The sequence below is a fragment of the Excalfactoria chinensis genome, chromosome Z, assembly GCF_039878825.1.
Source record: "Excalfactoria chinensis isolate bCotChi1 chromosome Z, bCotChi1.hap2, whole genome shotgun sequence".
NCBI classification, from domain to species: Eukaryota; Metazoa; Chordata; class Aves; order Galliformes; family Phasianidae; genus Excalfactoria; species Excalfactoria chinensis.
In genome coordinates this window covers 66,786,633-66,858,721 of record NC_092857.1, presented here as the reverse complement: position 1 = coordinate 66,858,721, position 72,089 = coordinate 66,786,633, and the positions used below count along the sequence as shown (strand labels likewise).

Genomic DNA, 72,089 nt, shown 5'->3' with positions numbered 1-72,089 from the left:
TACACGTGCGGATGTTCAGGTTCCTCAGGTGCTCATGAACCTGATCTTTCCTTACAATAGGAGTGACATTGCTTCACCAATCCCCTCCTTCCAAACTAAACATTTGAGGGCTATGTGATGAGCAGTTATCAGAGAAGATCAGGGCAAAAAAATTGTTGAGTACCTCAGCCTTCTCCTTGTCTGTTCTTTCCATCTTGCCTATTTCACTCACTAGGAGGGGATACACATCCCTGGGCTTTCCTTTTCTGGTTGCGGTACCAGTAAAAGCCTTTCTTGTTCTCAGTATCCCTTGCCAAGCTTAGTTTAAGCTGGGCCTTGGCTTTCCAGATTCTCTCCCTGGACAGAATAGTAGTTTCCTAATATTCTTCCCATGGTACCTGTCCCTGTTTCCACTGCCAGCTCTGCTAGACAGGAAGAGCTACCATCAAACAAATAGACCAAGTGTGAACCTGTATCCATTCTGTATTACTTTTACTACTGCAGCTAAAAAGCCAATGGTAATTTCAGGTATGCTGTGGCTCTCTTTGTAAAGGCAATGTAGGCTTCTACTGACACACTTAATTGAGCAAGCCTCTTCCAGCTTGCATACAAGAGATATTGATGATCCTTCTATTAGACTGAGTTAGCCAGAGTTATATAGCATCAAAAGGATTCTTTTTTCATGTGGGTTTTTTTTCTGCTAAGCTTAATGGAGATATGTCCAGCAAAGAGGTTAAGAAATTGTACCAGACTCCTTCTTAATATGTATCATACATGCAAAACTTTTTCAATGTTGATCACAGCTAAATAACAGGCAGTCTTTATAAGTGGCTATTTTAATTACATTTCTGTACTGACGCAGTGGTGAGGCTGGTGCAATGTACTCATGTTGTGGATTCTGCTGTTAAAGGAAGAGAAAATTGTAAGAGCAATATCTAGCCCATAACCTTCATAGTATCATATCTCAGAATAGTTTGATAAATGGAGAACACTGATTGTAACAGCAGATCAAAATGCAGATGGCTAGAAAAATGTTTGACTAAGCCAATGTAATGTCAAATGTAATTTCTTATTTCTGTTTAATGTCTCACTGATACACCTTTTAGACAGTTTTGTTTTTAAGAAAGCCAGCAAAACCAATATTAAACAAAACAAAGAACTATTGTCTTAATCTTCAAAGTAAAGCTTTCCAATAAGGCTGCAGTAAATTATCAGTGAGTATAACTACCAAGAAATCAAAGCTGAACAACAAAAAAAAAAAAACAAAAAAACACTCACTAAATAATGTATCAACTAAGATGCAGCCTGCCCTTTTTAGACTTACATACACAGTCATACAAAAAACTAAAGGGCCGATGTGAACAAGAAGATTGATTAAAAGTACTCCAGCTACATTCTTCCTTAATTTCATATGCCAAGCCTAGCTTCAGACAAGGCCAAATAACCTGTGTCAAGCAGAAAACTTTTTTTTTTAGTAGAAGGGTCTTGGTATTTCAAAGCATGTACAAGTGGGTATCTCTGTTTCAGTGAGACTATGCAAAGATGGCATTCAAGATAGCCTACAAGGTGGAAGCTAAGGAAAAGAAGGGAAAAACCATGGCACCATCTTTTGTAAAAACAAGCTTTGCAGAGTTAGAAGAGAGGGTCTGCATCTTTAAAGGGCATGTACGGGAAACATACTTAGTAATTAATGACAGCCATCAGGGCTGCCCCTGCTGTCGTGTGCCTGCTGTTCCATACAACTGATTACAGAAATATGCCACAGCAGGGTATGCATTAGACAGTTACTGGTGCCCACATCCATTGAACTGTTAAGGAGCATTCTGGAAGCTGAGTGTATCTCCAGACACCTGAGAAAGACTTCAGGAAACTAAAAGTGTACACCTTCCTGTGTTTTGCTGTAACCAGGAGAAGGCTTTTTCATCTCACAACTTATTTTCTGTAACTTTCTGTTTGTAATTCTGATACCTAGGAAGAATGGAGTGTCATCATACATACCTGTTCATGGTAAACTGTTTTGTATAGTATTTATAATAATATAGTAATTGTACAGCATAGTAATATTCCTCCCTCAATTTCATGTTTCATCTACTTTTGCCTCCAAATGTTCCTAGATCTGTGCTTAAATCTTGTGTTTTGGAGCCTAGTTTAGGCTTTGAATTAGCAGAGAGCTGTTACCCAGTTTTGCCTCTACTCTCACTATCTCTTTGTCCAAGTGATAGAAATGTTTCGCTTTTTATTGAAAGGAAGACAGAAATAGCTGAAGGACACAGCAAAGAAGCAGAAGTTTTCATCCTATCATCCCTTAACGACTGTTCATTTTATAAGGATAAGAAAACCTAACCATACTGTCAGTGTCATGCTGGAGGATCAGTACAGAGCACCATTCCCAAGAACAACAGCACACCTTTTATCCTAGCACTTTTCATACACATAACTGAGCTTCAACAACTTTATTCATAGCATTTCTATAATCACTGTAAAAAATAAATAAATCCTAAACAGTACCAGCACTGGAAACACACACTGAACAATTTCACTGTACACACCTCTGGCAAAGGAAGACAATCTTGTCTAGGATGTTCTGATACAAGACATACATTACTGAAACTGATCCAGTTCCCTTCTGGGAAATCAGCAAGCGTTAGACAAACAGGAGTTAGAATCTTCATCAAGGCACCCATGCTTCTGTTCTGTCTCAAGGTCATATTAAGCAGGAGTCAACAAGGGTACTCACTACAGATAATTTTTGATTTTGCTCAGAAGTCTTCTATGGGAAAGTGAAGCACAAGCCACTCTGGCACTTCCATCTGCTTTAATTAATTTCATACATAAAGAAGCAGAGGCAAGCTACATGCTCGGTCCTGTTCATGTAACACATGTTGGAGGTACCACTGAGATCAATAAGACTGTTTGACAGAATACAGGGAAAACAGAATTTCACCTGCAGAATACATGGCATGAAAATACTAACTGTTAAAAACAGATTTTGTGTGAGCGTGTGTGAAGCTTGTTCTTCTGGTGTGTTAAATGAGTGGGAAGGCAGCAAGAAATTACCAACTTTGGATGAGCTGTGAATCTGCTCTAGACTTGTAGGACCTGCCCTCATTGTATTTATGACTGTTCTATTATCCACAGGACTCCTACTTCCAAAGGGGTGCACTTAATGGATTTATATTTTAAAGGACTCATAAGTATAAGCTGGGTGAATGACAACAGCAGTAGGAATTCTCTCTAAGCATACCAGGTATTTCTTATGTTTACAAAAATACAAGAACGTGGTTAATTAACTTGGTTCTGACACAATGCCTCTTGAAAACTTCTCAAAAACAATAAGATTAATCACTGTTACAACTGACCATATCTTCTATTAAAGCTCTGAAAACAAAGTTTGATACCAGAAATACGCCACTAATCACATATGAAGATCTAGTAAAGTGTCCCCAGCTCAGAAATGAATGCTTTGTAATTTTGACCAAGTATCTCACAGAATTTGAGTTCAAATCTTGAGTCTGTGCAAAAGTCCTGCAGAATTGGGCACCAGTGCTTAAAGCCTGACAGGAAGGTGCCCTGACAATAAGGTGGACTAAAATGACTGCCACCCAGTGAATTATATGAATTCAGTTTGTATCTACAGAAGAACACAAGCTGTAAGCCACTGCTTCGTACTACATACTTCCTTCAGAAAGCAAAAGACATAATAAAGTGTGCTACAGGTCATGCTTATAATGTTAAGGTTTCGTGCTGTGTTCAAATTATACGTGTAATTAAAAATAATGGAACATACCTGCCCAAAATTTTCCTACTCTGAGTTTTCAGGAATAAAGAACACCAAGAAATACTAAAATAATATGTGCAGACACTACTGCAATTGCTTGAACTAAGTTTCTTAGTTTTCTGAAGGAAGCAGAAATGAAAGTCCAAAAGGGTAATGGCTAACCCTTTCACTAGCCTGTCTTAAGAGCTGTAAGATTTTGCACCTCTAGCATAATAAGACTGAGTCAATGAAGCAGTGATCTGAACAAGAGGATTGAGTGAACCCTCAGTAATTTTACAGACAACACCAACTTGAGCAGCAGTATTGATATGCTTGAGTGTAGAAAGGCTCTGCAGTGGGATCTGGGCAGGTGGGACTGATGGGTTACGTCCAACCATATGGCATCCAACAGGGCTCAGTTCTGGATGCTGCAGTTGGGTCACTACAACTCCATGCAGCATTACAGGCTCAGAAAAGAACAGCAGAAAAGCTGAGACCTGGAAGTGATAACTGACACACAGGTGAACATGTGCCAGCAATGTGTCTAAGTGGCCAAGAAAACCAATGGCTCCTGACTTGTATCAGAAACTGCATAGTCATTAGGACCAGTGTGGTGACTGTCCCTCTGGATTGGTGAGGCTGCACCTCGAGTGCTGTGTTCAGTTTTGGGCCACTCACTACAAGAAAGACATTGAGTTGCTTAGTTGGGTGTAGAGAAGAGCAACAAAGCTGGTGAAAGCAACATATATGAAGAGTGGCTGAGGGAACTGGAGTTGTTTGGTCTGGAGAAGAGATGGCTGAAGGGAGATCTCATTGCTCTCTACAATTAACTGAAAAAGGGTTGCAACAATCACTGTGTCAGTCTTCTGTGATCCTATCAGTGACAGGATGTGAAGAAACAGCCTTAAGTTGCAACAGAACAGATTTAGGCTGGATATCAGGAAGAATTTCTTCAAAGAGAGGGTGTCAAGCATTGGAAGTGGCAGCCTTCCATTACCAGACATACTGCAGAGGTATGTGGACATGATGCTAAGGGACTTGGTTTAGTGATGAGATTTTGTAGACCAGACTGATGGTTGGACGTGGTGATCTTGAAGGCCTTTTCCAAACTAAATGATTCTCTGTTTCTATGGCTTTAATTTCCATCACTGTCCATGAGAAGATTCCCCCACAGAAGCACAGTCAGAGTTGATTTGACATTCCTCACAACTCGCAAGGACATAACTGAATGATTAAGGAAAAACAAGGGAAGTGGAAAGGCACTTTCCTAAAACAAGTGCCAAGTCTGCATTGGACAGTTTGTCCCCTGCCAGATCGTCAACTTCTTTTTAGCTCTGTTAGGTCAAGACTTTCTATGACTGGGCTTCAGCGGAGCTGACAGAAGCAATTTCCTCTAAGAAGGGAAGTACCTCTTTTATTTTCTAGTTGTGCCTAGAAAGCAAAATCACTCAGTCTCTCATACTTCTTTTGTGATTTTCTTGTTCATCTGACAGCTACTGAAAGAAATAAAAATACAGAAATTAACAGAAAATTCTAAACTCTGTTCAATTTAGTGTACAGGAAAAAGCCTAGGATGTAAGCTCTAGGTTTAACTCCAGCAGTTACCAGCAGCAACTGTTAGCAGCAACAATTAAATGCTCTTCCAATGGAAGAAGCAAAAGACTGGGCACCAAATTACCAGTCATGGTCTCTGTTCTTGAGCATTACACAGACATTTGGAGCATGACTCAATAAAAGGTACAAATACTCAAAAGCTGCATTATGCAGCAGTTGAACCAGTTTTCGGGTAGCTGGCTAAGGCTAGAATCTGAAGTCTTTTTAGACCCACACAAGTGCAAGTGGAAAAATGCCTTTGTGAGTGCACACTTAGAATAAAACTGTTTGTGGCCATACATAATCACCATACACGGGTAAATGTCAGTGTGAACTCTGCAACAATCACCAAAACAGCATTTGGTTCCAAATAATTCCAAATGTCTGCAGAAACGTAGCCAAGTAATAGATAGATATTGCGTGTAAAAAGCAACACTGTGTGGTTACAGATATTTTTTATTCCAGATGCCCAGAAATCTAACATTTAGCAGGTGTTCCATGGCTAAGACTTCTCACCCACTAATGTGTATATTGATACATTTGGTCACTTACAAAGTTCAGGTGAGATAGTACTGCATCTGTCATTAAAAATTCTGCAGAGCTGGAAATTATAGTTCGTGAAATACAATTTGGGAGTGAACTCTAGAATCACGCTGCAGCATCTAATAAGACAATTAACTAACAAAAAGCGTGTGTAAAATAAATGAGTCATAAGCATGATGGTACACAAGATCCATCAAAGACTGTAAGGACAATAGACACACAAAAAAATTGCACGTTAAGAAAAGTGAAACGTAAGCATAAGAGAGCTTTACAGTAAAGATGTGTTTCATTTTGCTAGATAATCACTCATTGAAAGTTTGGTCCACTAATGGAACAGAATACTGTAAGACTACGCATAGCACTGAAAGAATGTTGAGGAAATTATTTTACAGAGAAAAAAGTTGTTGCGTAGCAATGATATTCCAATACAACAATCACCAGCTAACTGACCATCTTGGAAGTTTTACTTCCTCAGCACTTTCAAATGCATTATAAAAAAGTACATAAGCTATCCAATAGACGGTACTATTATGTCAAGAGGAATAGAAGGGCAACTGGAGGTGGTAATGAATCTACTACATGCGTTATGTCAAGCTGTAACAGAAAGGCAACTCAAAGAGGTAAAAAATCTAATATATTTGAGCAGAGCTCTTGCTACATAAAAGTACAAAGCCTTTCTCTGGAAAAGATGTGTTCATTTCTCCATTATTTAGCACAGCAGTGGCCTCAGATACAAAAAAGCTTGACACAGGAGAAAACTTAGATGTCATGACTTCCTGAAAAACAGCACTCACAAGAGAGAGGGCAACACTTTGCACACTGAATGGCAAATCTTTATATGGTTTATTTACCCTTCCCAGTCTGAATAGGTCCCTCATCAGAACTCTTGGTCACAGAATGTCAAAATGTAAGTATGATAAATTATTCCCTGTCCTGAAAATTGAATGACTAAAACTGGTAAGACAGGATAATAATGATTAAAAAAACCCCTAAAACAACAACAACAACAAACCAAGCACAAAAGCAACACAAAGCAACAACAAAAATACATGTTTCTCTTCAGTCAACAAACCAACTAAGAAACCTTTGGTCAAATGGTTTTCAATATTAAGGGTTTATTTAGTATTACCAGAATTATTAAAGCATCAATATATTCCTGTATGTTACATTGTGGCACTAAATACTGCTAGATGCAAAGTAAATCATAATGTCAAAATGCATCTGTCTGAAGAAACAGAACAGGCTACATGAAACAGAATTTTGGTGTTACTCAAAGGGCTTGGATATATATATATATATATATATATATATATATATATATATATATATATTATTTTTTAATAAAGGAAACTCACATACACACAAGGATATAAAAAAGAATATTTCACCCAAACAGCACAATAAAAATGGATATGGATACACTGGATAATATTTGCTGACCATTTTGAGGCATGCATTCTAAATTAGACTGAGAGCAGGCCACAGTCTTACATGCATATACAGAACAGCCACTAGATTTGCAGTGACTCACTACATACACACCCAACATTCGTGCTTGTTGATTCCTGAGAGAAGGGCAGCAAAAGTGACTGAGAATGAGATCTCTGCTGCTATACTCACTGGATGGATCCTAGACAATTTTATTTTTCTTGTACGACGAGGATTATCTCAGGACAGGCAGGTGCAGCAGGTTCTGTTTAGTTCTATTTTATCAGCAAAGAAAACCAGTTATCTCCAGAGGTGAAACAGCAAGTCCCACGCAGTCTGAGCCTGCCACTTGTCTCCTGACCTATGTGATTAAAATAGCTCCCTCTGAGCTTAGAAATGGATTTGGGGGGGCATCCCAAGGGTTTCCCACGAACTGTCCAATGCCCAATGCTTACTTTAATAACAGAATTTATTTATTGCTCTGGGAGGTGGAATTTTGCAGCTCCAGGCAGTTCTACTAACATGCTAATTTTGTAGCATAATTTTATATATCCAAGCTTGTTAGATCTTATTTAGAGATTAATCTTTGGTAAAAACAAACACAAATGATATTTTTTTCTCTGCTACTGCTGCAGATCCTGTACCATTTCCTAGTGCATTCAACACTCAGATCTGCAAAAATAATCTCTTACTGTCTTCACATGATCTCTTGTCTTCTGTGACTCAGATCTTGCTAAAGCATTCCAGCAGTTCAGGACTGGGTAACTGCAGTGCACTGCACTTACAGCTCACAAGTTAGCTACGTTGTTTTCATCACGCGTGATTTAGTTGCTTTTGTCTCTTAGCAATTCCATGAGATACACAAATACTACTTTGCCAGTGGTCAACAAATGCTGTTTAGGTTCATTACTGTCTAAGAATGGTTCTGCACTGAAAACAGGATATGAACCAAAACGCTCAGTGGCATTCAAATCCTAACTAGAAAACATTTTCACACGAGCATATTTCAGACTTTCTTGCAAAGCAGTTTTAATTGAGTTCCTCAGTAGAAACCTGATATGTAACTATTGCAACAGTACCTATAGTTTAATATGTTTATTCTTTATGCTTACTAGCTGAATAGAAATTTGTCAAGTTCATCTCTCAGGAAAAAATAAATTTAAAATCCTTTTAAACAGTGGCCACACAAAGGCATTCCAGCCTGACTTAAATTTGGCATTCTGAAAAGCAGCCTGGAAAAAAAAAAAAAACAAACAACAAAACAAAAACCAAAACATTTCTCCTTTTTGTCCAGTCAGTAAGAGCCTACTAAGATTCTGTACCCAGTTTCTGTACTGCATCAGTCCTCTGTGTAAAGGACAGAAATGCAAACCACAACATCTAATTGTCACATTGGTCCATTCAGCAGAATTAGTTCACCTGGATGAAGCGCCTTGCTCAGCATCTCCCCAGAATCCAGCCAAAGTCAGAGATGCAGTTTGTAGTGCAGTGTACTGCAGGCACAGTGAACACAATCAGCAGCAAACATCCATATGGCCATGGATAGCGATGCCAAGATTGGTGGGTGTTAAGTTCATGGCTGCTCTCTCCCTATGTCTTCTGTCCACATTTCTGGAAATGATTATCCTCACTTTGGCCAAAACAACTGACCCCAACAGAAAGCGGGGAAGGAAGTTACTTTTTTAAACTGAGTTTGGGGAATGACCTCAATGAGTAGCTGGGTTTTAACCCAACAGATGACAACAGATAACCCGACAAATTGCAATGAGTTGTTGGGCTTAACTGGAACTATTACTTCTCGAGTCACAGTTGTTAGTAAAGTTCATGCATTGCCAGTTAAAAGCAAACTACACGCCCTGGTCATGTGTAATAAAACCAGATATTTATTTTCTTCTAACAAATCAAACAAAGAAAATCCCAACAGAAGTTGTATTGAGTCTGTGGAAACAGCACATCTGAGTACATAGAGCATTATACAGAGAACTGAAAAGGTTTAGTATGAGAATTTCAGGAAAGACAACGATGTAAAAAATTATTTTAGGTAAATGGAATCTAAACAGAAATGGAGAATGGGGTATTTTCCTCATTGCATTAAATACAGGCTAGGGGATCTTTCAGCTGCCAAAAACAAATGTTAAAAAAAAAAATAAAATAAAAAATTCATAAAACCTTATAGTAACTAGCTTGTTTCTAGGAGTTAGAATTGATTCAGCACTCACTTGACATACCTGGTTGGCAAAAATAAGAAATGTAGCAAAGATGTGTAAACTACTAACTTACTATGGTGACAGTACAGTTTAGAAGTAAATATGAAAGCTGAAAGCTGACATTTGTCTGTAATTGTGTGTATTCCTTAAAATGACTTAACAGCAAATGCTAGAAAAGAGACAAAGCTCATACTTTTTATTAGTGTGGCAAGAAAAGACTAAAGGTGGTGCTAAACTGCTCATGACTGATAAAGTTAAGCATATTCTTTCTGCGATGGTCATTAACTTCTCTATTATGAAATAAATACAACTTCTGACTTACAGGTGTATAAATTAAAACACAGAAATGTAAGTAGCCATGCCAGGTGATACGCAGTGAAGGAAGATTTGGAACCAAGAGTTTTATGCCTCATTTTGGTACTGCATCAATTTATACATTATGTTCTCTTCTTGGCTACAGGATATGAGAACTATTACTTGAAGTAATAGTTTTTTTACTACGCAATGATTTTCTGGCAAACATTACAAACTGACCTAATCAGAAAAGAGAAAATGTGTTAACTTTCAATACCATAAATGAAAACTTTTTAAAGAGGTGGGCTTATTCGTGCAATTAGTTCAAAAATATATAGTTAAAGATGATGAAAATTCTGGTTTTTAGGGATATTGTTTACAAGTATTATTGATATTCCTACTGGCCCTATTGATAAGATGCGAGTAAGATAAATATGCAAGGTACCAGTTTGTCTGTTTGTTTTAATGTGATATAAATAACTTCAAAGTCAATTATTTTCCATAAAACACTTTGCTGCTGGAAATAGGTAAACATAGGTTGTCGACATTACGTTAACTGATTTTGTCTATCTAATCATATTCATATATGTAGTAGTACGGTGGCGCACGGTGTTCGAACCGCCGCTTGCAACACCAGAGGGCCCGGGTTCGAATCCCCCTTGTGGCGCAAGGGGTAAAACTGCCGCTCTGCTACACTAGAGGGCTCGAATCCCGGGAGTTGGACTAGATGATCTCTAAGGTCCCTTCCAACTCGCACGATACTATGATACTATGATAGTAGAATAGCTACTGCACACCCAGGCCTTGATCCTATAACTGGATCTATGCATACAGACTGCTGCCATTGCTAGAAGTTCTATTTAGCTAAATTACACCACATACTCAAGTAAACAAGACCATCATCCATATGTCTTTATAAGAGAGTCAGCTGAAAAACAACGTCCATCCAGCATCATCACTCACTCCTTATTTGTAGACAGTACAATTCCACCAACTTCCCCAAAGTTACCATAAATATGAATTTGACATTTATCAGGAAGAGAGCAATTTACAGGAACAGGAAAGGAACAGACACAACCGGCCAAGGAAGCAAGCAGAAAAGGATGAGTAAAATTGCTGAACTAATAGAAAAAAACAAGAAAACATACCAGTAAAAGCAGTCAAGAGAGGGTAGAAACAACTCCCAGTGCCTAATCTTACTTCCTAGAAGTGTTTTCTTTCACATCCTTTTTATATCTCTCTCCCTCTCCCCTTTGCTTCTTCCTTTCCATAATGAGAATGTTTAATTTTTTCTTTCTTTCTTCTGTTCCGTGCATGTGTTACTTCCAGCTCATGTCTTATCATAAATGGTTTATTCTATTCTTCTATCATAGGAACCTATTAAAATTTCTATTGGCATGGTGAACAGCAGCTGGAAATGAATTAGAACGCATTCCTCAACAGCAGCACGGTCTAGATAATTACTGATGAAACACATTCATTTCTTTTTTATGGTGTAGAGATCAATTACTAGAGAACACTCATAATATTTTCAAATTACACTGTGTATTTCACTTGTAACGTGTGCCAAGGAATTACACAGCAGGGCATTTTTCACAGCCTGACTTCCAGAGAGATCTTTTGAAATTGACCATGTAACACTGAAATATGAATGTGTAAACAACTGCTGATATATATTATAAAATGCAAGCATATTCTAATGTGTATATATTAATGCACTGATATACTGAACAAACTTGTAGATTCTGATGTGTATAGACAAATAATCTTAATATATATACTAGAATCTATCTCCACGCTCTTTTATCATCACCAATGATTTTGAGTTTGATGCTAGGACTAATATTCATCTCTTCAAATGCATGTTCATCAAAGTACTTCTAATCTTACCTTAACAGTCATTATGGTGGGCAGGTTGTTGTTTTCAGGAATTACTTTTGAAAACTGACCGGCTAAAGAAACAAATACATCCATATCCTCATTTCTTCCACAGGTGTTAACAGCCTTTAAATTCTTATTCGAACTAGAAAATAAAATAAAATAAAATAAAATAAAATAAAAATTATTGTAAGTCTATTCACTCAGATTTAGACCAATTTAAAGAAATAGCTTAAGATTATACGTTTGCTGCCTGACCTGGTACATTCAGCTTGCTGAAGCAGCGATAGTATTGAATGTTTTGTTCATGGAATAGTGAAACTGTGGAAACCATGGTGGTTTGGGATTGTCATTTATATCAGTGGTTTGTCATTTCAATGCATTTTGCACCATATGCTGTCTTGCTTTCACTAGAAGGCAGTTAAACAAAATCTACTCTCTAAGATGGAAAGCACATAAAACTCTGTTAATTTCCACTTGAGACTGCAACTTTTCCTGGGTCACTGAATTCAGATGAATTTGAAATACCTATGAAGCTGTTCTTCCAAACCAGAAAAATCTGGGAGGCTCATGTCAAATTTCCCCCTTTCTACAAGTGACTTACTCTTGCTTCCTGCCCTATCAGTCCATTCTCCATCCTAAGGCAGTCCATGCCTTAACACTGTGAACAGGCCAACCACACAAGCAGTTGTGCTTACAAGGTACCACCATGTTTTGGGGTACAAAAAGCAGAAAAGGGACAAAGGGTCTTCCCACTGTAGACTTCACAGCTTTCAAACGAATCAAAAAAAATCATCCTATTTTTAGAATCATAGAATCATTAAGGTTGGAAAAGACCTCTAAGATCATCAAGTCCAACAATCAACTCATCCCCACCACTGCCACTAACCATGTCCTTAAGAGCCACACACACACATTTCTCCAACACCTCTAGGGATAGTGACTCCACCACCCACTGAGGGAGTCTTTTCTTATAACCCACCGCCCTTTCTGTGAAGACATTTTTCCTAATAACCAATCTTGACTCCCACAGGAATGTGCTCCAGATCCTTCACAGCTTTCTTGCTCTTCTCTGGACGTGCTCCATGGCTAAGATTGACAAGACTTTCAGCCTACAGCTGTTGCTCAAACCCAGACCAAAAAAGTCTGGCATATACATTCCACCAGCTTCAAAGCACCCACTGTCCTGGGCACTCTTTATTGCAGGCAGGAACCAGGTCAAACTCTTGGTGACCTTGCCACCTACCAGCTTATCCTCCTGCAACGTGTACAGGTGACAGGACACTGGTACTGGCTTCTTAGGAAGAGCTCACAGCTCACTCCACTAGTGCTCTGCCATCACTTAATGAGAGCGAGGGCTGCAGACCAGAAGCCTCAGTGACAGACTGCCTCTCGCACTGCATGAACTCCAGGAGATGCAAATATTCAGCAAACCCCACGGCTTCCCATAAACGACGCTGTCACACACGCTGACAGTGCTAGGCACCGAATGCGAAACAACGAAAGCTTTTCCCCACTTTGTGCCAGAGGATTCACACCGTAAGGGCACCAAAGCCTATCAGGCAGACACTGACACCACACACAAGGTTTGCACTGGAGAGGTCTCATGTCACCCACACGCACCGAGGTGCGAGCAGCCTCCACAGCGCACACACTCCTGCAGGGGCACACACTGCACCGAGAGCTCCATGGGAGCACAGCAGCACGGCTCCACTGCCGGCTGTGGGAGCCACAGGGCTCGGGCTGCGCCAGGAGCCACCTCGGGACTGGGACGCTCCCGCCTGGGGCTGCGTATTTCCTCAGCACCCAGAACAGCGCGGCGAAACGCCACCAGCTGAGGGAACGGCACCACGGCCGAGGGTCTCCTCTCTTCCTTCTGAGGGCCCTGAAGCGGGTCGCCCCCTCCCTCCATCACCCCGCCGCCCCCTAGACCCAACAGCCGAAGATCAGCCCCGCTGGGACACCGACCCCGCGCATGCGCAACGAGATCGGCTCGATGCGCTCCCTCAGTGCGCCTGCGCGGCGGCGGCGGGCCCAAAGGGGCGGGAAGGCAGCGGGGGGGGGCACGCCCCGCTCCACGCCCACCGGCGGCGGCTCTCCGCCGGCCTCGCGCCCCCCCGTTGCTCAATGGCCGGTTGAGCCCCCACCGGCCGAGCGGGCGGCGCGGCGGAGCGGCAGCGAGGTGCCGCGGCACTTGGTCCCAGGGGCCGGCGATCCCCGGGGGGTTTCACCTGGGGCGGGGCGGGGCGGGGAGCGGCCTCACGTCGTCTCCCTCCTCCCACTTCGGGGGAGGGGAGAGAGGCCTGGAGGACGGCCCCCGCCCGGGAGAGGCGAAAGGTGGGTGCCGGGCGGGGGGGGGGGCGGTGCTCGAAGGGGCCGGGCCCAGGGTGGGGATATTGCCGCCCGCCGCCCCGCCAGGTGGTCGGCAGGAGGGAGCTGGCTGACGGCGCGCCGTGCTGATCGCTTTCTGCTTCTCGGGTTCGTCTCTTTTTCCCTTTTGCTTTCTCCTTACCCGGCTCGGCAGCGGTGTCGCGTTGCGATGCCGGTGCCTGGCTTCCCTCCGGTACCGAGACTCTGCTTTATTTCCCTTTTCCTGGAGCGGCGGCCGGGCGCGGTGGGTGCGTGCGGCGAGCGGGCAGTGCCGTGCACGGCGCCGGGCGGTGCGGCGCTCCGCTCCGCTGCGGGCGTGCCGGGTGTCCCGGCTTTGCCGCGGGTCCTGCTGAAGTTTCGGAACTGGGTAGTAAAGTGGAGCGGTGATGCGAGCTGTCCGCTTTGCTTGTTGCTTAGGTACGAACGCGGCTGCGGATGTTGTTTTCTGTCTTTTTTTTTTTTTTTTTTTTTTCCTTTTTACCTGATGCTCTTCTCAGCGCGCTGAGAAATTTGACTGTGCCAAGGAGCTGCGCTTAGCGTAAGTTCTGTGGGATAAAAGCGAGCTGTTCGTTCCTTTTTTCCTTATGCCTGGAAGCGATCGCTCAGGGCAGTATGTCCGCCTTTGTGCGAGATGGAGGTGTAACCAGCGTGAAGTTCACACGGTGACTTGGAGCAGCCGAACTGCTCCTGGGATCCATGTACTCTGAAGCTGAGATTCATAGAGCTTCGTTATCCCAAGATTGGCAGCAGTGCAGCCCAGCCTGCTCGTATATCTTTCGATGCGGTTGGCGTGGAAGCTGTGATAGGGGGGCAGGTTGAGTGGAGCACTCTTGAGTAAGCGCTAATTAATAAGAAAGAAAATGGTGTAAGGAAGTACTTTTTTGGGAAATGTTTGGAAAAAAAATACAATGAAGTGTTTGGTACGACCAGCATTTTTTCACCTTTGTTTCAGATCCAGTTTTTTTTTGACAAACTTCAAAAGGAGACCGAGAGGCTTAACACTGCGCCGAGAGTGAGGATAAGGCGCAGACTGAGGATGGTATTACAGGTGGATCAGCGGAGGATTTTGAAGGAAATCTTCCTAAACAGAGCTTTTCGGGTGTTTCGGGAGTGATGCAGGTTCTGATGAAAACCAGGGGTTCACGCTGTGGTGTGTGAGATGCAGCCTTGGCACTGCAGGAAGGCCTGGCCTGCAGGGTGCTTGAGGAGACTGGCTTTTTGTTGGACGGTGCTGAGGGCTTTCTGAGAGGTGGAACTGATTGCAGGATGTCCGAACTGTTCGGCACTTAAAACACAAGCTCCTGAGACACTGGAGTTAAAACTGCCCTACAGTGAATAATTTATAGTAAAAACTTCTTATAACCTACCTTGTATTTTAATTGTTAAGTACTTTTCAGAATAAGAAGGGTGGCAGAATAAAACTGTACCTCGTTGGAACCGGTGGATATTATTTACTGGGAGCAGTTTTGTCCATTCGGATGCGAAGGCTACTTTGAATACAAAACTTAATTCTAGTGGGGGTAAGAATAGTTAAAGTTAAACAAAGAGGAAATGTTTTTGTTTGGATCAGGAAGCTTCTCTCCAGCAGCAAGCTGAATGTGAGTCAGCATCGTGCCCTGGAGCCTGAAGGGTCAACCGTGCCCTGGGGTGCATCGGGCCCAGCACTGCCAGCAGGTGGGGGGGGGGGGGGGGGTGTTGTCTTCTCTGCTCTATGCTGTGTGGCCTAACCTTCAGCTCTGTGTGCAGGCTGGGTTCTGGTGCGAGAAGGACATCAGACTGTCAGAGCATCTGAAGATAAAGATGGGGAAGGATTTGGAAGACAAGAAGTATGAGGAGAGGCTGTGGCCCCAGGGTCTGCTCAGCCTGCAGCAGAGGAGCTGAGGGGAGGCCTCATGGCAGCTGCAGCTCTCACATGGAGCGGAGAGCAGCAGTGAGCCCTAGGGAATGGCATGGAGCTGTGTCAGGGGAGAGTCAGGGACTCAGGCTGTGCCCTAGAGGGCGGTGGGCCTGGCACAACTCCCCAGGGCACTGGGCACAGCCTTGAGCTGCTGGAGCTCAGGGAGCATTTGGGCACTGCTCTCACACACTGGGTTTGGATTTTAGGTGTTTCTGCGTGGAGTCGGAGATTGGACTTGATGGTCCTTGTGTGTCCCTTCATGCTTGGGTTGTTCTGTGATTGTATGAGAAATCCCTTTTCTATGGCAAAGCAATTGGCTCTCTGTTTAATATTATTGCATTTGGAGGTAAATGTGATCCAAGTTAAAGTGATTAAGTTGAAAGCCATTAGCAATGACATAAGCTATAATTTTCAGTTGACTGTTGATGGCTGGCCTTGTGTGTACATGTATGTTCTTTAAGTGAAGATACTGAATTTCTTGTGTTTTAGTAAGAGGAAAAAGCTGGGAATCTAGAAACTGAATATCTATTTGCTAGTTAAATTTATCCACTCCATTATCAGATAAAACCTCCGTATTTAACAAGGCTTCTGAATTCTGGAAAGTGATGTTGGATATGGACTCAATGAGCTTTAAGGTCTTTTCCAACCTGAGCAATTCTCTGATTCTTTGCTCAAGCTTTTAAAGAGACGCATACATGTCATTATCCCAGGATTTTACAAATATTTACAGGATTTACATTATGTATTTTTTGTATGATATAATTGGAGGTATGACTTGTCAGACATCGGGAGCATGAAAATAGCAAATATTAAGTCACAATTTCTTTACTAGTTGTCAAAATATTATTTACATTATTTTGTCTGCAGTCAAGAAAACTGATCTGCTTTGGTGCCCTGGGGGGGAGATCAGCAATTGAGTATGCAGACTCCTGCCAAGGGCTGTGTATGAATTTTCCCTCTGTAGAAGTGCCGTGCTAGCTGATTTGACTCTGGAAGTACTAAGAGGCAAGTACAGATGTGCGTAGACTGACTTGCTTATTAAAGCCAGTGTCATATCAGAATGTGAGAGTGAGAGTTATCTCTATAATGAAAGTAAGCCTGTAGCTCTCCTAGGGAACAGTGTTTCATGGAATGTCACTTTTGCTTTCAGTTTTTCTGATGTTGACCATTGCTCACGTGTATTTTAAATTTCATTTTGTACTGCATAAGTTTTGCGTCTGAGTCTTTTTTATGTTTCAGTATATGAAAACAGAGTTCATCTTATGAAGTCTGTGGGTGCAAGTTTTGCATTGCAGTGGAAGGCAATGTTTTTGACACTGTTGCAAATGGATAGATGAAAAGGAAAAAGTGTTTTGGCTGTTCCTGTTGATAGCATTCTTCCTTGCTCTTGCTGTTTCCCATTTAACTAAAGCTGTTTTAACGGGACAGTTGCCAGAAGTGCAGCACCGTACGCAGCAGCTCATTTCTTTGCCTGAGTGATGGTGCAGCACTTGTGTGTGTAGGTTATGTGGTAAATTGTTCTGGTACCGTGCTGCCACACTGCTGATAGGTTCAGGGAAAGCTGTGAAAATAGGTGGGTGGGGAATGGTATGGCTGGCTTCTCTCACCGTAGCCTTAGATCAGCATAAAGTGACCAGGAAATCACACCCTAAATTTCCGGTGATAGCCAATGGAATGAACGCTCATATGATTCAACAATCTGACCATTATCTCTGCAATTAACTTTCCTAATCACACCATACTGCAAATAATATAACATGGTGTTGTTATTCATTAAAAGACATGGTGTTTTATAGTGGCATTTGAAGTCTAGGGAAGACATGCTTCTTCAAAAGTGCATACCAGAAGCACAGGAATCAATACAATGCTTTCTTACATTCTGGTCATGTGATTGACCCCAGCAGATGCTCACACAGTAAACCCTACCGGGATCTTACCACTGTAAATAAATATGACCACCCTTGGGAACTAGATTGCTCTTACCATGGAAACAAGGGTGATCCATAGACAGTTCAACTGGCAGAAATCAAATCTTAGGATTTCTTCTGGTTTGGGATCAGACCATGTGGAGAAATCAGGGACTTGGTAAAGCTTTTCTTGACTTTAGGGGGGATGGTTGCTGTGTGTACAGTAGCATGTGAAAAGTACATGAAGCAACTTCCCTCTGTAACCAAGACCAGACTGATGCTGATTTGTTCTCCTGTATCTTGCAGTGATTTGATTGAGAGCGTTGCTCCAACTTTGATTCCTGCTTTCTTGCAGCTCCTAGACTCCAACACTTTTGAAAAGCATGGAGGTTTTGAAGAACATTTGTGGAAATGTCGGAGAGACTGTTTTTTTAGGGCTTCTTTTGAGTAAGCATGTGAATTAGGCTTCGTTCATTATCAGACAACAGACTAATGCTTAGAATACAGTTTACCAGTCAGCATTAAATGCATGTTGTCACAGTGACCCAAAGATCACTGCAAATTAAATGAATGCAGCGTCTGAGATGCATGCCAGGTGACTTAGTTCAGTCTGTAAGCTGTACATAATCCTTCCTGATTTTCCTAAGCCTTATTTTCCTACCAAGCCTTTTTTGGCTTGATGAGCATTTTCCTTCTAGTTTCATTTCTCTGGGAAATTTTTTGTTGTTCATTTTTTCATTTTACTACCTACTATAATGCATGTGTTTTCTTACTTTTTTAAAATGTCACTTCCCTCTATTTTCCAATCTAATTTCTTTTTCTTGCTTTATGTATGCAGACCTTGTGCTATCAGAAGAATTACTCTAGCTTTACATCTGTTCATTCTCTTTTGTTTCAGTTACCTGTCATTTTCTGAAACACCATCAGATGGGAATCTCTAGGGTTTCTTTGTTTATTCAATTTCAAGTTTCTTGTTGCACAGTATAATACACTGGATATGGTAGTGTGAAGCTTCTTGAACTCAAAGGTACATTTTTTGTTATCTTTCCATTTGGCTTCTGTCAATGCTGCCAATCTTTTTGTATGATAGGAATTGGTAGGAGTAGACAGAAGCTTGCTCTCCATATAGAACAGGGCTTTTTCAGAATATATGTATGAATGCAGATATTCTTATTCTCTTGATTTTTTTTTTTTTTTTTACTTTTTATTTTATTTTTTGTCTTTTAAAATGTTTTATATCTCTTGCTTTTTCTGCTCTGAAGAACCAAATATTTATAGGGAAAGGGTGCTGAAGAGTAACTGAAGATATACACTGAAAAAATACAGATGTTGCCCAGTCTTATAGGTTCATAACACTGTATAGCTTGTGCCCTAAGGGAGAGTCTGTGAAAATATACATTGCTTCCTGATAAACGAAATGAACTGGTGTCTATAATCCTACTTATTTGTTAGTTATATGTGGGTTTTTGTTTTTACTTTTTTCCTAGTTGAAAAGCAGCTACCTGTTGCTTTAGAAATGGAGTTGTCTTATCCATCATTAGTCCGGAAGTGTTAGGTGGGTCAAAGCTGATCCTTTCTGTTTGAATTATACCACTTTATCTAATAACATATGTTATTCAATTTATCAAAATAGAGTTTTTATACATACAATGGCTCTCTTTTCCAAAAATATATATGGAAATAAAATTGACTACATAAAAGTGTAAAAGTATCTTGAAAGTAGTTCTTGGTTGTTAAGTCTTGTCTGCAGGACCACATGAAACACTTTGCTTTTTGCAGGCTGAAGGATGAGACAGTAGCAATGTGAATAGTGCTATAGAATTATCAAGGAACAAGATTGTGATTCCTTGGGAATTCTTATTCTGTGAATTTTATTTTGCAGCAGCCATGGAATTTATCTTTTATCTTAAAATAAATAAATAGAAGTTATTAATGCATATTGTGACAAGCATTGTTTGGACTATTGTGAGCAGTGTTCTCTTGGAGGAGCTCTTTATCATGGTATCACTGTATTAGTATGTATCCTAAAAGATATGGAGGGAGACTGATAATAAGTAAAATCTCAGTAAGATCTGGAGTTCTCAAGAAATGCCATTGGAAGCCTAGATTAAAACTGTTACAGTGTAATGAGTGTTAGTAACTTGATGTTTAACTAAAGCAATCTGGTTTATAACCATAAGCTGCTCAAAGGTGGTAACTAATTTGATTACTAGTGTAAATACCTCGAATGCTAACATGATATGTGGATTTAAATACTAATAGAATTCAGAAAGAGGTTTTCTTATCAGAATCAGGTCTGTCCCCCTGCCAAAAGGAAGTCACACTTTACATGTTAAAATTAAATCACTTCAGTATGTCTTGATCAGGAAAAATTGTAACTTTGCAAACAAACTCATAATCAATTCAGAATCTCAAGAAATGAGGGCTGTTAGAGGATGCTACTGTAGGCAGAGCTGGGGATGTTGCATTCTGTATGAATGATGATATCTCTTATGACAGAGAGAGAACCACTTGTTACCACATACTGAAAAGATGCAGCATTCATTTCTACAAGAGATGTAGGCTTTATGGGTATAGGGAAATATGTAAACTACAGTAGAGTTGTGTGTTCTCATGAGTCTGTTGACAATCTGAGAGATTATTTTGTCCTTGTTCGTACAATTAATATGCTATTACAAAATCCTATTTTCTGAATGATGATTCTAACAGTGGCTATTCTATTACAGCTTGTTTCAACAGGTGAAGCAGGCTTGGGCTGAGGATCAAAGACTACTGCATATGAACATACCATGCAGAAAGAAATGATGAGTGAGAATGAAACAAAGCAGACCAGAGGAAAAGAACAAGAGTGAGTATCATAGATGTGACTGTGCTTTTCTTGTGCACAACAGTACTCTTCTATAGAATCTTAAGCAGTAATTTAAAATTCAGCTTGTTTATGAAAGTATTATTCTCAATTGATAATCTTGATGCAAATCTTTCATATAGCTTATTCATGTGATTTTTAATTTACATGATGCACATAATTGTGCAGTCTTCTGTTACTTTGCATTTGCTTGATTTCAAGTGTGCAATTCAGAGTTTTTAAATTCTACAATTATATGATTGTTTGTGAATATGAATCTTCATTAAAATGTATATGTGTATGGCATTTGTTGTGAAGAGAAGCTTAAAATGTGAATCCAGAAATTAAAAACTCATAAAGAAAAACCATCCGAGATAAGCATCTTTGGAGTGTTGTGATTGAGGTGAGAATAGGATTACTTTTATGTTCTTGAACAATTTTATCACTCTGACGTAAATAGTTAACAAAAGTAGTTTAATGCTTTTAAAGGAATGATCATTCAAAGTGCAGAGCAGTTTATAGTTGTGGGATTTTTTGGATGCATGGGGAAGGATATTGGTGGTGTTGTTGCTTTTGTTTTTTTCTAAATATGCTAGTCATGAGCTAAGTTTGATACGTTATTTAGTCTTGCAGAACAGTAGAGAAAATAACAGAAATGGGTGTCCTGCATTCTATAAGGTGTAGCTGTTGATAAATACCTGTAATCCTGGTTATTTTTTGTTGTTGTTTTCACAACACTTTTTTTTATAAAAACAGTAGTAAAAAGGGTGTGGTTTATATAGAAATTTTGTGGAAGTTTGGCTGGTTGCTTTTGTGATCCAGACTGTCACATGTTGTTTTTTTTTCTCCACACTGTAGGCTGTTAAATCATTTCCTTTGCAAGAGAAAAGTCCACAACTCATCACAGTTTAATTTTTCTTTCTTTCTTTAGCCTATTTACTATTATGTTTGCAGTAATTTTCCCTCTAACATCTTTCATTTTCACTGATTTTTTTATTTTTTTTTTTTTTATACAGACCTGCAACAAATGTTTCACCTGATGGTTTGAAGGTATGAATCATTTTTCATCTTTTCTTGTTCACTTATTCCTTCTTTTAGTATAATAAAACACTTTGGGTTGGCAGGGACCTAAAATATAATCAAGGTTCAAACCCCTGTGCTGTCAGAATACAATGCTGCTTATTCTTACTGATACTTCATCGGTAGTTACAAGTCTCCTGTACTAGTTCTGTTTCCCTTAACCATATTTTTTTCTGAATATTAATTCTTCACAAGCTCATGTGGCTGTAGCTTTCACACTCATCGTCTTGCAACTTCTGATAGTCACTGCTCCTTTTGACAGTGAAATGGAGAGAACCACTTTTCTGTAACTTTCTAATGATTCTCACATTAATTATTACCCTTTTACAGAAAGGATAAAAATACAAATACTTGATATTGGTCCAAGTTGTTGTGCACTAATTAATGCATTTATTCTGCCCTGATCAAAACCATGGCAGTTTACAACTTTGAAGTCCATGTTTTATGAAGCTGAAATTCTTACTGTTTTTCTCTAGACCTCTTTTACCATCTGCATTTTTAGGGTATAATTCTTTGTAGATATTTTGGAATTTGTGTTAGTATTCTGGAGAGGGAAGAAGTGTGATTACTATGCAAAATAATTTGGCGTTTGTTAACTGTACTAAAATAAGGAGATAATTATGTCTGTATTGTGTGAACAGACAAGGCGTTGCCTATTAGCATTGTCTCAGTGTTGTGATCAGCAGTACGTAAGTAGTAAGTTCTATGCAATCAGTAATTGGAGGTCTGTAGCTAGTACTGCTCCCCAGGGACCAGTACTGTGTCCAGTCTTGTTCAGCATCTTTGTCGGTGACCTGGGTCAAGGGATAGAGCGTACCTTCAGTGAATTTGCTGACAATATGAAACTGAGTGGAGAGGCTGAAACACTGGAATGCTGTGATGCCATTCAGCAAGACATGGACAGAATGAGTGGAGAGGAACCATAGGGGGTTCAACAAAGACAAGTATGGAATGCTGCACTTGGAAGGGAATAAGTGCACATATCAGTACAAGTTAGGGGCTAACCTGATTAGAAAGGAGCTCTACAGAGAAGATGATTGTCCTATTGGACGGCAGGTGGAGCATGAGGATTCAGCATGTCTTTGTTGCCAAGAAGGCCTGTGGTGTCCTGGACTGAATGATCTCAGGGATCCCTTCTACCCTCTGTGATTATTTTTATTTTATTTTTATTTTATTTTTATTTTATTTTTATTTTATTTTTATTTTATTTTTATTTTATTTTTATTTTATTTTTATTTTATTTTTATTTTATTTTTATTTTATTTTTATTTTATTTTTATTTTATTTTTATTTTATTTTTATTTTATTTTTATTTTATTTTTATTTTATTTTTATTTTATTTTTATTTTATTTTTATTTTATTTTTATTTTATTTTTATTTTATTTTTATTTTATTTTTATTTTATTTTTATTTTATTTTATTTTATTTTTATTTTATTTTTATTTTATTTTTATTTTTATTTTTATTTTTATTTTTATTTTTATTTTTATTTTTATTTTTATTTTTATTTTTATTTTTATTTTTATTTTTATTTTTATTTTTATTTTTATTTTTTTTTCCCTCTGGCTTCGTGTGTATCCTTGTATCCTCTAGTACTAAAATCTATTTCACAAAGCCAAAATGAAAAGGAATGTTTCAGGGTTGTCTACCCCAGAAATGTAAGATTTGTTATCTGAATCTTAGTCCAGTTTTTTCAGCCATTTTTTGTAGGTTTACTGCTATAAGCTTTTGAAAGGTAGTTTAGAGAGCAGTGGATGTTATTTAGGTCAAGACTCCTTGTCTACAGGTAAGTATAAATACAACTGCCATTCTTGATTCTTCCTTTCCTTAATGATTTTTCTATTGTGTGTCTGTGATGGGTAGTCTATATTTGCACGTTTGCTCTGTTTAATATGTTTATATCTCTAACATTTTAGTCTCATTTTTAGATGTCTCTGTCTATATAGTTCTGGGGAGAATACTTTGACAAAATATTGCTGTGTGCTTGTTTTCTTCTGAGTGCTTGTACCAGGTACTCTTAGCAAGTGTTGAAGGCAGCATTTTGGGTCTTGTGAACTTTTGGACTGTCACATTCTCAGTTTACATAGGAATGGCAATGCTGTTAAACTAAACAAATACTTTAAGTACTTCTTAGTTAAATAGCAACTTTTAAATCTGTTGAATGTATGTCAGTCAAACTGAATTTCCTTCAGCAGATCTTTTTCCAACAACAATTTTATTTTTGCTTGTTCACTTGCCTACTTCTTTTGATGGAGACCATCCACTAATGGGATTACTTGCTAGCTTAGGCTGAAATGACATACTAATTCATGGAAGTGCATGAAACACGGAGAGCCTGTAAGCACATCTGAATTTGAGCCTGGCACAAGTAAGCTGTGCTGAAGTTAGGAAATTCAGAGTGTAAGTGTGAAAAACTGGGCTGGCAAGTAAACCTGCATATGTAAACAAAGTTGTAAATTCAGAATCCAATGTAGATAAACTGTTTCAAAACTCAGGCTTGATACAGAACAACTGAAGCTGCATTCACTGGATTTTGTGTGTGGGTTGTAAACTTTGATATTCATGCTGCTAGCTGTGAAGCTCATGTCCCTGTCATTGGTATTTTCTTCCATTGTGAGAATCTGAACCTAGCATTAGCATTTCTGGTGAAGTCCCCTTAACACCACTGTGTCTCGTCTGCATTTAACTTTTATGTTGGATGGTGCTGTGTATTCCTGTGTAGTTTTAGCAGGAGAAAAGGAATCTCACATTAAATAGGTGGAAAGTGATGTGTAAATATTGCAAATGTTACATTTGTTAAACTAGTTTTGGAAGAAAGATATTTTAATAATATTGATTGGCTACAAATATCTTCTGCTAAATGAAAAATAACTGTTAGTTGCTGAATTTTATTAGGTACTTGCTGTCTCTAATATGAGATATACTATGTACATTCTGACCTCTTTACTAGTAAGTTCAATGCAAGATAGGAGAGGCAATTTTGTCTTTGCTTCGCTGTTTAGTCTAGCCTTTGCAGAATGTTGCTAATCATAATATGCTTTCAGAAAGGCCTTTTGACACTTCTACTGGTGCTGATAAAGTGAAGTTTCCTTCAGATCTCTGTTTTCCTGACCTCTAGATGCAGCTCATCTGAACATGGAGCAGTGCAGCGTCTGATGTAAATAGTCAAAACAGACTCAGATGTAAACAGTCCAAATTGTTTATTACACATTCTCATATCACTTCACAAGTTTTCTTTTTTTTTTTTTTTTTTTAACTTTCCCATTCGCCCCTACAACTTTCCCATCCACATTTACACATCAACAGAGTGTTCCACAAACACTCTTCAACCGTTCGTTCATGTGGATGCTTGTCCAATCAGAGCCACGAGCTGTTCTTTCTTGTCTAGAGGTGTCCTTGGTTCTCATGCTGTTTATCTTGCTCCACAGCTGCTGCTCTGTACAGCCCTTCTTGTATTCCCACAGAGCAGATTGAGTATTAATTAAAGGAGGAGGAAACAACCTTGTCTTTATTTTAAAAATTGCTTTCCATCTTGGCTTGTTGAATTTGATTCCCAAGGAGGAGCAGAATAGAGAGAAAGGAAAAGATTTGATAAGCTGCTTATTCACCTTTGTGTCAGTAAGCTGTTAATTCAGCTGGGGTGCACTGTGCCATCAGGTATGCAGACACAGCTCTGTGATTCTGCTGTAGAGATGGTAACAAGATATTTTTCTATTCAATTAGCTTGTCCATTTGACAAACAGTGGGGAGATAGTATAGAGTATATGGGGAAAAAGAGCCTAAGGTGGTATTTCTGTTAAAGATTTTGCATCAGAAAATTCAGCTCTGGTGTCAGTATGGATAAATTACTGTAATCTCAGTTAATTGTTAGGTTTCTGTTCAAATATTGATCTTGGTTATGTCCTAATTTTATCCAGTCTTCTGAGTGTTCTAAGAAAATGGGATAATAACACTATTAGATATGGATTCTCTTGGTACATATATGTAGTATTTACAACATAATTTGAAGACCACATTCTAGTATTAAGTGAATCAAACTGCTGGTATACGTTTTTCCATTCTGACCAAAAACTGAAAGCAGCAATTCACTTTCTAAGAAAAATATTTTAACAAGTGGCCAAATTATATCCCTAAATGCTGATGATGACATAGGCAAGCTGTCTTTAGAAAAGAGAAAAGCACATGGTATTATAGTTATGTTTATAAGAGCTAATATTTGTGCTTAGCTGAAACAATGATTGAATTGCTGTCAGTTTAAGTACTTTGCATTGCTGGGTCCCTGCATAGTGCTAGACTAAGGTTTTATAGGGGTCAAGCAGACTAAATGACTCTTTAGTTCTTCCTGAGCGTATTGCTTAATGAAAACTCATGGTACTTATGCCTAACAAATATTTAGTTGCGTTTTTATTTCTGGGAGAAGGGAAGAAAAGGATTTTTAGAATCCATTCTAAGATGGCAAGTGGAGGAAGAATGCTTAAAGTTATATCTAGGACACGAAGATGAGGTCCTTTGAGTTCATTTTTTTCATACTTTGCATTATTGAACTTAGTAAGTACAGTAGAAAAACTGTTCAGTTAAGTACAAACTTTGAGTGTTTCAAAAAGAAAATACCTTGATTTCTGGTTTCTGCTACAGTAGTCAGGGGCAAACATGATTATTGAATGTCTGTGGTGGAACTGTATGCAAAATGTTGTAAATGGCTAGAGTATGACTTCAGGGTTTTAGTCGAAAAAGTAGTTTCTTCTCTATTTCATCCCCTGTATATAAAATCAGAGTATGCATTATTTTGAGTTTGAGAGTTCTTTATTTTTGTCAAAGTCTAAGAAAGTTTGATGACTTAAATGATGTATTATCTCAAATCCAAGGAGTTAGTTTTATTCTACAGTGAAGTTTTATGACTTATACAAAATAATTTTCTTCTCAGTGCTTAGTTGCCTTTTCCATTGAGTTAGACCTGGACGAACTGTTTCTCTACGTGGTCCAGAGTCTGTTAATAATTTAAGTGATAGAAACTATATAGGATTCCTTTAATTCCTTTAAAATACAATTGGTGCTTTCCATGCAAAGTTAATTGGCTTGTTTTCTACTTCTGGAGCTCCAGTCATTGTTGTAGATGCACTGGGAGTTAACAGTAAACCGGTTAGGATTCTTACTAGTCATAGTGCTTCTATTATGCTGTCAGTTTTGAGTACAGGTTAGAACCCAGATGTAGTACTTTCAGTTTCCCTGAATATTGGTTTGCTATGGGATTTCAGGTTAAGAACATTGCAGAATACTTATCTTTAAATGATAAACTCAATTTTGATTCAATAGAAGTGTTATTTGTATGTACATAGGAATAAATGAATAGAAGTTATTTTCAGAATTAACTTCTGGAAACCTGACAAACATATGAAATACGATATTGGCAGCCTCACCAAATATTACAAGTAGGCTGATGCACTGATAAAGACTGGAAAATGGAAGAAAAATAGTGTTAAGTGTTTAGCCTTAAGTGGACATAGCTGTATTTGGTGTGCTTTGGGAAAGGAGGAATGGTTTGTGCCTCTGAGTGAAATCACTATAAATTATTTTTCTTTCTCACAGGGCACAAAACACAAGTTGGATTTAATGGCAAAAGCAGGCAGCAGTTGAAGCTCTATTCCAGGCTGCTTGCTTCATCTGATGAAGCTCATTCCATTGTCACTAGTACCCATATAGTTTTCAGATGTTGGTGCCCCATCCCTGGAGGTCCTCAAAGCCAGGTGTGATGTGGCCTTGGGCAGCCTCATCTACTGGGTGGCAACCAGACTGGCAGAAGGCTGAATCTCAATGGGCTTTTAGGTTCCTTCCAACCCAACCATCCTGTGGTTCTGTGGTAATTGTAACTGCATTCTGGTCTGATGAAGAGAGCAACTGATTTATAGTCTTGCAATTTAGTATTTTTAAGCCCAAAACAGAAAGGAGAACACTTATATTCACTACAAACATATTTATCTGATTTTTAAAAGGCCAATTATTATTTTCTTTATTTCGATACTTACACAGTAATAGAATATTTAGTAAGAGAATTTTTGTTGTTGTTGCTGATGTTGTACTACTGGAAATCTGAGCAGCACTTATTTGAGGTTAATTTGACAGCAGTCACCCTGAAGTGTTTTACAGTGCATGAATAATTTGGCAGTGCTCTGTAGTCTAATCTGTTAGTCATGCTAGCTTCATTTTCCTGGCTAGTAGAGGAAAATTAAGGGTACTTGGAAGGGTGGAGGCAGCAACAGCACATGAAACATGAACAGTCACATCTACTTTGGAGTGTTCTAATATCTCTCAAGTTATAGCACCTTAACTAATGTTTTAATAATTAAAAGCAAGCAAAAAGAAGGTATGATGCCAGTATTCTTGAAAAACACTTGCTCTTGAAAAATACAACGATGATGTTTGCTAGTTAATATTTCTAGCAACATTAATTAAAAAGAAAGAAACGATCCACTGCAGGTAGTTACTTAAGTAAGGTGAGAGTAATAGGAACTTAGTTGCTAATGGTAGTGTCATCTCTGTTCAGTTTGGTGTCTGTAGTTGCTGAGGTTGGCCAAGATTTAAAGGCTTGAATGTTACCAAGAGCACTGCTGCAATTATCTCAGCCAATAAGGTATTACCTGTTGTCAGCCAGCTGATGCCAGTGTCGGTGAGGCTGGCTCCTCCCACATCGTGAATGATGTATGTGTCACAGCCAGGAATGTTGTCAGCGGCACATTCATCTGCATTCCCTGTGCTTTACTTGCTTAGTGAAAGCACTGCTTATCTATCTGTTTCTCATTGTCTGCTTTGAAAGGCAGAAGGTAACGTGCTAGTCATTGTTATCTGAAATAACTGATATATTTTCTAGATATGGAGAATAAAACAGGGTCTTTTTTGATGGTTAGTGTTTTGCTGCGTTTTCACTGCTGTGAAGGAGTAGATGCACACAGCAAACACGCCCTCAGAGAGCTTGCCCCTGGGCACCTCCTTCACCCAGCAGGATCCCAGATGAGTCACTTGGTACTTTCTTTTCCCCAGAAGCCCTCTGTTACTTGCTAACTGCAGCAGGGATCATAAACTGAAACTCAAAACACTTTATTTTTATGCATTTTGGCTATGCTTGGTGAAAACAACTGAGCGTGGAAGAAGTATCAATTTGTTTAGTAATTCTTGTGTCTTCTATGTCGTACAATAAAGACATGTGAGTTGTTCATGCAGCAGTGGGGGTAAATGGCCTAGGTGTATACTGCGTAGTATTACGTGTCGTGCTGGTTGGCATAGTGAGAAGCAGGGAGTAGAGGCACTGCCTGAGCTTTCCACTACCTCCTTCCCCTCTACTCTTCCTTCCTCTCTAGCAGGGCATGGTGAATGCTGTAGCTCCGTAGAACAAATCTCCTTTTCCATATTCTTTCTGCTGATGTGAACACTCAAGATGTATAAACCGGAGACAAACCTTGTAATCTGTATCTCGGGTGTTATTATATCCATTGTACTTAGCATTTAGTAAATACTTTAAAAATGTATTCTTCTTTTAAAACTGCTGCATCAATCTTAAATAAAGAAATCACACACACAAAAAAAGAAGTGAACAAAACAGCCTATAGCCTCAAATGAGAAATGCAATGGGACAGTTTTAAAAACTATTTTGTGTACAGTTCTTGTAACTACTGACGTTGAAATTGTAGCTAAGTACTTCATGCTGTTTGCTCAGGGCTTCTTAGAAGTCTGCATGGTATCTCCAACTCCAGTATGGCATCTGCTCCTAGAAACTGTATGTTATACTGACTTCATGCTTCAGCAGTGTATGTTGCCTCAGCTTCTTCGCTAATTATTTGATACTAAATCTCTTCTTCTGAAGAGAAACCTTTGTCTTTTTGTAATGAGATCAACAAAGCTAATACTTTGGTTATTTTTTATTCCCTTTTTTATGTCTTTTTTTTTTTTTAATTTATATAATTACTATGGCATGACTTTAAGAGTGTACTGTATCTTGTTACTGGTGTAGCAGGGAACTTCAATAATTGATAACAGAGACAGGAGAGCTCGCTGTGTTGCTAAAAGAACCTCTGAGCATTCAAACCTACAGAAGAGCAGGTATCTGTGCTAAAACAACTTTCTTTGATGGTGTCTGATGATCAGGCTGTTGAGCAAATGTGTTTGGGAGGTAACTTTGCCGTGGATGAAGGAAGGTTTGCCTGTTTATGATGATTGCCTATAATTTTCTTCTGTTTCAGCATACTGAAGTGTCATCTTTCTCTGTGTTTATTTTTAATGCAAATATATCACCTTGAAATTTCTATTAGTTTAACTTCCATTTTCTTTGAAATGTTTTTATTTTGACAATGATAACATTGTATTTCAACTTAAATCCTCACTTTGAAAGAGTTTTCATCCCTGCAGTTGCAAATGTAGTCTGTGGAAGAAAGAGTAAAGGAATATGACCGGTGCTTGGAAAGATTTTTTCAGAAGTAGAAAACAACGGGAATTTGCACACTTGATCATGACCCTTAACTTTTGTTTAACTTTAATTTTTGCAGAATCTCAATCAATGGGGTGTGCATTCATTGAATGAATATTTAATAGTGATTTGTCACTAGTATGACTTGTCACTAGTATGACTTGAAAACATTCACTGCGTAGATTTTGGAACAGCAATTCTTTTGTTTCTGAGTAGAATCATGTAGAAAAGAATCAAAGCTACAGTTTCTACTTATTTTGAATAAATGCTTAAAATTATACTTTCCAAACATTTTTTTTTTTTTTTTTTTTTTTTTTAATTCCCACTCAGTAACTAAAGAATAAATTTGATCTGTTGGACGTTCTGTTATATCAGTGCTCAGTAATTTCAAACAAATGCAGAAATGTTGTAGCGGAAGAGGAGAGGTATAAGTCATCTGTGATATATGAAAAACTGATTTAACCTATTATGAGATTTTTTGATAAGTTTGGGATGCTGGAATGAGAAGAGGGACAGAAGATAGTGCAGTCAACTCAGACTGTTGTGGTGTAAAAGCTGAAACAACAACATTGGTGTTAGGGCTGTGTAAGCTGACATCCTTGCAGGGAGAAGTTCCTACCAAGTGTGTCAAAATCAGTGTCTAGAAGGGTATCAAGGCTGACTTTACAGGCAGGATTTGGTTGCACTGACTAGTTTCTCATCTGGAGATTCTGAACAGCAATTAACTAGAAATAAGCCAACTAGAAACTTGTACACAGAGAAGAAGTAGGAGCACTGGCAAGACTGTTGAGACTCAAGAGAAAGACTTGTGTAGTCATTTTTAACACTTGCCCTTTTACCAGAGCAGTGTTTAAATATTTGTCCTACATCCTACTGTGTTATGCTTCAAAGTATTTCAAAATATTTCTTTCAGTGCTTTCTGAGAAAGGGACAGGGACTGAATTTAAGAACTTGAATTGTTATCCCTTTGTAGACCTGTGTTTATGTAGGAGGACACTAGCGAAGAAAATGTCTTCTCCTTTCTTTCCTTCTCCAAACTGACCCCAATGCTTCAGCTTACAGGAGAACTGTGTCAATCTTTGCATTCTTCTAGAAAGTTTCCACACTGGGTTTGATTTTTGTTTCAGGCAGTGACTGAGAGAGCTGGTCAGATGCATGGTCAAATAAAAGACAAAATGGGGAATATCATCTTTGTGGTGTTCTTGTACTTCAGAAGTAGGTTGGTCATCCGTCTGCAAAAAGCTTGTTGATAGCAGTTCTCTTATAGCACTCGTTTGTGGGGAGGGCAGTGTAATAAGTAAATATGCTGTAACTGTGTGTAAATAATTTAGTATTAAGACAGGAGGTTATAAATCAGAACAGCATTTCAGTGGAGTATTCAGATAATATAATAAAAAAATTGTGGATATGAGAAACCAAGTTTTGCTTTAAGGACTGTAGAATCAGTGTCACTCTCAGGCCAATTGTTCTGTAACATCTTGATTTAACATACCATTGTTTGTTTTGCATGCCAAAGCATAAGTACAATCTCTAGTACGCTTATTTTAAATTCTTTCTTGTGTCAAATTGATGATACGAAAATAGTTGTACATTTTTAATGATGACTGTTTTCACTATTGTGAGAGACTCAACACCTTTGTTAGATCAAGTAGAACGGCTGACAAGGTGTTGACCTTGTGGGTTAAGAGAGCTTTCAATGTCAGGGCTACCTATATTCTGAAGTTAATGGCTATCAGAGAACAGGTAGAATACATTCAGCTGTGTTAGGAGGTGCTGGTTCAATGATGCATCTGCTCAGGTGCAGGCACATGTCACCGCTGAACGCTGTGATTACACTTTTCATTGGAATGATTAGTCCTTCTTCCTGGAGCAGTTCATTCTGTGCAGCAGTGAGCTGTGTAGCTCACTGCAGTTCTGCAGAGTTGTAGTACAGACTTCTGCAGACTGGGTTATTTTATATGTCCATGCACATACGTGTCAGTAACTTGGAATTGTTTCCTTGATCTGGTTTGCAGCACAATTCCACAAGCAATATGGAATTCCTTGCTAAAGGAAGCTGTATTTGTGGGATGGCCTACAAAGGATGCAGATTTATTAAGAAGATTGCAATATTTTCATTCAGAATATGCTTGAACTTGTTCTGAGTGGGCTGAAATATCTTTAAGAGGAGCATTGTTTGATTTATAGACTTTCTGTATTATCACTTATAGTGCATTATGACCTTTGTGATTTGTTGTGAAGGCTTGCCTGTTCTTCTTCTAACCATGAAAGTTAATGTCAACTGTGGAAGCTATCTAAGAATTTTGCCTAGAAGTCACTTTTAAACATTCCAGTTGCAGTTTCATGTGCCATACCTGCAAAATCTAATGCTGTAAGTTGTTGATGCTTCTTTCTTATTGGAAGCAGTAAAATTTTAGTTGGAAGCAGACCTTTTTGTTTATTTGTTGTGCACTATAAATTCCATGAAATATGTGTATCTAATAGTACATACTCGGTATATTTTTCTCGTTTGTAGGCTAATCCTTAGGCAGCTTACTCTGATTTGTGAAAATCCTGCCTTTGCACACTCTTAATTTCTGCATAAATTTTAAGTAAATAGCCTGTTAAAATAGTAGGTTCTGGTTTCTGCCTGAAGATGCTTATTTGAATCCTGAGCTGAATCATCTTTGAAAGGCTTTTAAAATGTGAGGGACTGGGAAATTATTTTGTTCTGAAAAAACCTTCTTTTTTTTTTTTTATATATATATATATATTAGCTCATTTAAAATTAAATATGAAAATGCAAGAATGCATATTAAATCCTTGAAATTAACTTGATTTGTTAAACTAAGCATAGGTATTTTTTTATGGCAGGGTTTGTAATGAAACCACAAAATAGCTACAAGATGCTCTGTAAAGGTGCCTGCTGCTGGAGGTTGTCATGCTGAAATACCACCTTTTGATTCAGCCATCTTAAAATATATATATATATTCTGTCAATTAAACACTAAGTTTAAAAATAAAGCTAAAGAACCTGCCAACTGAAGTTACAGCAGCAGCATTTTACAAGCAAGATATGCTACTTAAAAGTTCAGTGTTTGTGTATTCAAGATATGTGTAATAACTAAAAATTAATACTAGTTTTGAGTGGTAATTAAATTCCAGCATCTAACCAAGCAGAGTATGAGATTGTTAGAAATCTGGCAATCATTTCATCCACAGATACAAAGTTAAAGTGTGGCTATGCAAATGAAAATGAGTTGGGTTGTATGACTTACAGTGTGCTGTATTTCTCAACTAAATAAGCTGCTCCTTACATTAGCTTATATTTTTATTGGAAACAGATTTAATTGGAGGCAAGTGAAAACAATTTGAATCAGAATTCCATTAAAATGTTTTCTGTATTTATTTCTTTGTCTTGGTAGATTATTTCTCAGTGCTTACTGTATGAGATGTTGCATTTGTACTGCTTAGACGTGGTTTCTTGATTCAAAAGTGATTTCTGCTGCCAGCGAGGGATTGTCGTGGTTCTATGATTTTTGGTTACTGGTATTCCACATCATAACATCATATAGTGCAAGTCTGGAAGAGAGTAAGAGCTACATTCCCCAGGGGGCTTTGTGGTCAGAGAGGAGATAGAACTCCTGGCAAGGTCACCATCTTCAAGGGCTCTTCTTTGCTTTTCTCCTTCATCTCTACTCACTTCTGCTAGTCCCAACTGTGTGCATCACTTCAGTATTAGTGTAAGGCCTACAGCTTTTCAAGCAGTCTTTCATTATATTTGATTTATTAGCTTCAATTCTAGTTATATCGTATTATAGTGTATTATCTTGCCTTCCGACATCATACTTAGTAAATTAGTTTGTTTCTCCTCAGATTGCTGCCTCTTTTTAATTATGTTGGGGTCCCCAGTTTCCCTTTTCCAGAAGTGTGGATTTTGTGAAATCCCTCTGCCCCACTGGTCATGGAACCGGGCTGAGCCAGCCCATAAACCATTGACAGGGATGAACACAGTCTTGTTTTAATCCTTACTCTAAAACATGTGATGTTTTATGAGCAGCTAACTTTGCCTGAGAAGTTTTTTAACACCCTAATTTAGACAGAGCAGCTTTCTGGTGTCTGAAGGGGGTCCAGAGTAAAGCTGGAGAGAGACATGTAGTGACTGGATGATGGGAAGTGGCTTTAAACTGGAAGTGGGTAGTTCTAGACTAGATATTAAGAAGAAATTCTTTACTATGAGGATGGTGAGTCATTGGAACAAGTTTCCCAGCAATGCTGTGGATGATCCCACCCTGGAGGTGTTCAAGACCAGGCTGGATGGGGCTGTGAGCAACCTGGTCTAGAGGGAGGTGTCCCTGCATGTAGCAGGGGGCTGGAATTAGGTGATCTTAAAGGTCTTTTCCAACCCAAACCATTCTATGATTCTGTGAACATGGGGTAAGCAGCAGGAACCCATGGCAAACTGCAAGAACAAGAAGAACTAAACAGCTTCTTTACGCACAGTTTATAATCAGTCCTTAATGGCAAATGCTTCTGCAACGCATGCCAACCAGCATGGTGGCTTACTGCTACCAAAAGGATGCTTTCATAGAGACATCTCTCCTTGCCCCTTCCCTTGCTCTGGATTTTGGTTTCAGCTGATAAACTTAATAACTAGTGGAGGGTTGAATCATCTTATAAAGAATCTCCTGGGCACCAGAACTGATGCAGCACAAGCTGCTTGTTTTGTGGAGCTGGTGAGAATACTGGGGCAAGGGCAATAAAAGCTTGTCCTTCCACCAAAGTGGTAATCTGCTTTCTGGATCTGCTTACTTCATTTTCTAGGTTATCTCCCTTGGTCTCAACTTTTTTTTTCCCATGTAAATAGTCTCACACAACAGTGTACTGCAAATTTCAAGAACGTTAATTGTCTTAGGAAGCACCTTTCTGGCATTTTGAGGAACTGTGATGTGAAAAAGGTGATGCTTTTCTGGCATACTAGAGTAAACCTAATAGGTAAAATCAGTGCCCAGTCGCCTGTTAAGTCTGGCATGCTGAATTTGGCATTTTTGGATAAAGAATCTGTGTTGCTCAAACTCTTCTCTGTTATTGGTTAGAGCCACAAATTCTCCATATTCTTAAAGCATGTATTTTTTCACTGCTTTATTTATTTTATTTTATTTTTTTGCTAGTACAGGAGATCCACTGTCAAATTCTGTGGCTGATGATTAAGTTTAAAAAACCTGTTATATGTATATTGAAAATGTTGCAAGCTAGTGTTTTGAGGTCAGCACAACTGCTGATCACAGTGGATATTTGTATCTGGAAGCAAAGTTGAACGTAGAGCCTGGTACTACCTAATTTCTTTTAACAAACATTTGTTAATCCTTTAAAGTATAAACTGTAGTAAGATAAATAATCAGAGATTAAGTGTAACATGTCTGAACTCGCTAACATAATGAGATAGAATGAACCATTGTATTGTTAGCACTGTTTTACTGAAAAATAAATTTACAGCAATAGGGCATAGTACATATAGAAAGGAGATGTTCTTGGGAAGGAGTTGGTTTTTTTTTTGTTTTTTTGTTTTTTTTTTTATTTTTTTTTTTTTTATATATCTGGCTTATTCTCTGTACCAGCTTCTACCAGTAAACCTGTTTTTTATTTTTCAGCATGAACCTGACAATTCATCTAGTGTCAGTGGAAAGCTTCGTACCATGACCAGTTCTATTCCAGCTAAAGGTACATGTAAGAAAAATGTATTTTTATCACGGTTCTTCTTCAACAACGTTTATATATTCTCTGTACTTTTATTTATTTAGTTAGTTCTTAATTGTCACAGTTAGCAGCCTCACCAGTCCTGAACTGGGTAAAGTGACTCTTAGAGGCACTGGAGTCTACCCAGTTTTGCTCAGTTGCAGTGTTGAGGAGCTCTAAAGCTGATTTGTTGGTATGGGCCAAGAAATATTAATTGTGTGTGATCGTGATTAGACTAGTAGCCTTCTGTGGAGATTCTCAAACACCTGTTCTATCTTCCTATAGTTGGGCACTTAAAGGAATTTATTCTAAAGTGTTCAATACAGTCTGGGCTGCAGAGCTGGAAGATGAATACCTTGCAGTGGTGTCAGTTTAGTGGGGTATAAGGCATGTTGTGTGGATTTATGATAAACATTTGAGTTGGTTCCCTTAAATGTTCTTGTTCATGCTTTCTACTCTACTTCTAGAACTTCTTGAGCAGCAGCACAGACAGTCCAATGATAAATTTTGCAGCTGTTTTTCTGCCAGTTCATGTCCCCAGATGAACTCTCAATGAATGGAGATGAGTGGCAGGGCTTTTATTTTACTTTTTGCAAGACAAGCAGTAGAAAAAACTATACATATTTTTTCTTGATCAGATGGTTCTTTGGTCTGATTCACCATCTCTATGCATGGATTGTTCTTCAGCACAGTGAGTTTCTTTGACAGAAGGTGGGAAGTTCAATAGAAAGACAGAGTAAGGAGACTGATTATACTTACCTGATTTGTGGCTCAAAGTCAAGCCTCTGCCATGGTTTCTTTGTATGGAAGTGATATTACCACACAAAAAAGATTTTGCTCCTGGTGTTGAGAAAGATGCAGTAACTATATTCCAGTACCTGAAATTTTAGGTTAAGCAAAAAATTGAATGTAGGAGAAGGCTAGGTCTATTTCCCTTAGAAATATTTTCTTTTTATGTGGGCTTGAGGTATTCATGGCCCATGGCTGCAGAAGTTAATTTATATTACTTACAGTTAACTAGGTTGTGACATAGATAATTTTCCATCAGTATCTGATTTTGTAGGGGTGCAAGGGACAGAGCAAACAACCTCTTTGTAAGCATTTAGGGACTGCTGGCTGTGTTTCCAATGGGAAATAAGGTTAAGGGAGAGACAAAGGAGCTAATCAGAACATTCATCTTTTCTTTTTCTTACTTGCAAATATTGGGCTGTTCATAGTTCTATTAGTTTAGTATGACATTCAGAGGCTTCTTCTTGTTGTGAAACTGCCTCAGTCTAGAATTCAGTCATGTAATAGCTGAAAGATATTTCAGGCCTGTGTAGATAATATTCTATGTAAGAACTTGCCAGCTGGCAAAGAATATATATTTGTGTTTGGTTCATTCGTCTCTTATTAATTATCAGTGTCATCACTGGTACTTCACAGTGACTTCCAGGGTTTCTAAATGCTATTGATCTTTAAAATAAGATGGATGTTTTTGGCTCCTAATAAGTCCAGAAAAAACCTAGTTCTTACTGATGAGACTCTACTTCTTTTAATAACCTTTGTTCGGATAAAGCTCTTTACTAATGCAACACCTTCAACTGTGACATTTCTTATATGTAGTGGATCATTTATGTAGAATCTCTTTGCATTTCTCAATCTAAAATTATTCACATGGAAAATAAATTTATACAGTCATGAATCATGATTGTAATGAGCTTTTGTTTGTCATAGTGGGTCCTAATTTTATTTAAAGGCTTCCCTTATGAATATCTATTTTCTGTTTTCACCCAATTGAGTGTGGAATTCCAAAGAGGTGATGACCCTGGGTGTGCTTGGAAGAATATTGAATCCATTTTGAAGTTTAGGTGCCAGTAAATCCAAGTGGATTATCAAGATACATATTAGACAACAGCTAGAGAAAGAAATACGGTTTAAAATATGCTGAGGTCTTTGTGTTTGGGATGGAAGGAGGGCTAGGTTTTATTACTAATTTAGTGACTTAACTCAAATTCCACAAAGCTTGGTGTATTCACAGCATTACAGAAAAGATATGTATGAAATTTTTAGGTCAGATGTAAGTCATTAACATGTACTTGCTAATGGGTAGATGGTAAAATGGATGATGTACACTGCACACACGCAGGCTGAAATTGTTAAGTACTGTCCTTTTTTGCTGTATGCCTAATCAGTGAACTCCTGTAACAGGCAAGATGCACAGAGATAATGCTGTGCTTTCCTCTTAGTTCCATCTTGTCACCTTCAGTAATGATTCAGAACCCACAAGAGATCACTCTTGCAAGGAACACTCATCTTAAAGGCAATATCTTTTTTAGGTTTCATTTACTCCTTTATTTAGTCAAGCAGTACCCAGCTTAATGAAGTCAAGTACTTCATCCTGTCCTTTCTGAACCTTATAATTACATCTAACAAAATAGTACAGATCATTAGGTTTTAACAGTAATATACCCTGTCCTGGCTTTGCACTGATACATGTTTAGTATATTTCACTTTGTCTTAAAATCTTCTCCACAGCAAGCTTGCCACTTTTTCATATTTTCTAGAATGCACAGAAAGCATACAATAGCAAGTTGTTTGTAGCATATAAATAGGAGGAAGACAAAACAAAAGCTAATATATTTTAGTAGCATGCAGTTAGATTTAAATTCAGGTACCAATGTGGTGCCTTCCCTCATGTTTTGGGATATTTTTTCAAGTCTCTTATACCACTGTGTCTAGTCTAGGAGTATCTATTACTAGGATCTGTGGGTTGGCTGGTGAACTTCATTTTTATTACTTCAGCAGTTATTACTCCATTGTGATACCCTCTAGAAAAATATGCCAGTTTTAGTTGTGGTGTTCTACTTAAAAATGCTCTCAAGGACTGTGAATCAACTCCTTGTAAAGTGACTTACCTGCTACAGGATTCAAATAGGCAAATTAAAAAGTTATAATAAAAAAGACATTTGCCAAAGGAAATGGCTTTATAATCTGTACAGATTTCATGCTTCACTGCTGTGTTTCCTTTTCAAAGGGAATTCTTTTAAACTTAGTCATATGGACAGCAGTCTTTCTTTAATGTTGTTGTTAATTATTTGAGGTAGCAGCCAAGTCTGGCTGAAGAACTAACAATGCAAGAAGATAAGTTAGTAATAAAATAATGACTGTATCAGCTCCCAGTTACTACTAACTTGTCCCTCTTGTGTAATTAACTCTTTGTATATCTTTCATGTGTATTTGGAAAGAAGTGACTAGCATCTCCAGTTGCAAGACTTTAAGCAAAAACCAACAGAAGACAGGGAAATGAAAGAGAAGGAAAAGGGAAAGGAACTCCATTTATTGTGGAGTTTTGGAATAGGTGAAGGGAACCTTTTTAAGCTGCCAGTGGTTTATGAATGAGCTGACCTTTCATAGAATTCAAAAAGCTATAGAAAACAGTTAATGTTTGTACTGAGACAGAAGTTTCTCCCATCTAGGTTTTGGTGTTCGTACTGCATAATAAGTTTTCCTGTTTGTCCATTTCTTTCCTAAAACACTTTAGGTGATGGGGATGACAACAAGAAATCTAAAGAAGTGACATCATCTTGCTTACCTTCTCGTGTCCTTCATCTTCGTAAAATTCCGGATAATGCCACTGAAGCAGATGTCATTTCATTAGGTCTCCCTTTTGGCAAAGTAACTAATGTATTGATTCTAAAAGGAAGATGTCAGGTAACAATAATAACAGCAAGCCTGCTGCTGTCATTCATTTCTATAATGCTTTTCATACTGTGTTTGACTGAAATGATTGCAGTGATGTCTAAGTATTTCATCCATGGCTCAAAATTTTCATTTTTTCAATTGGAAAAATGTCTTGTTATTAATTTATTTTCATATAATTTCTGATTACGTGATGATCTAGAAACTTGTTGCCATTAGTCACAAACATACATCTTATGTAAGAACATATGATGATGTAGAACTACTTTGCTACTATTTATGTTGACAGCTGTCTTGAAATGATCTGCTTGATAAAATAATTAACACAGAAATTAATTTTTTATGTGAAATTGTTTGTTTGTTTTTCCCTAAGTGCTTTTAGGTGATGGTAATTTGCATCATGTATAAACACTGAAATCCTAAAAATAATGATAGTCTACAGCACTGGGCTGGGTTAATATTGTGCAGAAACCAATAGATATTCAGTGTCCTCTTCCTACCACTTCAATCAGAGTATGCATTTGCAACCTAAGCAATAACGCTTGTATTCAGGATTCTAATAAATTTGTTAGCAATGATTTTTTTATTAGCATGCCTTTCCATACATCATACTTATTCCAATTTTTCTTTAATAGCATATCGTACTTAAAATGTAGAAGTCTATTCAGAGTATGCCCACAAACTTGCATAAACGAACACGGTTTAAAGTAGCACTATAGAATCATAGAATCACAAGGTTGGAAAGGACCTACAAGATCATCTAGTCCAACTGTCCTCCTGTTACCATAGCTACAACGAACCATTAAACCATATCTCGTAGCTCCTCATCCAGATGCCTCTTAAACTCTGCCAGGGACGGTGACTCCACCACCTTCCTGGGCAGCCATTCCAGTGCCTGACCACTCTGAGAGGAAAAATTTTCCCTTATGTCTAATCTAGACCTCATCTGATACAACTTGTGGCCATTTCCTCGGTTCCTGTTTGTTGCCTGGGAGAAGAGGCCAAGCCCCTCCTCATCACAAACTCCCTTCAAGAAGTTGTAGAATGTATTGAGGTCTCCTCCAGCCTAAACAATCCCAGCTCCCTCCACTGCTCCTCATAAGACTTGTGCTCCAGACCCCTCACAAGTTTCATTGCCTTTCTCTGGACATGTTCCAAGGCCTTGGTGTCTTTCTTGTAGTGAGGGGCCCAAAAATGAACACAGAACTTGAGGTGTGGTCTCACCAGAGCTGAGTACAGGGAGATGATTACCTCTCTGCTCCTGCTGGCGACACTATTTCTTACACAGGCCAGGATGCTGTTGGCCCTCTTGGCCACCTGGGCATGCTGTCGGCTCATGTTCAGCCAAGCATCAACCAACACCCCCAGGTCCATTTCCTCTTCGCAGTCATCCAGCCACTCACCCCCCAAGCCTATAGTTCTGCATAGGGTTATTGTGGCCAAAGTGCAGGACCTGGCACTTGGCCTTGTTGAATCTCATCTCATTCACCTTAGCCCAGCAATCCAGCCTATCCAAATCTCTCTGAAGGGTCTCCTTACCCTCAGGCAGATCAACACCACCTCCCAGCTTGGTGTCATCTGCAGACTTACTGAGGGTGCACTCAATTCCCTCATCTAGGACATCAATGAAGATATTAAACAAGATGGGCCCCAGCACCAACCCCTGGGGGACACCACTTTTAATGGGTTGCCAGCTGGACTTAACTCCATTAACCACTACCTGCTGGGCACAGCCCTCTAGCCAGTTCCTTACCCAAAGGAAGGTATAACTGTCCAGGCCATGGGCAGCCAGTTTCCCCCAGAGAATACTGTGAGAGACTGTGTCAAAGGCTTTGCTGAAGTCTAGGTAGACTGCATCAACGGCCTTTCCCTTCTCTACCAGTCTGGTCACCCAGTCGTAGAAGGAGGTGAGGTTGTTCAAGCACGACCTGCCTTTCATGAACCCATGCTGGCTGGGCCTAATCCCCTGGATGCTATCTTCCACACACTCCAGAAATCTCTTGGATTGCTTCCTCTGCACTGTATTATATTCCCAACGTAAATCAGGGAAGTTGAAGTCTCCTGTAAGAACAAGTGCTAGCAATTGTGCAACTTCCACAAACTGTTCACAGAATGCCTCATCCATCTCGTTATCCTGATTAAGCAGTCTATAACAGACCCACACCAACATGTTGCCTTTACAGGCCTTCCCCCTGATCCTTACCCACAGACACCCCATTTTATCGCTCCCAACCCCAAGCTCTTCAACATCAAAACAGTCTTTAATATGAAGGGCCACACCACCACCCTTCCTTCCTCATCTAACTCTTCCGAACAGTTTGTAACCATCTATCACAGCATTCCAGTCATGGGAGCTGTCCCACCATGTTTTGGTAACAGCAGCTAGGTCATAGTTCTCCTAACACAATCGCTTCCAGCTCCTCTTGCTTGTTGCCCATGCTGCATGCATTGGTGTGGATGCACTTCAGCTGCGTCATCTACCTCACTCCCAGCTCAAGCATCGTTCCCCTAGGCTCATCTCCAGTGAGCCCTCCCCGTGTTATTGTAGCTAGTTTAAAGCTCTTTCGATAAGCCCCTCTATGGTGGTGTGTGAAGGTGAAAGAGATGTACCCTAGTCACTTTCACGTTGTCTTTTTCTAGCGAGAGTGGAATTAGGAATAAGTTATGGTTTGATGTTTTGTTCTGTCCTGTAAACAAAACAATGTTGAATACTGTTACAATTCTGTTGTAGGCTTTGTTGGAAATGGCTTCTGAGGAAAATGCTATTAGTATGGTGAACTACTGCTCTACTGCTGTGCCTCACATCCACAATCAGCCTGTGTATGTTCAGTATTCCAACTACAGAGAACTTAAGACCGGCAATTTTCCTCCTCAGGTTGTAAGTATGATGTTTTAATTTAGTAAGATAGAATTATACATAACTTACATTACTAAATAGATTATTTTCTACTTAAGTACTACATTAATGATCATATCATAATGGGTAGTTTTTCTGTCAGTTGTAATCTAAACAGTAAGTTATTTCAGAAGGGGACTCGGTACCTCTAAAATTACTGTGTAGGAGCACAAGTTCAGGAACGGCTGCCCTGATGGCCGGGAAGTCCACTGAAAAAGGCAGGAAGCCTGCATGGATGAACAAGTGTTTCCTGGCAGAACTCAATAAAAAGAAGGCATAGAAGGGCTGTAGGCGTGTCCAGGTGACCCTGGGGGAATATAGGGATGTTGTCTTAATATGCAGAAAGATGTCATAGCAGACTGTCCATGAGCTAGCAGTGTGCCATTGTGGCCAAGAAAGTCAGTGGTATTTAATGAAATTAAAAAGATGGTGGCCAGCAGAGTGAGAGAGGTGATCCTCCACTTTGCCCTGATGAGACCACATTGAAATATTTCTGTGTCTATGTCTTGGCTCCCCAGTTCAAGAAAGACTGGGAACTGCTGGGGAGGGTCCAGTAGAGGGCCAGAAAGGTGACTGAGGGCCTGGAGCATTCCACGCATGAGGAAAGGTTGAAAGACTTGGGGCTGCTCAGTCTTGACAAAAGACTGAGGAGGGGTCTTACCAGTGTAACTACAGCTGTAATAACTATAGGGAGGGAGTGAAGTGGGTGGCTCTTTTTGGTGGTGCCCAGTGACAGGATAAGGGGTAATGTGCACAACTTAACTGGAAACAGTCTTAAGCAATCTAAGCTAGATGACTTCTTTGAAGCAAGGATATTGGACTGGACTATCTCTCAAGGTGCCTTCAACCACAACTATTTTTTTTTTTAATAGTGTTTTCAGCTGGTCAAAGATTTGGGATGCACTTGTCTTGCTTACACAAAGTGAGACTGAGGCTGTGCTCAATTAGAAAAACTAGAAAGGAATCATTCTACTAGGTTGGTCAGCTGACATGAATGTCTGTTTCTGAAAAAGCAAATCTACTCATTGTATCTCATTGCATGGTGGACTTTTTCTGAAGTTCTACTTTACTTTTTCAGGAGAACCTCATTTCCCTCTCCTAAGAGATGTGAAATAGTTACAGTAGTGTTTATTACCTACTGCAAAAAAGTTCTCTAGTTCTTCCAGAAATTTCCCAGTTTGTATTCAGTGCTGAAGAGTCAATTGTTTGCCCTATTCTGCTCCAGGGCTTCAGTTAAATACACTCTTTTATTCTTGGGAAGGAAGCATTATGCACTCTTATACGTTCCTACAAGAATGCAAATGCCTGAACAGAAAATATCTTTTTTCCTTTAAAGCACAGATTATAAATCAAACAATAAATTATGAAGGAAGAAGTTCTTCTGGCTCTTTCTCTCTTTGTAGACTCTAAGAACTTCATAATTTTTCTGGGAATTAACAGATAAAGTTAGTGAACTCTTCAGAGCTCTCTGTTCCTACCAGTTGATAAATAGTCAAGACTGCTGCAAAATTATTTTTCTGTTTTCAGATATATCTAAAGTGTTGGTACATGGAAGCTGTTATCTACAACTTCTTTCTCGCATATACTAATCTTGTTTCCTAAACCCCTTTTTCCAACAATAAATTCTCAGCAAATAGCTATGTAACCATATTTGTTTTCTAAGAGGCATATTGTGTCTTGCAGATGTAGAAATAACTGTTCTTAGTATTATTTTCTTATATGAAACACAGGCTGTTGAAAAATATCTTATTGGCACTGAGATATCTTTTTGGTTTTTTGTGCGTAATGTCAGAAGGAATCGCTTTGTGATGTCCAGTTCCATGAAGATATTCTAGATAACTTCCTGTTCCTAAAAATAAGATAATGAGTTATTGTTTTGTTAATGGTATTTGTCAGATGTAAACTTTTCTCTGGCAGAGCACTGCATCAGGGATCTTGAAGGCTAACACTGTGAAAGAGCTTTTGTCATAGGATGATTGTGCCTTCATTTTGAAAGAACAAGCCTTGTGTACAAGGAAAGGAATGGGAATTTTCACTGAGGAGGTTTAGTAGGAGATGCAAAAGTGTCTGATTATAGATTCAGTTTGCACTGACTGAGCATACTCTCTGTTGCCCTTTTAAGTGGATCTTAATGCAAGATAAAGGCTTAGCTTCACTTACCTGAAACTGCTGTAATTTGTACTTATAATAGCCATATAATGTCAGTCATACAGTGTTTTGATCTCTAGAAACTACATGCCCATGCTCCACTGATGGACATATTATATTTTTACTTGTGCCCTTTGTACAAGCTGACATTTGTAATATCCATCAATACATAGAGCTATACAAAAGCAAGCTCTTAAATGATGAATTTATGAATTGGAATGGAAAGTACGTAATTTGTTGAAAAAAAAAAAAATCCTATGTTTAATGTTTTATTTATATTTTACAGCACTAGTGTGATTGGTTTTACATTCAATATTGAACAGTTGGGGAAGAAGTGAATAAGGGATATTTCCAGAGACAGCTACTCTAAAGACTAATTGCTCTCTAATTGGACTTCAGGATGAGGTTTCTAGCAGAAATCTGACATTAATAATACTTTTTTAATGAGCATTTCTTGTTAATTAGAAGTATTAAAAACTGAAAGAGCTTGAGATGTCCTTGAAGTAGCAATTCATTGAGTAATTGAACTCACCTACCAGCATTTTACTGTCAAAATGAGCTAGAAATGTTTCTCCTGCTTCCAGCTTTGCGTTCTACTCTCTGCTTTAAAGCTCTGGTGCTTCCTGGATTCTTCTGAGTGATTCAGCTTGTAACTTGGCAGTTAAAAAATGAACAGTTTTCTGGAGACATATGCTGAATACATTAGGATTCAGAGGAAAAATGTAGCAGGACTGTCTCAGCAATAGTGATCTCTATGGACAGCATATTACACCTTAAGGAACTGCACTTGGAAGATGTGAAATTTTACCTGGAAATCTGTCATCAGATTCATTATTGTTAAAGTAACCATAGTACTATGATTTCAAGTACACATTTATATGCCTGTCATGTGTAAACCTTGAAAGTCTGTCAGGTGCACACTGAGCTGCACACACTCCATCTGCAGCAGGACAAGGGAAGGAAATATGATGAAGAAACTCATAAGCTGTGATACTGACAGCTCATCTGCTGCCATCACAAATAAAGCAGGTTTGACTTGAAGAAGATGGATGTAATTTTTTGCCCTTTAAAAACAGAGTAGGATAGTGAGAACTGAAGAGAAAAAGAACAAAAACCAAACAAACTACAAAACCAAAATCCAACACAACTCAAACCTCTACCTGCAAGCCTTTCCTTTCACTTCTGCTCCCTTCACTGCTGACTGTTGCCTCTTCCCCTTCCCATTCAGTAGAGGAGAAAGGGAATGGAAGTTGTGGTCAATCTGTATTGCTATTTCTCTGCTGCTCATTTTTGCTCCAGTGTGACATGTTTTCTGTCCCTAATCTTGCTCAGATGAGTGATAATGAGATATGATTGATAATGAGAAATTCATGAAGATGAAATCTTGCTATGTACTTCTGAACAATGGTAAAAGCAAACTGATTCAGTGGTTTGGTGGTCCAAAAGGTTTCTACTTTTGCTGTCTTCAGAAGAAGTCATGTCAGTTTGCCTGGATTATATCTTTTTATATGTTGTGAAGTCTGTTTTATTTCTGGAGTATTAATTAGTGCTTTGATTTTATTTATTTATTTATTTATTTATTTATTTAAGCATCTGACTTGTATTAGCTTGAGATACTGAGGCATTTTTTTAATTAGCCTGTATATTCTGCATAACTTAAAACTACTTCTTATAGTATGTTTTGAAAAAACTTTTTCCATTCATAAGCTTTAATATTAAAAGATAGATTTCAATAGCTCAGTAGCTTCAGAACATAAAGAAAATAACCATGTCTTCTCCAGTAAACCCTTCTCACTGTTTTCCTTTTTTCCTGTTAATGTGTCAGTAACACAGTAGCAGGCCTCCCACAAAAACATAGGGCTTCATTTTTACATTTGTGCTTTCTTAAAGATAGATGTATCTTATATAAGTTCTAGAATGTAATTGGTTGGGTAACAGTTTTTCTTTTCTGTACTGATACTGAATATAGGGATCACAGCAAACATCAGGGCTCATCTTTAACTTGTGCTAGCATGAAAGACACTGGGATCTTGCTAACTTGTGAGTCTGGTGAATGTCACTTGTCTCTTTGCTGGGTTGGTTTGTTACCTGCAAAAACAAGTAAATAAGGCAACATGATTCAAGGGTATGGTATGGGTAACAGCCTCTACAAAAACAGAATTGCCTACTTCTAAAAATACATATGTATGTATTTAAATATATATTTTTTTCAATTATGACCCTCTCACTTGAGTATTTTATTTAAATTTTAGAGATCTTAGCTTACCAACTGAGCATTACATTACTGATGTCTTAATATCTAGGCTGAGGGACAGTTTATTCTGGAGGTTTACATGAAACTTGGTAATATCCACACCTTGTGTCATGGTTAGTCTTCCAAGAGAAGATCATTACTGAGATATGGCTTCAAGTCATAACACTATGTTTGGAAATGTCTCTCCACAAGGCTCTTAGAAGTAATCCAAAGATCTTTTTGAGAAAAGCCCATCAAAAATGAGTATACAGACTTCTCAGATTCCTGTGAGGTGGCTTGAGTGAGTTTAAAGGTGTTTTATTTTGTGGCTGATAGTTTGGATCTGGGAAGAGAAAAAACAGGATGTGCACCTTTAAGCTTTTGTTTGCCAAAACTCAGTTACTGAAGAGAATCAAATCCCAGTAAAGCAAACCAACCAGTTTACAGGCTGGTTGGAAATCCATTACCATGTTGTCGTACTTCCATAGTTATTTGCAAAGAGGGAAAATGCCTATAAACATTGCACATTAAATGCACATGCTTTTTTTTTTTTTTTTTTTTTTTTAAGAGATCTTTGTTTAGACACAAATAGTTTGTATGTGTGTAAGTTAATTATGGTCTCTGCTGTGTCATGATTTCAGAGTGCTCCAGCTGCATTGCAAGCTATGAATGCTGTGCAGTATGGAAACCTGGCTATTACAAGTGCTTTTCCTGCTGAAGGTGGGCTCAGTCCAGGTCACAGTTCTGTTCTTCGAATCGTTGTTGAAAATGTTTTCTACCCTGTCACTTTAGAAGTGCTGTATCAGGTAATAAGATCTGGTAAAACAAATAGTAAAAAATCTGTTTCTGTGTTGCCACTATAGTTGTGTTTTGTTTTGTTTTGTTTTGTTTTGTTTTGTTTTGTTTTGTTTTGTTTTGTTTGTTTTTTAAGTGCCTAGGTATCCTCAGTTTTGCATTACTCAGTTTGAATAAGGACTGCCGCTTCCAACATGATTTGCTGTAATTTAGAGATCTAGGCTTGAATTGGTTTTACTTAAAAAAAAAAAAAATCCAATTAAACAGGACTTTTCTAGTTGGCTTTTCATGATTTTTTTCTGTTTTGGTCGGTTGGTTTTGTTTGTTTCTTCTTTGGTTTATAGTTCTTTAACTTAGTTAAAATCATAGCAAGAATTCTGTGGAAGGAATAATAAACTCAAATTGATGCTTTGAATTTATATATAGTATAGCATAGCATATTTGCTTGGGCAAATATTTTAAATTATCATAAGCTTTTAGAATATCACTTGCTTTACTCACTGAGAACTGTAGTAGTGGACTATAGCTATGAAAGACATTACTATCACTTCTGCTTGTGGTTGTCAAGGATTTATAAATATTTTTCTTCAGGTATTGCAAAGAATTTCATACTTGAAGCTTTTATAAATAACAGTAAAACTTTGCAACAGAAAACATGCCCCTAATATGATTTTCCTGAGTTAATGTGATTTAAAATGATTATCCGTCTTTTACAAGGAGCTGCAGTCTGGACAAAGATGTTTTTGCTGCTCTACTTAGCATCTCAAATGCTTATTATCAACATTCACTTTTTCCTCTTGCCTCTTTATTTTTTTCTCTTTATCTTCCCAGCTGATATGGATTAGTTTGTATGCTACTAGTTGTCACTTAGAAGTCAAAACTTTCATGATCTAAACTTTTGTTTATACCTTCAGATGTTATTTGCTCAGTAATAAATCACACAGCTTGCTTGTCAATTGTTTAAAACTATTAGTGTACTCAGAATAAACTATCAGTTTATTCTATAACTATAGAATAATATATATATATATGTAATATATATATATTATATAACTATCAGTGCATAGCAATGCACAGTTATCCGTGCAACAGCAACTCCTGGATCTAACCTTGTGTGCTTTTTGTTATTGCTGGTGTTTTGTTTTTCTTGTTTTGTTGATATTGACAAAGCAGACAGTGGAAGAAGAGATACATATTATATTACTTTGATCTGACTAACATTGACTTCCATGCAGCAAAACTGTATTTTTCAGTGTTTGAGTTGGCCAATAACTGTCAGTTAACTATTTTTGCAATAGGTCTAGAAAATTAGGTAACACTTGAAAAGGGAGCTCAATTGGAGTTCATAGTAAGGGACATTGTCCTATAGTTAAAGCAGCACTTTGTGCATGATAGATAGCTATAGTGCTGCAAAGAAACCTATCTGTGAAAGTGTGGAAAGTTAATGGAAATGAGAAAATTTCACTGATACTTCTAGGCAGGCTGTCATCCACAACTTAAGTTACATACTGTATTTGTTTATTTCTTTGTTTATCCACCATAAATAACCTTAAATATCTATTATAAGAAACAAAATACTTGCTGTTTTATTTGTGGAAACAAAACGATGTGGTTTAGGTTTAGAAACAAACAGGTATATCTTAAAAACATCTGTTTGTTTTTGTGGAAATATGCATGGAAGCATACATTTGAAACTGCACTTAGACCCTTCTTAAGGGGAAGCATTCTGTGAACAGGAACTTGACAGCTAATTTTAAATTGCATTGAAAAAAGTTTCTGTTCTGTCTTCTACCAGGAAGTGAAGACAGTGGCATAAAATCCTGAAAAACTGGACACAAAGTTTTAGAACAGGGACTCCGTGACTCTAAGGCTAATAGGCTAGAAAGAGATGCTTGTCCTTACCTTTTGTGTATCTTTCCCTTCTAGGATTAATACTTTTCTAGGAGTTCTGCTTTTCTGACCGCTTTTCATTGCTTTAGAACTTTTTTCTAAAACTCCAGGCGCTTTCAAAACGTGCTTTTCCTCTTTCACTGTTACTTTTGCCATCATTTCTTTGCACTTGCATGATACGTCTTAACCTCACTACGCTTTTGTCCACTTCTCCGCGAGTGCCACAGAAGCAGTCGTCATGTCACATAGTGCATGTTTCATATATTACATGCTCTCATTCTGAATGCGTGTATGTGTATATGTGTATATATACGTATACAAAATTTCAGCCTTTAAAGACTTTTCTACAGTGCCTGCTTTTGGTGTAAATCAAACACCACTCAATTTTAAATTGATATATTTATAAATCAATAAAAGGATGGGACTCAAGTAAGTGCTTGTCTACCTTGTTTCCTTTTACGTCTTCCACTTAGGATACTGGATCTGTGCTATTAATTTGTAGACACATTAACTGTTCAAGAGATATGTTTGATCATCAATTTGCAGAAATTGCTTGAAATATAGGCTGTAGGGCTACATGTCTTGACAGTTTGCAGTTCCTATCTAACTGAATTGTGAAAGTCCATTTCTCAGAACTCAACTTTGACATGGGACATGAGACATGAGCCTCCCAAGCTGGTCTTATCTCTTTTTCTCACTATTTTTAGTTGTTAGGATTAGTCATTGCTAATTCTTTAGCAGAATTTTATCCTTCTTCCCCATCTTTTATATCTTCTTTTTTTCTTTTTTCTCTCTCACTCTGTTGTTGTTGTTTTTTTTTAACCCAAAACAAATTCTGATACCAGTTTATTTCTGTTCAGCTCTTACAAAAGATATGCCTCAGAAAATTTTATTAAATATTAAAATACTGTTGTTTTTTTTGGGTGTGTTGTTTTTTGTTTTTTTTTTTTTTCCTTTTTCCTTTTTTACAGGGAATAAATTATTTTTATTTATTTTTATTTTCTTAATGTCCTTATTTCTTTCTTCTCAGATTTTCTCTAAGTTTGGATCTGTCTTGAAGATTGTCACCTTTGTAAAAAACAATCAGTTTCAAGCCTTGATTCAATATGCTGAACCAGTGAATGCATATTATGCCAAAATGGTAAGCACAGTGTACTCAGCTGGTTTGTTTCACTGTGTTTTCCTCACACAGTAAAATGGTCATTATGCATAACGTTACTGATAGCTTGCTCACTAACTGACTTCCTTTCATTCTAACTTTCTATTCTATTTCTGTTTCACATTGATAAGGATAGTGACCTAAAAACAAAACTAGGAACACCTTCCTCTCATACCTCTTCTTCTCAGGTTCTGTTTCACTCCTGCCTCTTCTACTACTTTCTCCTCCTGCAAGCAGTACAAGTGTGTGCAAAATGGGATTTGTGGTCAGTCCATAGCACTTATAATCTAGTGCTCCTTCTTCCCCACTCTTTTCCCCAGCTCCAGTGTAGGGTGCAATATGGTGGCAATATGAAGGCTGCATGTGAACTCTAGCCCCTTCCCATGGGATGCAGTTCTTCAAGAACTGCTCCAGGATGGCGTGTAGTCATTCAGGAACAGACTGTTTTCCCCATGGGCTGCAGGCAGCTCCTGCTTCTCTCTGGGTTCCTCTCTGTAGGCTACAGTTCCAGCTCAGGCCCTGCTCCTGCAGTTGTGTGAGTGGTACCATGGGCCATACCTCTACAGGCCACATCCAGAGCTGCACCAGGGGTTTCTCCACAGCTGCACAGGAAGATCTGCCCTTTGCAGTGCCCAAGGGCTGCAGGGGACACCCTGCTCTGCCATGGGCTTCTCCTGGGCTGCAGGGAGCTGCTGCTCTGTGCATGGAGCGCATCATACCGTCCTTCTGCACTGACCTTGAGGCCATCTGGGCTGATTCTCTTGTGTTTCCTACTCTTTCCTCTGACAGTACAGATGCACAGATTTGTTGGTTTTTTTTTTTTTTCTTTTTTTCTTACCCTTTCTTAAAAATGTTATCACAAAGGCACCACCGGTGCATTCTGCTTTGAAGCTGTCTGGATGGGCCTAGTCCAAAAGGGTTGCTTTTGTACTCAGCAGCAAGAAATGCACAGAATATTTATCTATTGGTACTTGCACTTTTTTTTTTTTTGGATACAGATAAAAGTATCAATTTATGAGGGAGGTTTGCACAAAGTGTTTTCTATCTGAAAACTTAACTATTTGTTTCCAGATTCTGGATGGCCGAAATATCTACAATTCATGCTGCACTCTACACATCGATTTCTCCAAGTTAACAAGCCTTAGGGTGAAGTACAACAATGACAAAAGCAGAGATTTCACTCGCTTTGACCTTCCAGCTGTTGAAGGCCAGCTACCCCTAGATCCAGCTGTAATTGCTGCCTTTGGTAAGAAGTCCTTATTTTTAGTGGCATATATGCATTATGATCATTATGCTTTTTACATTGCATACTCTTAGGAGTTGTATTCTCTGGTTATATAATAGATTCTGTTAGAAACAAACAAACAAAAGAACATGTTATGTATAATACCGATTGTTAGATTCAGTAAAGTTTGTGTGGAAAGCAGAAAATCCTATTCTAGATAAATGAGTATCTGAAACCTTGTTCAGATAAATGATATCTGAATATATTCAGATGGGCAAATTATAAGCATTATCAAAATCTGTATCTTTAGGATGGTGTGGAATTGCATCATTCGTGTAAGGCAATATAATGAACATTGCATATCAGAAAAGTCAGTGGCAGCCATCTAAAATTGACTGATTCCCTAAAGCTTCTTGAAAGTAAAGCATGCTTGTTTATTCAACTTTATTAATCACTTATTATAAGTGTAAATCGTCAGACAGATTACTGTGTTATGCTGCCATACGTGTGTTCAAATAGCACATAGCTGAATGATGTGATAAAAAGATACTGGGAGTCATGTCAGTATTTGTGCTTCCTATTTTATTACATGTGTAAGCATGTTTGATGGAGAACTATCCAAGCCATTCTATAATTCTGTGATAAAGCAGGTATCAGAATAATGCATCCAATTTTACTGTAGACTTGAAGATATTTAATAGTAAAACAAAAAATTTTAAGATACTGCACTGCAAAAAAGCATATTTTATGAATGTTTTGAATTTTAAAATCTTCCTTACCCACTGAGCATGAACGAGTATGCTTTGAAAGCTACCTGCCAAAAAAGGAAATGATTTTACAAATACAACATGCATGAAAGAGTTCCAGATCTTTCTGCATTAGTCCTGTTTGACTACTTTTACATGTATGTTTTTGGTATCAGTGTGCAAAATGCAGATCTTGTTTGGCAAAATGAAAGCTCTTTATCTCTTCATTAAATGTCTCCATTATCATTTTTGGACTGTGAATAAGTTATTCATATCTTTATTGCCAGAACTTGTCAGCATAATGCACACACTCGTGTATTATAAAGAACACAATGACTTGCTTTGGTTTGATGAATGTATTCTGTTGTTTATATTAAAGGTGCTTTGACACTACAGATAAGAGGAGGTGTGACATTATGCAATATTTATGAGTACTTGATCTACGGTGTCTGTTTCATTTGTTGTTATTGTGATTCATAACTTCATATGGTGTTGTATTATTTGTACTGACAACCATTTGTTAGTGAGCACGGCTGTTTTAGTCAGTGATGGAAGTTGGAGCACTAAAGCACTGCCAGATTTGTAGGTTTCATGTGCTCATTATGTGTGTCCCAATTTGTTAAACTAAAAAGCCAACAGTCTAACTAACTACATACTACTAACATATGAAAGAATTCAGAAATCAAGCTTGCATCTAGCACAACCTTACTTGTTCCCCAAGGTAGTGCTTAACTCTGCTTAGCAGCCTGAAAGCCTGTGAGCCACCTTTGAAGCAAGATCTTTCTACACTGATATTTCAAATCTGTTAATGCTTGTAACTGCAGCTGCTGGTTTTTTAATGTATTTATACAAACTGGAAAGGTTCTCCTGCTTGAAAAGAAAAATATGCTGTAATAGCTACTAGAATTCAGAAGCTCAGACTGGCTTTGGTTGTTCAATTATTTAGCCCATACTTTCTCACAGATATCTAGGAAGCAGTGATATCTCATCATTGTAAAACATTACATGATTTAAACTTCCAGAAAGTTTCTAGAATGTATTTCACTTTTATATACAAAAATATACTTAGCAAACATTACACCACATATGCCTAAACTTCAATGAATACTAATCTATGCTGGACTTTCATTGTCAAACTTGTCTAAATTGCATTTTAGGGAGGGACACTGAGAGACATTTAACATTAGACTTTAAAAAGTGAGTAAAAAATGTAAACACAGAAATGTAGATTTCCATTAGAAGGGTTTGGGTTTTTTTGTTTGTTTGTTTGTTTGTGTGACTCAGACATTTATAGAAGATGTAATCACAGATGGAAGTGAGAATAGCACTGCTGGCAGCTGAGTCTCATTCCTGAAGTCTCTTCTGTTTTCCAGACATGTTAAAGTCTCTGTTTTAATTAGATGTCTTCTGTTACTAGGGTCCCAAGATATGATCTTCCAACCATATGTGGGGACTGGTGGATTTGGACCGGTCTCATGCTTTCCTCAAAGTGCTGGTAATGTTCTATCTTCAATTTAAAAAAAAACAAAAACAAAAAATCAAGCAATCAAAGGACCAAACATGCGTGCACCAAACAAAGACAAACAAACTAGAGCCATCAATGCTCACATTGCAGTGTATTAGAATAAACCTGGTTTCAAAGCAGTGTGTTTTAAGTGTAGCAGTCAGAACACATTTTAGTCATTCTCATTCTCCTACATAGCACTCTGTAAAATTTCTTGCCATAGTAAAGAACACATGTTGATATAATTTTTAACTTAATAAGTGAAGAATTTTAATGCTTTGAAAAAGATTACCTGCAAGAGAAGAAATTCTAAGTATCTATTTTTCTAATAATTGAAAGTTGTCTTCTACATTCAAAGGTAAAAGGGGAAGTCTCCTCTTTCATAAGTATAAGATTGAGAAATAAGTAGTCTTCTAAACTTGGCAGTCCCTTTCTAGCACAGGATATACTTTGGTGCTAGCTGATTTCTGTTCGTTTCTGGGCTGCAATTAAACTCCACTTTTCAGTGGATCTGTTGTGGCTAAATATTTCTTTATCAGTAGAGGGAAGTGCATTTTACTTTATTAATGAGATACTAGGAATACCTTAATAACATACAAACATTATTTTTACTGAAGATCAATTTTTTTGAAGCACCTAGTCTGCTTTTGTTTTCTATAATGTCTCAAGTGAGGCTATAATCTTTCAATTTCATGTCTACCTGGAGTACTTTCTTTTCTTGCAGTCACCACATGTGTGGCATCTGTACAGATGTATAATCCAGGTGTTCCAGGAAATTCTGTTTTATTGGTCAGCAACCTCAACCCTGAGGTAGGTTTGATCAGTAGTACTGATGCAAGTGACCACTTGTACCAGCTGCCAGAATCCTTACTGCAAATTAAATTTAGCTGAAGCTACAAATGAGAAAAGCTCTATGCTGATAATACCAAAATGAGGGCATAACTTATGGAACAGATTATCTTGAGGGAGATCACATGGCATGTGCAGGACAACCAGGAGATCAGGCCCAGCCAGCAAGTTCCACAAGACCAAGTGCTGAGTCTTGCTCTTTGGCCACAACAACCCCAGTCAATACTACATGCTTGAGGCAGAGTGGCTGGAAGCTGTGTAGAAGAAATGGACCTGGGGATATTGGTCATTGCTCAGCTGAACATGAGCCAGCAGTGTGCCCAGGTTGTACATGCAAAATGGCATCCTTGCTTGTATCAGAAATTATGTTGCCAGCAGGAGCTAGGATCATCCCTCTGTATTCAATATTAGTGAGGCCACACCGTGAGTATTACGTTCAGTCATGGATCTTTCACTGCAAGAAAGTTATTGAGGCCCTGGAATGTGTTCAGAGAAGGGAAATGAATCTGTGAGAGGTCTGGAGCACTGGTCTTGTGGGGAGTAGCTGAATGAACAGGGAGGTGGTGCAATCAGCAACCCTGGGGGTGTCCAAGAAGCACTTAGATGTGATACTGAGGGACATAGTTTACTGCGGCAATATTGGTGATAAGTGGAGGGTTGGATTGGGTCACCTGAGAGGATTTTACCAACCTTGGTGATTCTGTGATCTTTATTTTTGTTCAAGCTAATTTCCATTATTGATGAACCTTAAAAATTTTGTTCAGCAGTGAAAAGCTTTTAAACACAGTTTACTTCAGAGAAAATAGTTTAGCGGTGTAATTGTGAGTTTGTGGTTTGTGAAAGGTCTGAGGTTGTACATGCAAAATGTTTGAGGTAGTACACAACGGAGGGCTAAACTCATTGATACCTCAGCAATATTACAGTTCTTAAGGTACCATTTTATCATTAGAAAAGCTAAAGAATTTTTCGTTTGATACATGAGAAGTCGGAGAAACCAGAGGGAAGAGAAATGAAGATAAAAACATGAGAAATGACTTTTCTTTGAAAACACTGACAGAACCTTCTTAGTCTTTCATCCCAGAGCAGAGGAGGCCTCATGGCAGCTGCAGCTCCTCACAGGGAGCTGTGTCAGGGGAGGTTCAGGGAGTCAGGGAAAGGCTGTACCCCACAGGGCAGTGGGCATGGAACAGCTCCCCAGGGCAGCAGGCATGGCCCCGAGCTGCCGGAGCTCAGGAGCATTTGGGCACTGCTCTCACACACAGGGTATGGGTTTGAGTGGTGCTGTGTGGAGATTGGGGTTGGAAGGAACCCCCAAGGACCACTGGATCCAACACAGTATATTCTGTGATTCCAGCATGGCAAACTTGAAGGGGAGGGGCATGGGCATCCCTTGGTATGACATATCTATAAATCCATTTTTAACATCAATAAATATGCATATTCTCATTTCATAGTACCACACAATTGTTTTTTTTTCCTTGTATGTGTTCACAGTAAGACTGCCGAGGATAACTTGGGTAGTTACTTTTACAGTGATTTGTTTCAGAGGCTTACCCTTGTTAGTCAAACTTCGTACATTGATCTACTTAGAAGCAATCTACATCTTTTAATTAATAAGCAAGTTTAGAAAGGCCATAACATAATACTGAGTTTTACTGGGTTTTACTTAACTGCTTATAAGCAATTCTACAACAGTAATGTAAAATTCTTTGTTTTACGCCCTTGTTGGATTCACTTAACCATAAAACTGATGAAATTAAGAGTAATTGTCAGAATGTAAATTATATTCATGTTAACAAAAGTTTAAAAATCTGTTGACCAGTTCCTTTAATCTTTAAGTAATTGCTGTATTTCATACTTTTTTTTCCTTACTAATAATTGAATTTCACATTAAGCATAACAAGAAAGCTATAGATTAGGTCTGTAAGGCAAAGCAATTATACTGTGCTTTGTCAGTGTATCTTATCAAGTAATTACAGATTTCTGTTGAGCTTTGTACAAATAATTATTAAGGATGATTCTTTGAGCCACAAGAGACAGTGCTTTTTCAGAATAAGGAAATGTGGAGCATAGATCAAACTTATTTTTAGGACTTTGCTGCTTTACTTAATACTAATTATATCTGTAATTATATCTAAGAAGTTACCATTTAGAACTTTATACTGCAACGCATGTTACAACATAAATTTTCAGTGCCTGTTACAGGCAAAACTCTTGTCTCAGCTGGATAAAGTTTGGCTTGATTAGAGTGCAAATTCACTTCTTTGATGACTGTGGAACTCGATACACTAGGATTTAATGAAAAATCTCTGAAGAAAAATTACAGGCTTTCTTTTCAGAGCTTTTAATCCGACAAAATTAAAGTATCACTCCGTATGTGCTTCAACTATAAACAAATAGTGTGCATATTACTAACAGGGGGCCATGGGGACCAAATTTAAAACAGAGCAAATACACATCGCAGCAACAGGTTTTAGTTTTTTTAGGTGGTATCTGCATTTTAGAAAAGACGGAGTCACTGAATGCTCCTTTCTATTTTTAGCATAGCAAATTGCTTTGGTTTATTAGTGTATGAAATGCTGTCTTAGAAAACTTGGAAATAATCATTTCAAGTAATTAAGCCACTTAACATAATAATAATTTCTCCAGCATGACAGACTCTGAGTTTTGAGTGATGAAAATGCATGAGCTGAAGTGTTAGCCTGTGTATGTATTTGATATGTGCATAAAAATATGATTTAATGGTATTAGTGTTCAGAATCTCTCCCATTCTTTTAGTTTACCATGCTCTTAAGGTCTATTTTTCTTCATTTGCCTGGCTTTAAAAATAACACACTCATTTTATCATTTAAACAGGCCATCACACCACATGGACTTTTCATCTTATTTGGTAAGATATGTCAAGTATACCTTTAGAAACTACAGGACTAGAGTTCTTTTTATTTAAGTGGCAAGTGGTAGTTAATTAAACTTCAGTTAAACTTCTGGTTTTGTCCAGAAAATGCACAAAAGAATGTGCAGGTTTTAAATGATGGTGTTTTGAGTCAACAGCTGAAAGACACAGGTACAAAAAGACGGAATTGTTGCAGTTTCAGAAGAATTTCAGTGTGTGTTCTGAGTTCTTCACTACAAAGAGTGGCAAAGCAAAGTAAGATGAAAAGGTAAAGGTTGTCTCGGAGGAAATGGGCAACAGAACTGGCGTATTTGTTATTTGCAGGGAAGAATGTTGACACAGTAATGTTTTAATACTCCTCTGTTGAGAGGACTTTTAACACTTGTGCTACTTAACAGCTGAACATAGGCATACAATTTTATGACTGAGATTCTGCTTATTGGTGTGGTTTTTTTTCCCTCCTATTTCTAAGCCTCAAAAAATAATCTACAAGCTTGAAATATCTCCTTCATGTTAATGTTCTAACCAAGCTGTTTAATGATATGATTATTCTTTGTTAAGCTGATTTTAGTGAAAAGTGACAGACTTGCACATGTGCTTTTTGCAGTAATACTCTGAACAAATTTTCTTTCTGAATTTCCACAGGTGCTTTTGGTGATGTGATTCGTGTGAAGATCATGTTTAAGAATAAAGAAAACGCTTTGGTTCAGATGGCAGATGGAATACAGGCTCAAATAGGTACTGATTTTAAAGGCAGTTATGGTCCTAACCATCATGAATATGATGACACTCAGTAATTTGCCTTCTGTCGGTGGCTATCATAACCAAATTAAATCCATCATTGTGAACTCTTCTATATGTGAACTTTTGCTTTCAAATGTTGACATTGATTGGCTTGCTTTCATGTAAACAAATGATTTGCCTGTGGTGGAACAAGTCTTAATCTGGTAAATGTTTCTATTAAAAAGTTGTACAGTTTTCCTGTAGTTGATCATATTAATAAATCATACACTTTTCATATACCTTATCTGATATCTAGCTGTTTAAGAATAATGCCATTTTGCATTTCCATTGCATTAGTTTGCAGTGATATGAAGGTAAAAAACTTAGCCCATTTTGTAGAGATGGAGCTTGCTCTTTAAATTGAGATTGTGAAATCTGTCACTAAATGGAAGGCAAGAGCAGTATCCAAAGAACCATTTTTAGTTCCCCTCTGACCATCTGTTTTCATGTCCGAATGATATTTCCACTGATTAGCTATCAGCAACTTGAATGGGCAGAAACTCTATGGAAAGTTCATTCGTGCAACTCTTTCAAAACATCAGAATATTCAACTCCCTCGTGAAGGAGAGGAGGACAATGGTCTGACACAGGACTATAGCAATAGTCCTTTGCATCGTTTTAAGAAGCCTGGCTCTAAGAACTTCCAGAATATCTTTCCTCCATCTGCCACCTTACATCTCTCCAATATCCCGTGAGTACCAACATGTATGATCTTCTTGGAAAGATAATGTTTTTAGGTTATGTTCTTAAAGCTATAAAGTCCAACTGGTATAAGCTGTGAATTTTCTTGATCTTCTATGTCTTCCTAAGAAATGGGTTATTTTGCTGTATAGTTAACAGCAGGCAAATCGTTTAACTGCCACAGTTTTTATCATTAATGAGGAGGATAATGGGCTGAAAGTTATTGCTCTTCTTGACAAGTTTTAATAGAGCATATATATTCTTGAGCAAATGTATTTTTTCACATCTGAAGTTCTGTGTTATAAATTTTCATAGAATATTAAAGTCATGCTTTTTGAGAGCTACATTGCATCAGATTTAGGATTAACGTTGTGAAATGTTGATACAGTTTTTAATCATTCTAACACTTTTTAAAGAATGGTCTTTACAGCATTTGGGAAGCTTACAAAAAGAGAGTTATTAAGAAAAAGTTATTAAGAAGCACGTTATCTAAAACTGAAGCAACCTTTTTTTCCTTGCTTGAGCATTGTCAACAGTGTGTGAAGTGACAGCTCAACGTAAATTTGCACAGGCTTTTTTTGTTATCCAGTTATTGGGGGGGAAGGGGGAGGAAGAAGACGATAGGATTTTGTTCAAATCAGAAAAAAAAAAAAAGATGACATAGGATAACTCTGAAATGTTACTTGGAGTAAAATCGACTTTCAAAATAGAAGATATGTGAATTGCATTAACAGTAATTAAAAGACAAAAGTATTTCAGAAGCTACCAGTTAATTTTTATGCTTTCTGAATTTATCCAAGGCAGGAATGGGATGAAAAGCAATAGATTCTATCTGGAATATTTTTGGTAGCACACTGCAGTGCTAAATCGTAGAGTCAAAGGCAAGATGTTTGAGCTGGGCTAGTGTTAGTGGGGGTGTTATTAGATGGTTAAATTTAATTTAGTAGTAAGAACTCGCAGTGTGATACTATTAGTCTGTGCTCTTTTATGATTGAGCTGATTTTGATTTGTTTTGTTTTTACACAGGCCTTCTGTTTCTTTTGATGATCTTAAGAGTCTATTTGCAAGTACTGGATCTACTGTGAAAGCCTTCAGATTTTTCCAGTAAGTTCTCATGTAAAAATGCTGGAAAGTTGTTTTTTCTGAAAGATGGCTAATTGCTTTTTGGAGAAATTCCTTTTGTGTATAACACTGTCTATAGGCAAAACCTTAACAGCTTGTGACAATGCTTATGCTTAATTCTAATCTTAAAATTTTAAATCATTAAATGTTATGCTAGCCTAACTAAATGAAAAATTCCACATGTGTTCAAAGTCAGGTAAGTTTAAGGAATTGAATGTAACTCTAGCTTCTTTGGAAATAATTATAAGATTTGTACAAAACGTCAAGTAAAAGATTACAAGGAATCTGTTCTAGCATTCGCTAGGATATCTTTGCTATACTGTTTTGACATGATCACATCTGCTAGAATCTCATATACAGAGGCAATACTAGTGTTTTCCACAGGGTTTTGAGGCATATTTGTATGTGTTTTTATTGGAGAACACTGTTATGGAAGAATGGCTTGGCTGCAGGTTATCAATCAGCAAAATTAATACAATTCTGTTATTTCCCTGTTTTATGAGGTGCATTACTAAATCTGTTTTTGTTGCTGCACCTGTATTTTGTGTAGGAAGAACTGTATACAATGTGACAAAAAAAAGTTATATCACTCTATATCATCTCTAAGGTCCCTTCCAACTCGCACGATACTATGATACTATGATACTATGATACTCTTTTTGAGTTGACTACTACATTGAGAATTTGGTTCAGATTAATAATGTTTTTTGTCATACTTCAGGAAAGATTGCAAAATGGCTCTTATCCAGCTGGGCTCTGTGGAAGAAGCAGTTCACGCTCTCATTGATCTTCACAATTATGACCTAGGAGATAATCATCACCTCCGAGTTTCCTTCACAAGATGCACAATTTGACTTCTGTGAACAGTCCTTTTAAAACTGTTTTGGAGTTCTGTTAATATTATCAAATAGAGACTGAAATAGCTGTGACCAATTCTGCCTCTTAAAATAAAAAGCTTGTTCACACACACAGTAAAGAATTAGGGGATAATCTTTTCTGATTTCAGATGCCAGTATATGATCAAATTTTACCATTAATCAGTAAAACAGTTATATTTCTTTAGAAATAATATTTATCATCGATTACTATTTTAACTTTACATTTGAGAATATATTTTGAATTTTTGTTTCAAATTAGCCTTATGAAATATTTTACAGTGCTTTTTCAATATACCAAACAGAACATTTCTGACAAAATGGTAAATCCACTCTACTCATATGAAACACTGATTTGAATGTGAAATAGTGCTTGGCTTTCTTGAAGAAACCAAGTACTGACAGCGAATGCCCTCTGAACAGTATTTATGTTACTAGAGTGTGTGTTCACACTTTGGCAAATCTTTACAGTAACTTTTTTAAAACATAGATTTTGTGCTGTTCATATGGTATAAGTTATTAGAGGAAAGGCAGTGCCTTTTCTTAGTGGAGTAAAAGATGTTTGATGAGTTTCTCCAAGCTATGACATTAGCTTGACTTCATCCTGGAATAAAAGTTTGATGTGCTATTTTACTATGAAGTGATATTGTGTAATAGTATTTTGAAGAAAACAACAGCAGAAAATAGTCCTGATTTCAAAGAGTTTTTTACATTTCTTTAAAGAATCCAATGTTTACAATCTTGTAGAAAATATTCAGGTCTGTGATGGCTTCATGAATTTTTAAGAAGTTATTTTTGGTAAGGTCATCTTTGGGGATGAAAAATTAAACCTCAAGAGTTTTTTGTACCAATGAAGTTACTGAGTACTTACTTAATTTCTTATGATGTGCCTTACTGTGTGCTTATGACACAACAGCTTTGAGTTTTATCTGAAGTATCTCGAAAAGTGTAATGCGGGCTTTTAAACCCCCTTTTTTTCTTGTCTTGTAAATATTTTCCCAACTGCTACTTTTGTGTTTCCTCTGCTCTGCTCTCCCCTGCCCCCAGTAATATTCCAACTTCTAGTCTCTGGTGCTTTAGTATAGAGATAGGGTAGAGGTGGAAATTAAGTTTAAACCATTATACAGTCCTGTAGGCCTCTTTGAATTTACCTGGCTGGAAAACAAACAAATAAACAAATATATATACATATATATATATATATTCAGAGAATGCCCATTTCTCTTTGTAGAATGAGCTGTGATGCAGTTAGACTTTGTATGGGAAGCAGATATGAACATTACTGATTTCTGTCATGAAAGAATTCTTTTTTTTTTTTTTTTTCTTTTTAAGGGCTATTTCTTTTCAGAATTTACCAAAAATACATCACTTTTTAAAATGTGGCATCATTACACTTGCTTGTTTATACCTATTGCAGAATTTTTTGCCTCTCATTCGTTTTGTTTTGGGTTGTTTTTTTTTTTCACGATTGTTATTAGTTGTAAAATTTCTCCTATCTAGAACATTTCTAGAACATCTAGAATTTCTAGAACAAAGGGTATAATTCTGGAAATATCTGAGTGTTTTGGAGTAGGCTTCTTCAGACTGTTATTCTGAATTACTTCTGTAAGATCAGTGATATACTCACTTGCCTTCCTTTAATGTCTGTAGCTTGAGTTGAAGCAGCTAATCATACTAAAGAAGGTTCCAGGTCTCTAAAATAGAACGAAAGCATGGCATTTGACTGTAAATAAAATGCTGACTATGTAGGTAGATGTGTAGAATCAGAGCTCCCAGAGCACCCTATTAGAAAATATCTTCATGTTTTTAGCAGAGTTCCGTCTTGTAAGAAGCCTTGTTGAACAAAGTCCTATCTGCACATGAACATGATACTTAATTTGTAATTCATGTCTGTGTTTAAACTTCTTAGCTGTCACATTGATTAGAGTTAAAATAGTTGCTAGGAATGTTCCCTGTTACTCACATAGTGGTGTGTTAATACTGAGACATTATTCATAACATATGATTTATCACTTTATTTTTTTTTTAATGAACTACATCTAAAAGGCAGATGAATCATCCTAGACCTGAATGTAATTCTAAAGCGGAGAAAAGGAACCTTAAATTTGAGAATGAATATTGACACACATTGTATATGTATTGCATATCACCTGATGTATGCAAACGTACAAATTACGTGCCCTTTTAACTTGTTGATTCTAGTGACACTTAATGCTTAAACAAATGTGAAGGGATGAGAATGTACAGCTTTCTCACAGAAAGAGAAAGCAATACTCTTTTTATTTTGCCTTAATGTTAGAACTAATGTCAGCTCTGAAGTATTTGCAGTTTGAAATGAGGAGGCCTACATTTTAAGCTGCCAGAGATTTACAGATTTGTAATGTAAGAAAAATCTGGACAGTAGTTATTTCTGTTAGTTTTTTGTTGTTATTTTTTTATGACATATTTCTCCTGTATTTTTTTTTCATTATCTCTGTTTCTTTAATTGAATCATTCTTATCAGCTTACATGTAAATTTATGTATTTCTCAGTGATGCTGCCTCTTAAAGAGATATACTTTATAGAAGTGTAGACGAGCCTCAAAAACAGTTGCACATCTTATTGTTTCTGTAACCGAATGACGGTACTAGATAAGGCTAGCTTATTCACTATTCTGCCTTGAATAATTAGAAGCAAAAATGTTTCTATTGCACTGTTAGTGAAGGATAAGGACAAAATGAGTAATTCTTAATTGTGCTTGACTCATCGGTGCAAAACCACCATTGCATCTCAGTTTGGGAACCTCTAAAGAATATGAGCTCTGTACCTCTGAGAAGAGCAGGCTTTATTTGATAGATTCTTACACTGAGGTTGGTTGAAAATGAAACTCCAAAGGCCTTAATCTCACTTCACCCTGGGATTAGAGCCAACCACTTGGTCAGAGATATTCCTAATTTCCCACCTAGCAATATGTTGCCTATTTTATTACAGCAAAACTCCCTGAAAGATTCTGGCTTCATCCTAACTATACAGTGTTGTTAAGTTATTAAACATAGGTTCATAATGTCTTTAATGTTAATTATTAATTTCTGTTTAAGTCACTTGTGTAGCTTGTTGTAATGCGTAACACGGAAGTTGTACTCTAAAGCACTGGTGGTTGAACTGTGATCACAGCTATGAGAAATGGCTTTGCCTTTGTATGTTTTGAGTCAAAAATGAGCCCTGGGTTACTTCCAACTCCTACTTTTGTTTGATGGCAGCACGTTGGTTCAAAGTGTAGTAAGACATTCTTAACTCAGGAGAAACTTGGTGGCTTTTCAGATAACCTGTAACACGTTGACTAGTAGTAAAGCTTCAGCTTCTTTGAATTTCTTTAAATGCCTTGGAGCATCAGCTGAAAATCTGAGTCTTAGTTTGACTTGGTTGCACTGTCTGCTGGTACTGTCAGTTCTATTTTTTGTGCTCTGAGATAGACTTATGTCTTTTTTTTGCGATACCGTTCAGATTACACAGTTTTTCCTTTATATTTAGCAGTCTTCTAATGATTTCTTTGCTGTGTACAAGACTGTTCACCTGTTCTTTTAGAAGAAAATCCTAATGGTTGAAAGAATTATTTCATGAAAGAATGGAAGTATTGTCAAACATTTAATATCAGGGTTTGATTGTGTGAGGTGAGTGGGATATAACATAAAGCGGGACCAAAGTTTATGTGCCTTCAGTAGTCCTGTGTGCAGTGTTTTCTCATATCTACTTCTGTTTCGTGTGCAATAAATACTCTTTTTTTTTTTTTCTTTCTTTTTTTTTTTTTTTTCTTCTGGGAGTTGTATATTTATATTGTTAAGAGTGAAAGTTGTCCTCTAACTATGCAGGCCATCAGTTATAACTTCAGTACAGATTTAATGATAAAATTGTCTTCACTGCTGCAGGTTTGGGTTCCTATTTTGGAGTGGCATGCTGCAGAACGCCAGAATCCAAGCATAATCCACGTATTTCCAACCTGAATAGTGACAATAGTTTGTGACCCCGACAAGGGAAATGCTTACATAGCTGAAAGTCCTTGACAGATGCTGAAAGCTTTCGCATTTGATGAACGTCATCTCATTGCGGCAAAGAGTTTTTCAGCTCCTGGAAGCTGCGTTACTTACGATGAGTGGGAATCTAACCCCTTAGTCTATTCTAAGCACTTTCCAGTTTTCCTTGAGCATATTATCCACTTTCTGCAAAATTTCAACCTGGAACTGCAGCAGCAGAAAAAAAGTGTTACTAAGCAAGCAGATTCTTGTATCAGAACATCACCTCATTTTCTGACCAAAGACTGGCCATGCTGGTTTTAGTGATACATGATGTGAAAAATTTTCTCTCAAGTTCCTCTCTGAAGGGAGAACCCAATGCAAAGTGGCCTTTCCTTGCTGTTTGTTGATGAAACATTTAGTCCATAAAGAAAGTGAGACTGTAATGTGAAACAGTGCTGTAGGCAAGGGCTTAGTGGACTACTTCTAGTACTGTGTCCAAGACATTCAAAAGCATGGCTAGAAGTTGTTGAAATTCCTTCATTTTGCATTATCTGTTCACAACAATCCCTTTTCAGTTTATAAGAATGTTGTTCCAACACAAGAAAATAATGTAATCCTTTGTATCATCTTTAAAAAAAAGAACAAACAACTGGTAAAAATGGCTTTAGCGGGCAAATGAAATTGCAAAATGGTTTTATATAGAAAAATCAATTGTCTTGTATGTTGTAAAAAGCAACAGTTTCAACTTTCACTTGTGAAGCAGCTTCTGGCATTGAAGAAAAAAGAATCCGTGTTTGCTGATATACAGTATGTGCAAAGAAGATGTAATATTAAGAAGAAACCCTATTTTCTAGTTGTGTAGTGCATGGTTAGCTTGAATTTGTTTTGCTGCAATATACGGTTTCATTTAAGTTCACGTATATGCTGATTAATTGATACCTATACCTAACTTCCTAACTCTAGTTGTTATAGCATGCCTTTTAATAAATGTCATTACATCTGCACTCTGAATCTTTCCTGTGTTCTTGTCTATTGCTTTGCTGTTGTTTTTTTCATCTTGTGCAACTAATAATTTTCCACTTTTTTTCTTTTTCTTTAGCAGCCATGGCTGTCTAAGAAAAAGCAGATGTGAAATGTATTTTGGGAGGACTAATGTAGTTGAGGTTAAGCAACACCTGAACAGGGTAGGAATCCTCATTTTCAGAAAGGATGGAAATAACAGCCCTGAGCTATTTCAGTGGTGGAAGACTGCTTTGTTCTATGAGGCAGAGATGAGACTCTTCAAGCCCTGGGGTTTCATCAATGACAAATGTTTTGTGTTCTCTTTAACATGGCTGTGCTCTTTTATAGCTATAGGAATCAATTCCGTCACTCTTGCACACAGATTGCCAAAACTCAAGTACTGGCTGAAAAAGGTGCTCTGCTTTTAGCTTCCTCTTCCTCAGCTTTGTGGTTGCTTCTCTTCCACACTACCTGCTTGTCCTTCTGTGTGCTACACAATAGTCATTTAGATTTAGAACTGATGGTGGGTTACCAGGCAGGAGTCTAAGCGACTAAACACAAGCATTGAAGTGACGAAAAAAAATGCAGTGCCACTTTGCTGAGCCAATCTGGCAAATGTTTGTGATCTGCCTGACAAGCAGCGTTTGATCTAGTACACCTTCCAAGAACTCGGACTTAAAGATCCTCAGGAAGGCTAGTGAGTATTAAGTGGGAGTACCTCATTCACAGGGCCGTGTAGTAACTGTATGTTACCCACATCAAATTAATTGAATTGCAAGATCAAAAAAGTAGCCTGGGAACAGCAGTTGCTGATGGATCGGATGCTTACTAACTACTTTGGCCAGGTGAAATATGGCGGAATCTTCAGGAATGTAAGTCATCCATGCATTCCCCTGGAAGATTACCAAGTTTTAAATGTGTAGTTTAAGATTTTGATTCCCAGTATTCAATGTTTATTACAGGTCAATGTGTTCCATACAAAAAGTTAAAAAATAGAACTACAGAGGCAGACTAGGTTGTTTTCAACTATGATGTCCAAGCAGCAGTTATTTTAATTTGGGCAAAAGACAATAATGCCACTGTGTGCTTCTGTGCTTCCGACGTGCAGATATCTTGAGTGTCTTCCTGCCAGTGATGCCGTTCCCCCTTGTCCTGTGGCCATCAGAGCCTGGGAAGTCGGTCAGCACACGCACTAGAAATGCCGGCTGCGCTGTTGACCCGCAGGCCTTTCCTAGACTCTCTGCTGTGCCGTCCCAGCACGGGCGCGGTGCGGAAGGCCTGAGGGAGGCCATCCTTGCTCCCCAAGGATGCTGTCAGCACCGGGCCCCTGGCTCCGCACTACCCACAGGAGCCACCGCCCTCCTGCGTGTGTGCCGCGCCCTCAGCCCCGTGAGGTGGTGACCGTGATGTCACAGTGGTGGCAGGGAGCGGCCATTGTGACCCGCGGGGCCGGGAGCAGAGCTAAGGCTGCTGGGCTGGGGCCGAGCTCAGTGCGGCCTGGTGAGGTGTGGAGAGAGCACTGACTCTCTTGTTTCTCGCCGACAATGCCGAGCGTGTTCCAAGGGAACGAGGAGGCCTCCAACTCTGGGGAGCCAGGTGAGAGCACCGTATCCCTGCACGCAGCTCCCCACTGCTGGGCAGAGGGCTGCTGGGGCTCTGCCTGTAGCTGGGAGGGGGGGAAGGGGCGAGCAGGGGCTCCCCAGCGCCACGGACAGGCAGGGCCCCTCTGCTCGGGCCCAGCCAAGCTATGGCTGACTACTGGCACCACTAGGCCTGCAATGCCCCAGGGACAGCCGGCCCTGCCAGGTGCTCACCGCTGCTCACGGTTGCTCTCTCCTTCCTCTGCAGAGTGCGTGCTGTGCCGCAGGACACGGGTCAACCCGGACACCTGCGGGCAGATGTTTTCCACCGGTGGGCTCTGTGCCCACCAGTTCTGCTTGGTAAGTTCGCTCAAGGCCTCGGGCTCCTGCCAGGGATGCTCCCTGCCTTCCTGGCCTCACGAGATCGCACTCTTTTCTCTCCTACAGTTCTTTGCTGATGGCCTCTTGGAGTGGAGAAGCCCGCTGGGAGAACTTTTTGGCTTCTCCCTTCATGCCGTCCAGCATGCAGTCCAGCTGGCAGACCAGAAGGTGGGTTCCTGAACTGAACGGGGAGCTTGGTGTTGGCAGAGGCTCACACCGGCTTTGCCTGGGCCCAAACAAAGTGATCGCGGCCTTTCCAACCGGCTCTGGGACAAAGTCCCACCACAGCAGACCAGCCTCTGTGGTGGGACTCTGTGCCCTGCCCGGAGAAGTGGGGTCAGCCACGGAGGCCCCGAGCCCTCCACTGATGGGGACTGGTCTGCTCTTTGCAGCACTGCTTTGTCTGCGGCGAGAGGGGAGCTACCATCAGCTGCGCGCAGACAGGCTGTGAGCGCAGCTTCCATCTGCCCTGCGCCGAGGACGGGGAGTGCGTCACCCAATATTTTGGGCAGCACCGGTAAGGGCTGGCAGCAGCAGCCAAGCTGCCGTCCCTCCCTGTTCCTCCCGGGGAGGTACCCGCAGCAACACCTCCCAGCATCCTGCCAGAGCCAGAGCCCAGGCCTGGAGCTCTCTCCTGGTCCTCTGCCCTCCTTACAGCACTTCTCACCATGCCCATCCTTTTCTGTCCTCCTGCCCAGGTCCTTCTGCTGGGAGCATCGCCCTCGACAGGCAGCGGAGGCAGCTCCATCTCAGAACGCCTCCTGTGTCATCTGCCTGGAGCCCGTGGGGGACAGCACATCCTACCACACCATGGTGTGCCCGGTGTGCAAACAGGCCTGGTTCCACCGGGGCTGCATCAGGGTAGGAGCCCTCCCCTCACCCTTTGGGCACGGCTGCTGCTCAGCAGCACCCAGCCCTGCTCACGCTCACGCTCCTTGTGCTTCTCCTGCAGAAACATGCCTTACACGCTGCCACCATGCGCTTCTTCTGCCCCGTCTGTGGAGGAAGAACGCAATTCAGGTCCCAGATGACCACACTGGGGATCCAGATCCCAGTCAGGTTGGTGTCCTTCTGCCCGGCTCTGCAGACACTCGGGCACAGGAGCTGTGCCTGCCCGGGAAGGGCCCAGTCCCTTGCCGTCTAGCAAGCACTGTTCTCAGCTTCATGGAGAAGCTGGGAATGAGCTCAAGGTAGATGAGCAGGGATGCCCCAGATCTGCCTCACACCTGCGGGACTCATCGCATTCCCTCTGTTCTCTGGCAGACGACCATCCTGGTGGGACGATCCGGACTACCAGTCTCTGAGAGAGAGGCACAGGCGGTGTGATGCCAGAATGTGCATCTACCTTGGAGGCAGGGAGAGGGCACAGGAGAAGGGGTGAGTGACCTCCGCAGTCCTCTGGGGCTCTGCGTGGGATCTCAGCCTCAGCACAGGCTGGGGGAGCAAGGGTTGAGTGCCAGAGCCGTGCTGGCTGCTCCCCGCCTTGGTTTGCTTTGTCTTCACAGCCACAACCCCTTTGCTTCCACAGGCGCTGGCAGCTGCTGCTCTGCAGCTCCTGTGGCTCAGAAGGCACGCACCGGAACTGCACCTTCTGGGCCACCAGTGGCAATAGCTGGGAGTGCGACACCTGCGCTGCTGCGGGCACCGGTAAGAGGCAAAGAGCCGCATGCCTCGGGGCCTGGCCAGGCAAGGCCTGGCAGCAGGGGCTCAGGGTGGCCTTGCCCGTGCCATGAGAGATGGCAGCCTGTCCTGCCCTGGGGCTGCATGTTCATCCTGATGACCTTCCTGTCTCTCCTTACAGCATCCCGCCCCAACTCTGACCTTGCCAGCCCCAGCGCTCCTAGCCAGATGGTAATGGGGCCATCCCACAGCTCCTCGGGACCTGAAAACATCAGCCCTGGTCCAACCAGCCAGGCAGCAACAGTCCCATCCTGCAGCTCCCATCTGCCTGCAGTAGAGCAGGACACCGCTCAGCAGTGCCAAGGACGTGGTAGGAGGAGACGGGCACCAGCTGCAGATGCTGAGACCTGCTCCCAGATCCCTACCAGACAGAGGACAGTGCAGTCCTCCAGAAGCTCCCGGGCAGCTGCACGTAGACAGCATCCCAGACAGAGGGGGAGCAGCCACACAAGAAGCCGATCCCCATTGAACGGCCAGGCCTCGGGCTCCCGGAGTCAGCCCAGAAGATGCCGTGGTGGGAGCCGTACGACAGCCCGAGGTGCTCAGAGAAGCACCCGCACCTCGGCCACACCAGCAGCATCGAGGTCCTCGAGGGCTTCCCCGCTGCCTGAACGCAGGAGACAATCCAGGCGGCGAGGGCGGGCCCACACTCGAAGCCGATCCCCAGTGGGGCGTCGGGATTCAGCTTCGCGCAGCCGACCGCGAAGAAGCCGTGGCCGGTCCAGGCAGCGGAGAACGGCCCGGACACAAAGCCGCTCCCGGGTCCAACTACATCCCCGCAGACGGTCCCAAAGACGGCGCAGAAACAGCCGTTCCCCATCCCCACGGGATGGCTGTGGTTCCAAGCGGCCAAGAAGATAAACCTTGAAGACAGTCCACGTATGTTAACTTCATTCTTCAGTGGACCAGCCCGGGCACGAAGCTGCTCCCGGGTCTAACATCAGAGAAGACATCCCCACAACCAGCCCCAAAGACAGCACGGAAACAACCGTGTCCCATCCCCCCATGATTTTTTGATTCCCCCATAAAAAAAAATAAAAATAATCCCTTAATATACTCCCCAAATCTTGGCTTCATTGTTCTCTGCTTTGTCCTGGGGTGGGGAGTGATAGGAGCTGAGAGCACGGGGCTGTGTTCTCCCCAGCGCCTTCCCAGATGTTTGCCACGGAGTTATCTTTAGGTCCATCTGCGTCTGTGGCGGGGGTCAGCGAGCCCGCAGGCCCAGCAGCCTGAAGAAAAAGTGGTGGTGACGGAGGTGCCTCGATGGTTTACAGGCCAGTTCAGGCCGTTTCCGTGACCAACGGGGAAAGGGGACCCACAGACCCACACCCTGGGGAAGGGGAAAGGGGAAAAGGAGGGAGGGGTAGGGAGGTGGGAGACGGGCCTGAAAACAAAACGGTGGCAGCAATCTGAGGAGGAAAGTCAGTTTCCTAAAGATGATATCGGAATGCAAGGTAACACAATGTAACACTTGGTGTAACCGTTGACTGCCCAGTTTGGCTGCTTCAGAGCTACCCCGGCCAGAACAGCAGCGACTGACTGCAAGGTACAGGCAGCGGGGTTTCAGTCCATTCCTTTACCGGGGGAACCCCACGCCAACAGAGCAGCCCGACAGTTCTCCTGAGAGCGGCTGATGTGGGTCGGCATTGCCGGGGCGATGGAACTGCATCCGCACCCCTTGCCTTAGGAAATCTTACGGGAGGGCCTCAATGCACTGCTGCCCACCAGGTGCGGCGAGGAGAAGGCAGCGTGTGAGCAGCACCCACAGCATACTGCAGCAGCAGGTGTGCTATCTTGTGCAGCAGGGTGCAGAAGCGCTGTCCCTCCTCGCTCCAGAGACCGGCTGACCAACCCGCAGTCTCCGAGACCACAGATCTTTTTCCAGGCTGAGTAGCCTGGGAAGAATATAGGAACACTTTTTTGTACTCATCACTGGTGAGGCTGCAGCTCTAGTACTGTGTCCAGTCTTGGGTCCATCAGTGCAAGTAAGACATTAAGGCCCTGGATCATGTTCAAAGAAGGGCA

The 72,089-nt window shown here is 39.3% G+C and overlaps 1 protein-coding gene across 3 annotated transcripts; it reads left to right on the top strand.

The window, feature by feature from the left end:
* The first annotated feature begins 13,815 nt into the window (after nt 1–13,815).
* On the top strand, nt 13,816–62,287 carry PTBP3 (polypyrimidine tract binding protein 3). Of its 3 annotated transcripts, none has more exons than XM_072359544.1 (16): nt 13,816–14,016; nt 20,580–20,701; nt 21,715–21,748; nt 35,865–35,934; nt 39,473–39,642; nt 42,362–42,508; nt 47,549–47,713; nt 50,623–50,733; nt 51,823–51,997; nt 54,140–54,217; nt 54,951–55,036; nt 57,932–57,965; nt 58,614–58,706; nt 59,226–59,442; nt 60,459–60,536; nt 61,276–62,287. In XM_072359544.1, exons 2-16 carry the CDS (start codon nt 20,643–20,645, stop codon nt 61,406–61,408), a joined length of 1,650 nt encoding a protein of 549 aa, XP_072215645.1. In that variant the 5' UTR covers nt 13,816–14,016; nt 20,580–20,642; the 3' UTR covers nt 61,409–62,287. The 3 variants fall into 3 exon arrangements, with proteins under 3 accessions (XP_072215645.1, XP_072215644.1, XP_072215646.1); XM_072359543.1 differs by lacking the exon at nt 13,816–14,016 and adding an exon at nt 14,034–14,157; XM_072359545.1 differs by lacking the exon at nt 13,816–14,016 and adding an exon at nt 14,046–14,157 and having other exon boundaries at nt 42,362–42,505.
* The last annotated feature ends 9,802 nt before the right edge of the window (nt 62,288–72,089 follow it).

Coding starts and splice junctions, on each gene's coding strand:
- PTBP3 (XM_072359544.1), top strand. CDS start 20,643: ATGCAGAAAGAAATGATGAGTGAGAATGAAACAAAGCAGACCAGAGGA. Junction 51,998..54,139: donor AGCTGTAATTGCTGCCTTTG/GTAAGAAGTCCT, acceptor TTCTGTTACTAG/GGTCCCAAGATATGATCTTC. Junction 55,037..57,931: donor TCAGCAACCTCAACCCTGAG/GTAGGTTTGATC, acceptor TCATTTAAACAG/GCCATCACACCACATGGACT.